At 39.3% G+C, this 72089-nt stretch overlaps 2 protein-coding genes across 2 annotated transcripts; both read left to right on the top strand.

Annotated features, from left to right (window-relative positions):
* The first annotated feature begins 44103 nt into the window (after positions 1-44103).
* Positions 44104-54890, top strand: LOC137446352 (alpha-1-antiproteinase F-like). Its single transcript, XM_068148843.1, has 5 exons — positions 44104-44294; positions 46253-46898; positions 49124-49394; positions 52038-52185; positions 53310-54890. Exons 2-5 carry the CDS (start codon positions 46265-46267, stop codon positions 53496-53498), a joined length of 1242 nt encoding a protein of 413 aa, XP_068004944.1. The 5' UTR covers positions 44104-44294; positions 46253-46264; the 3' UTR covers positions 53499-54890.
* Positions 54891-64981: 10091 nt separating this feature from the next.
* LOC137446351 (plasma serine protease inhibitor-like) lies at positions 64982-71301 on the top strand. Its single transcript, XM_068148842.1, has 5 exons — positions 64982-65083; positions 67393-68055; positions 68939-69209; positions 69780-69927; positions 70443-71301. Exons 2-5 carry the CDS (start codon positions 67410-67412, stop codon positions 70635-70637), a joined length of 1260 nt encoding a protein of 419 aa, XP_068004943.1. The 5' UTR covers positions 64982-65083; positions 67393-67409; the 3' UTR covers positions 70638-71301.
* Positions 71302-72089: the final 788 nt, after the last annotated feature.

Genomic DNA, 72089 nt, shown 5'->3' with positions numbered 1-72089 from the left:
TCAGGCATAGTGTAAGTTTACTCATTCCTTTGTCATACCTAAGGGTTAACACAGATTTCCTGTGGTCCCTTCTCATCCATCATTTCTATGGTTTGGATTCTATCATCTTAATGTTTCAAATTAGTATGAAGGTCTGTGCCCAAAAGGTAGATTTGGCAAAAGGTATAGATTTGAAATGCTTCATGAGCTGGACTAGAGGTGGCTTCTGGAGGAAAGAGGGGAAGAAATTAACTTTGGAATTTATACACATTTCTTTGGTAATGTGTGCATTGAGCTCACCCAGAATTGCAGATCTTTCTTGAGTATCTCCATTAAAGTACCACTGGCCTCACATTTAGATTAGTTATCTGACTTTACACTGGATTTGTTTCTCTTGTTAAGTCAATGAATCCCATGGTATTATTCTTACATAAGGGACCTGTCTTTTCAAATGTGATGTTTGTGGAGAAGACAGATAATGTTTTGGGAGATGGCTTGTCCTGCCTGTGCAGGGTGGAGAGTAGGTTGGTTAGTACAGGGCTTGAAATGTCATCTAGCTGGATCTCGATGATGCAAGATATGGTGGATGCTTTGTTGCTAATGACTCAGATGTTTGTCATTGTCAGGTCTTCCATTGATCATAATCGCTTTCTTTTCTCTTCTTTTCTCTTTTCTTTTCTCTTTTCTTTTCTTTTCTTTTCTTTTCTTTTCTTTTCTTTTCTTTTCTTTTCTTTTCTTTTCTTTTCTTTTCTTTTCTTTTCTTTTCTTTTCTTTTCTTTTCTTTTCTTTTCTTTTCTTTTCTCTTTTCTTTTCTCTTTTCTTTTCTCTTTTCTTTTCTTTTCTTTTCTTTTCTTTTCTTTTCTTTTCTTTTCTTTTCTTTTCTTTTCTTTTCTTTTCTTTTCTTTTCTTTTCTTTTCTTTTCTTTTCTTTTCTTTTCTTTTCTTTTCTTTCTCCTTCTCCTTCTCCTTCTCCTTCTCCTTCTCCTTCTCCTTCTCCTTCTCCTTCTCCTTCTCCTTCTCCTTCTCCTTCTCCTTCTCCTTCTCCTTCTCCTTCTCCTTCTCCTTCTCCTTCTCCTTCTCCTTCTTCTTTTTCTTTTTCTTTTTCTTTTTCTTTTTCTTTTCTTTGTGTGGCTTTTGTTTGTTGGTTTGGGGGTTTTGGTTTGGTTTTTTTGTTCAAAACCAAGCTTCATTTTCTGGGCTTTTTGTCTATTTAGCAGCACCCTCTCTTTGGGATAATGCTTATCCCTTTTTATGCTCTTTACTCTTGATATACATAAAATAATGATCTTTTGATGTTGTCTTATTGGAAGCTACATTCTGCTTCACCTGAAATAAGTACTTTATCAATGATACTTTAAGGCCATGTGAAGACATGAAAATCAGGGTGGGAAGAATGGGAAAGTGGCTTATATAGGACATCAACAAGAGTGGCTTATATAGAACATCAACAAGACATCAAGGACCATGCTGTTGTGTAAAGCAACTAAAATGTTTGAACTCCTTCTCTCAGTTTCAAAATTACTGTAATACAGAAGTAGGCAAACACTCATCAATATTTCAGTGACATAAAATATATTTACTTGGAAGCTATTAAGATCAATTAAGAATGATTTTGAATAGATCTTCCTGATTTCACATCCGTCTGTCCTCTCATTGTAGCTGCACTACTTTCATACACTCACAGCGTTTCATAAATAGTTTAGGCTGATGTAAGGCTGTGCTGCCTGCAGTGTGCATGCCCAGATTTGCCCCAGCCATGTGCTTCTTTACGTCACTCCTAGCATTTAGGAGGCCATGGAAGAAGTTGCTCATCCAGCTGAATCTTAACTGAAAGTTAAGAAGTGTTTAAAATTAGACAAGTGATATCATCTGAAGTGCAGTGAAACTGAATAATTGCTAGGGCTGAAACCAAGCATGGGCCAAGACTGCAACAGGACCTGCAGAAAGGGTGGGAATAACCCTTTTGCAGTAGGCTAGAGGTAGATCAGTTTAAGTTCATTGTGAACTTATTATGCTTATGTAGTGTTTAGCAATTTGCACAATACTCTTTGTAAATGACAAAATATGTGTGAATTTTCTATGTGAGAGATTTAATTGCACAGTTCCTCTGAAGGGGTTAGCATATATTTATAATTTGCAATTTGTAAATAATCTTGTTTGTTTATTTGTTTTTAATCGTATAAGTACATCTCTTACTCTACTCATTCTGACACAGGGGATTACTTAAGTCTGTCTTGTTTTCAATCTCACTTCTGTCCTTTTCTTCCCCCTTACTTATCTTTAATAAAGTTTCTAGTATGAATCAATATTATTTAGTGTGATAATGAAACTTTTTGTGAGAAATTGCTCCAAATCATCATGTAAAGACAGCCCAACACCATTTCTTCTCTTGTCAATTGTGACAGTAAGATTCATTCCATATCTAGAGTGAAGATATATCACAGTTTATTGTAGTTTCCTACAGTTCAAATTAGCTGTGTTGCAATCAAACACCAAAACAAAGGAGAATAGATAACATGTGCTCTTGAATTTTAGTCATGGTTTGCCAAAGTGACTTAGTGACTTGAATTACTTTAAGCTCTATTTTTCTACATCAAGTGTTACATGACAATGATAGATAGTGTTTGTTTCTCTGCTATACCTGTAAACAGCTAAAAAATTTGGCACTGTGAGATACAGTATAAATGAAAAATGTAGTTATTACCACTCTTATTTTTTGCCTTTTATGGAATTAAAGTTCTATAATAATTGATGCAAATATTTTCTTTTTTTTTCCCCTAAGTTCAATTCTTGTGCTTATTTAATTGTTTTTTTTTCTAGCTTAGACCAAAGGAAAAATATATGCAAAAAGTTAAGTCCTACTATTATCAGTAACTGCATCAGTATGGAGCTGCTTGGCTGAGAAGGATCTTCACTTGATTTTTGCAATTAATCCATAGAAGTGTATATGGGGGAGAAAGTCCCTTTGACTGGGTCGTGGAAACAGGACGCTACATTCCTTAGACAGACAATTAAGTCAGCTTAGACTGCTTCACCAGACTAGAAGCTATTGCCTCTTGTAATGTGACTGGCCTTTATCATTGGTGGTTTTAACCAAATTCCACTGTTTCTTGTATATCTGCCCTCCTTTATAGCAATTATCACAGCAGAAATATTTTGGTGATAATATCTGCCCAGTTAGAAGAAATAAGGCCCTTAAAACTTTGAAAGGAAAAAAAGGGACTAATTTTCATATCTACTTTCCAACCTTCAGCAAGCTTTGTGAAGCATGTAGATTACTAGATATGTATTTGTACTAAAGCAACTTCTGGTATACATTTGACACCTCATTTCATGATAATCGTTTAAAATAACTGGTAACAGAAATCAGCTGAAGTGAAGACAGTTTTTAAAGGCGTTAAAGCCTAAGGTCAGGAACCCCTTCTTACTTTGTTCTGTAAGTCAGAACACAAGTAAAGACAAATGACAATAGTTCTGTTATTTGGAGGTTTTATAATGCACTTGGATCAGTGTTTGTATGGTTCCTGAAACAAGTGCTTATGGCTCTCTTTAAGAGTGTTCTTTATCAATTTCTAAGCTAGGACTTGAAGATTTTTGTGAGTGCAGTCAAAAGAACCAGGAAAATAGAACTCAGAACACCTTTGCGATGATTTCTAGAGAATACTAACCTATTCTGAAGCAATTTCTTTACAAAAAGTAGAAGATGCGTCAGCTTTTTCTAACAGGAAGAGGGTAGCTGGGACCTGGAAGTCATGTCTGGAACATTCTGCAAGAAAAATGGGTACTGGTGATTGAACATCATGCATGAATAACTTGTTTTGGAGATTGATGTTCTTGAGATGGGAGCATGAATTTACTCTTTCCTCTTAGAAACAGTGAAAGTTTGTTCTGTCTAGGCAAAAAAAAAATACTGTATTCTAATCTTTCACTGTGCAAAGGACCCTGAGAAGTGTAAGAAATGGAATATCCTGTTACATCTTCAATTTACTTTGCTTGTGAGACACAGCCAAAATGATTTTTCATGTACCTTATGTAGGTGGCCTTTGCTGTATTTTCCCCCCAATGACCTAATCTACAATCTTCTGTTCTTCTGTTTAAATGGCCTATAATTTTCTACATATATCTCAAGAATTGTAAATTTGGAGCAACATCTATGCTGTATGATTCACATTAAAACTCTCTATCTAGGGAACATGCTCCAAGTCTTATGACCAAGCTATTGTGTTCCTTATTTGAAAAATATTTCAGATACGACTATTTCCACCCATTGCAGGGGATATGGACAGAACAACTGCCAAAGGAGTATCTCATGTGTCAGCCATGGAGACAGTTCCTTCATACGGTACTAAAGGAAGTGATTAACACTGTCTGGCATGGTATCCTGGTCACTTAGCTGAAAAAGCCTGGACTTGAGGGGTAGATTGCTCACTGGACAGTGAATTGGCTGGATGACAGATGGCAGCACTCAGAGAGTTGTGGACACCAGAGACAAGTGGTGTCCCTCAGGAATCAGTACTGGAACCAGTGATGTTTAACATATATTTCAGTGATATGGTCAGTGGGACTGACTGCACCCTCATCAAGTCTGTAGATGACACCAAGTTTTGTGGTTCAGTTGATGCACTGAGAAGAAGGGATGCCTTCCAGAGAGACTTGGACAGGCTTGTAAGATAATCTCAGGAAGTTCAACAAGGTGAAATGCAAGATGGCTGGGGCAATCCCAAGCACAAATATAGACTGGGCAAGGAGTGGCTTGAGAGCAGTCTTCAGGAGAAGAACTTGAGGGTGTCAGTTGATGAAAAACTTAACATGACCTAGCAATGTGTGCATGCAGCTCAGAAGGCCATGTCCTGGGCTTCATCAAAACAAGTGTGACCAGCAGAATGAGGAAGGTGATTCACACCCCACCCCCCCCACCCCCCACCCCACTCTTCTGAGACCCCACCTGGAGTACTGCATCCTGTTCTGGTGCCCCCAGCATAAGAAGGACATTGGACTGCTGAAGTGGATCCAGAGGAGGGACACAAAGATAATCAGAGGGCTGGAGCACCTGCCCTGTGAAGACAGGCTATGAGAGTTGGGACTGTTCAACCTGGAGAAATAAGGCTCGGGAGAGACCTTCCAGTACCTGAAGGGGGCCTACAAGAAAACTGGGGAGGGACTTTCTACAAGGGCTTGTAGGGATAAAATGAAAGGGAATGAATTGAAGTTTGAGGAGGGTAGATTTAGACTGGCTATTAGAAAGGAATTCCTTGCAGTGAGGGTAGTGAGACACTGTGATGTGCCCAGGAAGGTCATGAATGGCCCTTCCCTGGAGGTGTTCAAGGCCAGGTTGGATGAGGCCATGAGCAATGTGGTCAAGTGGAAGGTGTCACTGTCTATGGCATAGGAGTTGAAACTAGATGATCTGTAGGGTCCCTTCTAACCTAAACCATTCTATGAATCTGTGATTCTATGAATAAAACTGACAGATTTTCAGATATTTTAAAATGGGTCATTTCAAACTACTGCATAGTTCAGGAGATCATTTACTTATCAGCAAGAAAGCAAGGTTTCAGCTGCCTGGAATTATCACTTCATCTCAGTCTCACATAATGGAAAAAAAAAATGTTTCTCTGTCCTAGACTGTAACCTCTGCTGACATTTGTACTCTGGCTGCCCCTTCACTAAGAATGAGGCTCAGGTGCCTGGAGGATGGCTGACATGTGCCCACTTCTGGAAACACACCTGTGCCTGTGGAAGCCCATGATAACCAGAGAATCTGAATAATCAACCAGTGTCTTCTTTGGATATTGGCAGAGAAAATGTTCTGTTCTCATGCAGCAACAATTGCATGTATTTATCACTATTTGCCAGCTCCCAGCTGAAACACAGACCTGAAAAGTGGGAGGATGGAGATCTGGCACTTTTACATCACCTAGATTGTTGGCATGAGTGCTGGTTTAATCTATATCTTTCAGGTAATTTCCTGGGGTGTTATGCTGACAGGATTTAAACCACAGACAGAAGTGCATGCAGACAAAGTGCAAAGCTACTGGTAGCTTGCATTCACATTTCTAACTTTCAGTGCCTCCATACTACTTGTGGGCAAACAAGAGTGTGTAGTTTAGCCAATCTCTCCCTGGCAGTTTCAAACCTATATGCCAAGATCCGCTGTGAAAGAAGTTTTCCAGCAACAGCGTGTGACTTTCTTTGGCAAAGTCCCACCAACCATTTTTTTGGCAGCTACTGAATAGCCTCAGCATCACATCAAGAATAGTGTGGCCAGCAGGAGCAGGGAAGTCATTGTGCCCCTGTACTCTGCACTGGTTAGGCCACACCTTGAGTACTGTGTCCAGTTCTGGGCCCCTCAGTTTAAGAAGGACATCAAGACACTTGAACGTGTCCAGCGAAGGCCAACAAGGCTGGGGAGAGGCCTTGAGCACAAGCCCTACGAGGAGAGGCTGAGAGAGCTGGGATTGTTTAGCCTGGAGAAGAGGAGGCTCAGGGGAGACCTTATTGCTGTCTACAACTACCTGAAGGGTGGTTGTAGCCAGGAGGGGTTTGGTCTCTTCTCTCAAGCAACCAGCAACAGAACAAGAGGACACAGTCTCAAGCTGCACCAGGGGAAGTTTAGGCTCGAGGTGAGGAGAAAGTTCTTCACTGAGAGAGTCATTTGCCATTGGAATGGGCTGCCCAGGGAGGTGGTGGAGTCACCATCCCTGGAGGCGTTCAGGAGGGGATTAGACATGGCACTTGGTGCCATGGTTTAGTCATGAGGTCTGTGGTGACAGGTTGGACTTGATGATCTCTGAGGTCTCTTCCAACCTTGGTGATTCTGTGATTCTAACGGAGGAAGGCTGCTGATGGGGTTCTGATCCACATATATCTTTTGACTTACCTTTTGCTTCTGAAAGTGCTGTTTACCTTGCAATTATCTAATTGGTTCCAAACCCTACATAAGTGTCTTAATGCTTATCAAGCCACTTAGCACTGAAATAAAAAAATGATGTGCCAGAAATCCATGCTGTCCTTTGCCCTTCCATTTTTTGCATGTATACTTCATTTTCATATCCATATGTATATCCATAAATGTTCTGTGTTCTCCAACATTCCTGTTCCATGCCCTTTCTTGCTTGGTTAGGATAAATGAAAATGATGGGCTAGCTAATGGCTGCCATTTGATACAGGCTTGAGACCACAATATGGTTCTTCACCTTCTCTTTTACCTCTGCAGCAGCAAGCCAGATGTTCCCCATGACTATTAGCATAGCTAGCGATGACCAGAAAAGCGGTACCAGGCATGCCATGAGATATTCTTTCTGCCGGGCCATTGCTGACAGAATTGAGCTTGGTGGCACTCCACCATAGAAAGATGCAAATAGTTGTATTTCATACCCTTTCTCAGGAGACATTTTGCCCTCCCCTTCTTGGAACTGGGAATTCAAAACTAACTGCCTGCCTCTTTTAAGTGTTGCCTTTTCTATAAGTCTGTCAACTTACATTTCCTGCTGGCAGCCACTGTTTAACTCTGTGCTGTTATTTGTCATTACACAAGACTGTCTCTATGGTTGTCTGCTCCTTAGAAACACATGTGAATTAAACATGAAAATATTTCTATGACTTAATGGAAATGACCATAAGTTATGTATAAGAGAAGGTGGAAATGATGTGAGGGCACAAAATCTATTTTAGGGAGGAGCTCCTGGTTGTTGGAATAGATTTTGGTCTGGGCAGAGCAGTATTCCTTCTGTTTACTGGCACTAGATTTTTCAGAATTAAAACAAATGAGGATGAAAGGTAACAAATTTTGCATAGTCTCTGTTGACCATAGCATACTGATAAACTTGCTATACTGTGTCTTCCACCATGGCAGGTAATTCCTGTGTTGGCTGCCTAACAATTGTAGAATGCGAGTTCTTCCAGAAGCTATACAGAGATCTTGAATGCTGAGGAAAGGACTCCTCCACATAGAGTTTCACTGCTAACCTGTGGCCAGTTTGCTCCAAATTATACTTCCATAACTTCTCTGAAGTTAAAAAGAACTACCTGGTTGGAATTGTGAGTGGAATTTCTCCCCAGAGACCCACTGAATATTTATCAGATTTAGTATATATAGATGGATGCGCTTCTACCTTTTTTCCCTTTTGCCTATATGCTGGAAAAAGGGACCATGTGTGGTCTCAAAATGCTTATATGGAAATATAAGCATATGCTAAAATGGAAAATAAATTAAAAAAAAAGCCCAGCTTTCCTTAGAATCAGTTGTTCAGAAGGATATTGCTGCACCTTGCAAACATATATTCCAAGGTGAGTAAAGGCAAATGCTACCTATCATGCTAGCATTTTTACAGTATCATATATATTGCTGCTGTTGACTTTTCACATACACTTAGTAAAAACAAAGACAGTCCTCCATTGTTTCTTCATGAGTTTTAGACCTGTTAGAGGCAGAAAGCAGATCTATAATATTTTCCATCCATCAATGTGTAACTTTAAGGAAGTAATTGTTTAATGTGATGTTATTTAACATGGTGCAGTCAATAAAATTCCTTCATTTGGAGCAATTAGTCTCCCAGGTGAGGTTTGGAGTCTTCAGCACTGAGGAGGTGACCTGAATGAAGATACTAGTATTATCACAGAAGTATTTTTAATCAAATTGAGTATGCTTTTGTGAGGTGCTAAGCTTTATTCCTTATGATGTGGCAGAATTGTGCACCAGCAAGATTTCTTCATTGGTGAAACATGTTTGTAGAAAACCTATTAATCGACCTTCCAGCTGTATCTGCTTTTGTAGCCTGTCTGGACAAGAGCAGTGCATGACCTTTTGTGCTTTCAATTGATGATTGCAAACAATGTGCAGGGGGAGGCAACTGCAGCTCGGCACACCACTCTAACTAGCATCTGACAGTGTGAGTGCTTTCTACCTTGATGTTTGCTTCCTGACATAAAGGTGCTTTCTCCAGGTAATTAGGATTCCTAACCTATTTTTTTCCTCAAATGGACTGCTGAAGCTCATGTATTTGGCTGGAGATCAGCAGCGCCTGCTACACGAAATTACTGGAAATTCATTACCTAGAGTTTGGTCTGGAAGTTTTGGTTCACCTCTTCAGTAGATCATTCAACCCAATATGATTATTTGAATCAATATGAATTTGGAAGTAAGGACCCTATTTTGTCAAGTTCTGCTGCTTCATGTGGTGAACAACCTTACCACTTCTTCACACTCCAGATAGATTTCTGCTCATTTAAATTATGTCTTGAAAATATGTAAGGGTACAGAATTTCATTGCTTTCAGTTCCATATTAAATGGATAGAAGTTGACATCCAGTAAACCTCCCATTGACCAGAATCTGTTGATTTCCACTTGCTCAGTCACTGCTGCTTCACATGCACATAGAGCAGCTGCTTCCTGTACTCACAAGTACAGACTGTCCCTGTTAGATGGAATATGTTCAAGGAAAATTTTAACTTGTACTGTGGAGAAGTTATTTAGAGTGTTTTTCCTCTTTGCATGCAGAAATGTTCTGATAACCTAAGTTAAGTAAATTCTGAAAGAGGGGTTTGCCAATGGAACCGTCTTTAAAATATCCTGCTGAAATACTGACATTATGTAGTAGATATTTCATAATGTTCATAACCACATTATCATCTACATTTTGCTCAGTGTAGGGGCAACAAAATGTTTTGGTTTATTTTCTGAAACATGATTGTGGGTGCACCCAACAACTATGTGGCAAAGGGTCAGAATGTGTACCATACTCTAGGATACTTTTTTATACTAGAATTTTGTGTCTTCTGGAAAGAAGTGGGCACTCTTTTGGCATATCCTGATGTATTTCTGCTGCTGAATAGTTTAGCCTTTTTATAGCATTGTAACATTCTCTTCCTGCTCTCATTTGGTGATTTTTCCAGTGTTTTGTTTTGGTTTTAAGACAAAGAGCTGTGAAGCAAGTATCCAGAATGGCTGTTGGTGAGATCTAAGCTCAGAGGGTTAGGAGCGCATGATCAGGTAGCACAGCTGAGTGGTAAGTTGTTAAAACTGTGGTAACTCAGTTGGTTTTGATCCTTTGCCCACACTCCTTTGATTCTTTGTTGTTGTGGTGGTGGTGGTGGTTTCTCTCTTTTTTGTTGTGGTTTGGTTTGGTTTGGTTTTAAGGCAAGAAGTGGAGGCCAAGACTTTATGAATTCCTAAGTAAAGATGTTTAGGTGATTTGGGGTTTTTTAGGATTCTATAGGGTCTTGGCGGAGGCTTATCTATGACATAATTTTTTAAAGAAACAACAATTCATATTGGTGCTATCGATTTGCCATCTGCAATGTAAATCAGCAGTCCAAACTAATAGTAGTTAAACTAAGATTTCTCTGGGGATGCCATCTGAAGAAACAGTACATCAGCAGAAATTGTTACTTGTCGTTTGGACAATGATATAGGCCAAAGAGAAAAGCTTAGACTTTACTTTTGGACATACTCTGTATAAGCAACAACTGTACAGAAATGGCCTATGGTACACCTGCACTGATGAAGGAAAGCAGGCAGAACTGCAGAACCTTTTTGAAAACCCATTTGGGAGCACTCTTACAGCCTCATTGTTGCCTATGTTATATTTCCCAATGGCATCTCCTTTGTCCAGTTTAAAGGGATAGATGTAGAAACCCAGCAGGAAGGAATGCTGAGATTTTGAAGTTGTTTTGCAGTTTGTGTAATGGAGGGAAGAATTAGTTAATCGCAAATAGAAAGATATATCTGCATTGCTTCTCAGCAGTGTTCTCCAGAGGCTAAGACAAGGTTGGCATTAATGCATTCATTCCCTTTATTGCTCTGAAGTGGCTGCAGGGAGGGTAATTTGCCTTTGGGCAAAAGACAATATAATGATCCAAATTCTGCTTATAGCATTTCTCCCAGTAAGCTCAGTGGGACTTTCCTGACCCTACTCACTTTAGTTAGGCAAGCAGTAACTTTGCATACCTGTGTAATAGAGAGTTACTGGCAAACAACTTCCTCTAGAGACAGTTTTCTTCTGGAAAATATAGCTGGACACACCAGAGGAATGTTTTCGTGAGATACCTGATTGATCTTTCTTTCTACATTTTTTGACTGTCAAATAGAGTCTAGCCAGGATAAATATTTCCAAACAGCAAATACTTCCAAAAAGGGGAAGATCAATTAAATATAATTTGAAACTGTATTAGGTTTGCTTTCTTGTATTTCCACTTCTTCAGATTTAAATATGATTCACTTGGACATCTGAATGAAAGTTGACATTTTCCTGCTTCAGGAAAACAAAATTAAATGGTTCTCAAAGGATCCTCGTAAAACCCTTTTGCCTTGTGCCTAATTGCATGTAACAGGAGGTGCAGAATTCCAGAAAGGCACCTGGGGAGCTACATGTGTTGTGTTTCCTCTGCCCTTTGTATCTGGACTCACAGGCATACACACTTCCATAGTGCTTCCTGAGCACTGCACTGCTACTTTATTATGCTCAAATTCTCCTGGTAGCAGCTGGGGAGGATGAAATGGCAGAGACAGAAAGGCAAAGAGTTGTTCTTAAAGGTATCAGCTGATAGACTTAATCGTGTGTTTACTTTAGAACTGAATTTTCAAAAGGGATTTATAATTTTAAGTGCTCAGTTTGAGAGACTTAGGATTTCTTTCTTTTATTCAGAGGTCATCTAGTGCTTGCTGTTTCTGTGAGTTATAGATGTGTTTGGGGGCTCAGCACAGCACATACTCACACCCTCCCCCCACCCCCTTTAGTGTTTTTTTTTAAACAGCCTGTCATTGGCATTTAACAACAACTATTCTATGTCTGCAGATACTGAATTTTAAGCTTTTCAGAATTTTGTTTGTATTGAAGCATACCCAAAACTAAAAGAAACATGAGATCATTAAGAAACAAATCACCCTCTTTTACTAAATTACTTACATTGCAGATCATACTTACATTGACTTCCCCACTCTCTGATTTTCTGTTGTGGTGATTTTAATAAACATGACAGATAATTATATCTTAGTTGATCTCTTGGCTATTGAACTTAAAAATGTCTAGTTTTGCTTAATTCACTTTTCATTCACTAATTGCCTTCAGCCTATAATAAAAATGAACGCAAACTGTGTTTAAAAACTTTAGAAGACAGATCTGACAAATGTGACATAGGATTTAGATGGAAAATGCAATTGGCCACTCCTACAAAATCATATTCTAGCTAATGAGAGGGTTTGAGATCAACAGAACTCTGGTAATTTTGAGCATCCTGACAGGCAGCTGAATCTACAGCTGTCAGAAGTTGGGCACCATGTTGAAGTCAAAGCAGAGGAACATTCCGGGAAATGTGGGAACAGAGGACTGGAAGGGACTGCCTGGGTCATCAAGCCCAGTTTTCTACTGTTGTAGACATCCATGTTTCATAATCCCTTTCATTAAGTTACCAAGATCTATCTTAAAACTAGTTAGACAGTTTGGCCCCACCACTCCCCTTGGCTGGCTGTCACAGGACCTCTTTCTTCTGATGGTTACAAGCCTTCTAATTTCCAACCTAAATATACTCAAGGCCAGCTGACACTCATTTGTTCTTTTGCCAAGACTGAAGATGAAAAAAATCTCTTCTCTCTCCTTCACTTCAATCCTTTGATTCGGGTGTTAGCATGTCCCATTTATTCATTCTGCTGCACTATTCAAGTTAGGTCCTTTGGATTTTTCTTCTGTAAGGGCATCTCCCTTCTCCAAGGATAGCCTTCTCTGAGAAAGCTGGCCAAAGTTTGGGTTCAGCCTTTTTGAGTATGAATAGTGACATCTGATCATGGAGTGCCATCATGAGATCTTAACAGCGCCAGGTAAAAAAAGGGGCAGCTCAGCTTAACTCTGCTATGAACACCTCGGTTCAGAATAGTGGTTCCCAGTTAAACTGTTCATTCAGAAGAGAAAGCCTACCTGCAGCTGTCACAATATGAACACTGCAGTTTACGAACAGGCAGATAGTTCAGGCTAAGAAATAGGTCCTAACCTGTATCCAGGCTTACACCATGGAAGTTTTAGTTTAAAAATATGCCTTTGAAATTTTTCAATAGAATCGTATTAATGTCACTCCAATTAAAGGTGTCCATGAATTAGAATAGAATAGAATAGAATAGAATAGAATAGAATAGAATAGAATAGAATAGACCAGACCAGGTTGGAAGAGACCTTCGAGATCATCGTGACCAATCTATCATCCAACACCATCTAATCAACTAAACCATGGCACCAAGCACCCCATCCAGTCTCTTCCCAAACACCTCCAGTGATGGTGACTCCACCACCTCCCCAGGCAGCCCATTCCAATGGGCAATCACTCTCTCTATGAAGAATTTCTTCCTAACATCCAGCCTAAACCTCCCCTGGTGCAGCTTGGGGGATGCTGTTGATACTCAGATGATGCGAACAGTCTTCTTTATCAGGCATGCCATATGTGAGATTGCTTGCAACAAACTAACACATTTATTTAGGGTGAATAATAAAGCTGAAACAGGTATAAACTAACTCTGTAGTAGATTTAGAGTACCTAGGATTTGAAAAATCTTGTTTTACCAGTAGATGGCACAAAATTGCTTGATTTTGTTTCAGAACATATATGCTTTGAAAAAATAATGAATTGAAACCTTAATGAAGTTCTATTTACGGTAAGCAGATGACAGCAAAAATTATAAACAGGAGATTAGTATTCATATTTTGCATTATATTGCCCCAACAGGCTTTTTGGTTAAAATAATGTGTCTGCCCATGCACTAAACTCAGCATCTGATGTGATTTTGACACAATTTTGGTCTACTCAGAGCTAAAAAATATACCAAGGTAATCAGTGGTTTGGATCTGGTCCTAACTTCATGATTTCAAATCCTGTTTTCTCTAGAAGCTTTGCCTTGCACAGAGTGCAGTTTGTTTATTTTGTTGGTAGGGTGGTTTGTTGTTTCTTTGCAAATAGCCTGTCACATGAAATCTTTCATTCCAGATGTTTAAATACCAGTTTCATCCATTAAACTGCCAGCTCTTTTTAATTAGGTTGATTTTAGCTCAGTGCATTTGATACTTCAGAGCATGGCTCTCTAATCTTGGAAGACACATCCCACACTGAGATGTGGAGGAGTGGTTCTGACAAAACTCTTGCCTCATCCTCCACCCCTCCCTTGACAACCATGTAGCCATGTTTTTCATGGGGAATCCCAGCTGTGGTGACTGGACATGTTAGCTCTTTACAAAACAGGGCCACGTTATGGAGCAATGAGAGAGTCCCAGTTCAGCCAGCTACCTCCTTGTCCTCTCAGGTGTTGCCTCCATACTGTGGGCAATGAGGGACTCATGGCCCGTCTTCTCGACATTTCTCTCTGTCCCAATCATTTTTTCTACCAAGACTCTTCACTATAGGTTCCTTACAGGCACCATCATAGCACATTTCCACCAGGGTTTGTAAGGATGGTAGATTTTTCCTTACAAGGTCTTGGTATGAGCCAGTTCAAGATGTTTCTTGCAACAGGAAGGAATGCAAGAAAGGAACAGAACCAATTGATATGTTAGTTTGCCTTTTTTGAAAGTTGATTTTGTCATCTTGATAGGATTAATTTGATTCTGTTTTCCAGCACAAAAAGAATCCTAGTTCAGTCTGGATATTATGTAAAAGGTCATTAATAATTGGATGGGAAAAAAACCCTGGTTTGATAGGAGGACTTGCAAAAACAACACTGAATCTTGAAACAATTTTGTGTTTTATTCACTGAAGGGCTGATCAATAGTTAATTACTCTTGGGGTAAAAAAACTCCTTTTTTTGCCATTTTTTTCTCTCATAAATTAAATAATTAAAAAATCTCCTTTCAACTGTAGTGAGTCAATATAACTTGGATAGACATTTACCCACTTATGAGCTGTTAAATGAAGAGGTTTCCTTTCCAGGGAAAATGACTCATCATGTTGTATAACAGAGGAGGAAAAAAAAAAAGCCAAATAATTGCATTTCTCCCATTTCCTTTAACTCCTCCGAGTGTAATGAATATATTACAACTTATCCAAGAAGTCAGTGGAGAATGCAGGATTTAGTCAACAGCTTGTGGAAGTCAGGTTTGAGTTATAGTCTAGCTTGAAAGCTCTTTTATTCTTAAGCATGAGAAGGACCTGGGTTAGAGACTGACAGTTGTGTGACACTGCAAGACGCTGTCCTGGAGGACCTTAGGTACCAAAGGAGAGGTGCTCAGGAGTTGTGTTTTTCTCTGAGTGACTCAAAAATCCTCCAAATAGACAACACAGAGGTGAGGATGCTACTAATGACAACAGTGTGCAGCTGATGAGTTGATGCTTCACAGTTCTTGGAAGGTGACTCCAACTTGTCTCAGGTGTCGAGTGTTAGACCTTGAATTTAAAAAGAGATTTGAAATAGAAGAGGAAGGAAGAATATGGTTTAGGAGTTGGGAAGGAGTTGGAAGGCGCCGCCTTTGGCGGTGTGAGTCTCCTGAGTGGCTGCTAGATGGCGCTAGCACACGCTTCTGTCACCGAGCCGCCTCTGCAGGCGGATTTCTTCGGGGACTCCTGCCTGGCTTGTTCGGAAATCACGATGTGACGGTGGCTGCGTATAAACCGAGACAGACCCCTGCCCTCATTGCTGCTTTTGTGACTGAATTTTAAGGATGGAAAAATAACTTCCCGATCGTGTGAACGTGAGCCTGTATTTCAGTGCTTTTAGACTTTAAAGACACTGTGGTTATTTGAGGATGAAGGATTTTGTGCAATTTACTATTGCTGTGACACTGCAAAGAACTTGCATGGCATAATGTCCAGCTCTTCTATACTCAGCTTTGGACATTTTCATTGAGGAGACTATTTTTTAAAATGCTTGTAGCAAGCAGAGAAAATTAAATTCAGTCTTACCATACTTGCTGTGTTAGTGGAGAGAAGAAAACATATAAAAACATCCTGGATGATCATCAAAGCTTGATAATTATTTTTAATAGTTGTGTAAGACCATTCCTGATTGCATTGGCAAGCTCACTAAAAGGTAGTGCTTGTTTTAGAAGGGATTAGCTGAAAAGAGGTTGTCTGCCTTTCCCTGTCCATGAGCTAGAAGTAATTTGACGTACAAAGAGCAGGCGAGAAGTAGAGGCAGAGGGAGTTACCGAGGAAGCAGTGGTGCCAGAGGCACTGGCATAATAATGGAAATAAAGAACAGGAGGAATTAAGAATGGAGGTGTGGACAGGGATGGACTTGTGCAGGGTCTGGAAGATTCCCTCTTGCCCCTGGTGTTTTCCAGGCAAATGAATACTCATCTAACCTTTACTCTGGAGTGTGAATATCACTCTTAAAATTACTGACTCTATCTAAAAGTGCTTCCTTCATTCTCCTTCTGCATGACTGAAAATTCAGACTAGGCTAACTAGGCTGTATGCTAACTTTCTTTTAAATCTGATACTGAGTACTCACATAATTTTTACACACTACTCATGCATATGCACACCTTACATATGTAAAGGGAATGTGTGACATGAGTGGCACCCCTGGCTCTAATGTTATGCTTACAGCAAACTTTGTGCAGTGATGTGTTCATGGGAGCTATCCAAATGTCAGTATGGTTATTGCAAGTAGGTGTGAAAAGTTTAAAAGGGTGTATGGAGTTACAGTTATGATGCACTTAACCCTGTTTTTTCTCAGGGCAACCAGGTTTTGATTCTGGTATTAGACTGTTACACATCTTTTGGGGAGATTTCACCTTTGACACCAGAAAAAAGAAAGGATTAAAAATTGAACCTTCTTACACTCCTGAGAGTTCTAATACCATTTAGGAAACTTAAGAGTAATCAAACAGTTTGCTTCTCAAGGCAACACTATGTCAGCTGTACTTTAATAATTGGATACTTGCTCTCCAGGCTTCTGCAAATCAGGAGAAGCAGAATATCTTATAGAACTGCTAGGCTTGTTAGCTCAGGGCTGTCTGCATGTTTTTAGGTCAGCTTTATGGTAGCTGTAAATGATAGCCTTGATAAAGGTATTTTACATATAAAGGTGCTGGCTGATCATGATGAAATGGATTTCTGCCCTGTTGTATATCTGTACTTTTAACAAAGAACTGGTCTGGGAGCTTTTGGTGAAGTTATTTTATTGCTGTTCTTGTTTGAATATACATCTAAGAGTAACTACTAATTTCTTAATCCAAGATGGAATATCTGGTCTGAAATTCTCCATATGTCAGTAGCCAGAGAGTTCTCCTGAGAATAGAGGGAGAGAGACATAACTTGCTAAATGACACTCCAGGATCTCTTGATAGCAGCCACCCTACACCTGTTTGCTTATAGTCCTTTGGGGAGGTATAAATCCATGCACCAGTACAAGTCAGAGGTTGACTTGCTGGAAAGCAGCTAGACAGAGAAAGATCTGGGAGTTCTGATGGAGCATAAGTTAACCATGAGCCAGCAATGTGCTCTTGTGGCCAAGAAGGCAAATGATAGAGCTTCTCCTGCCTCTCTACTCTGCCCTAGTGAGGCCACATCTGGAATATTGTGTCCTGAGCTCCCCAGTTCAAGAGAAATGGAGAACTACTGGAGAGAATCCAACAGAGGGCTACAAAGATATTATGTGGCTGGAGCAAGTCTCTTAGGAGAAAAGGCTGAGAGCCTGGGACTCTTTAGCCTGGAAAAGAAAAGCCTGAAAAGGGATCTTATCAATGCTTATAAATATGTAACTGAGGGAGCTCAAGAGGATGGGGATGGACTCTTGTCACTTGTGCCCAGTGATAGGACAAGGGGCAATGGGCACACACTAGAACACAGGAAGTTCCACCTAAACATAGGTAAAAACTTTACTTTGAAGGTGGTGAATCACTAGAAGAGGCTGCCCAGGGAAGTTGTAGAGCCTCCTTCTCTGGTGGTTTTCAAAACCTGCATGGATGTGTTCCTGTGCTACCTGATCTAGGAGAACCTGATTCTGTGATTTGCTTCAAACCCAGGAGTCACCAGTGCCTGTTACCGTTAAGTACTGCTTTCTACACATTTTCTGTCTACCATCAAAACGAGAGATTTGTATGGAATTGGCACTTAGCAAAGAGATATCTCCATTCATCTTGTAAGAATCATAGAATCATGGAATCATAGAATCAATAAGACTGGAAAAGACCTCAAAGATCATCAAGTCCAACCTGTCACCCAAGGCCTCATGACAACTAAACCACGGCTTCAAGTGCCACTTTCAATCCCTTTTCTAACACCTTCAGGGACGGTGACTTCACCACCTCCCTGGACAGCCCATTTCAATGGCTAACAATTCTCTCTGTGAGGAACTTGCTCTTCACCTCGAGCCTACAAGGACACAGGGAATGCAGATACAGTTTTGAGACAGTGGCAAGAGGTATTTATTTATAAACATGATCAAAACAATGGAGGGTAAAAACAAATATAAAACCAGGAGATGTTGCTCTTTTAAAAAGGTAGCTAACAGATGCTTTGTGAATTTATTTCATAAAGTGTTTTTCCAACTATTTGAGATTTCTGCATATTAATTTTTGTATTCTTCATCTTTTCCCTTTTGTTACCTAGTGTAGTAAGGTGAGTATAGTCAAAAGTATGTGAGCATGTTTTCCATCCTTTGCCTTCTTCCCTTCTCCTTTTTTTCCTCTTTATTTCTTTCTTTCTTCATTTTAGTTTTCTTCTTCTGGAACTTTCTAAATCCTTTTATGGGGCCCTGAGCAATCTGATCTAGTTGGAGATGTTCCTGCTCACTGCAGGGGGGTTGGACAAGATCAAGGATCCCTTCCAACCCAACTAATTCTGTGATTCCATGAAAATGTTTAAGAAGTCTTTAAAGGCTTTTCTGATTAAAAGGAAAAAACAAATAAGACTACAGGGTAGTAAGAGGGAGTGGTGATTTTCAAACACTTATTCTGCAACTTTTAAAATTAGTTTCTATTTACCCTCATGTTTTTTTGCTGGTTGTTTTGTTTGTTTGATTTTTGTTTGTTTGTTTTGTGTTGGGTTTCCTTGATTATTGTGTTGTTTTGTTTTGTTTTCTAAAAGCTTCCTGTCATGGCTTAACCCCAGCTGGCGTCTAAGCCCCACATAGCTGCTTGCTCTCAAAACTGCACACAACGTACCCCTGCTCCCCCCTATCCCAGATCCCAGTGTGATGGGGGAGAGAATCAGAAGGGTTAAAGCAAGAAAATTTGTGGATTAAGATAAAGATACATTAATAAGTAAAGCCACACAAAAGCAAAGCAAAACAAGGAACTCATTCACCACTTCCCATCAGCAGGCAGGTGTTCAGCCGTCTCCAGGAAGTCAGGGTTTCACCATGTGTAATGGCTACTTGGGATACAAATGCCATCACTCTGAATGTACTTTACTTTCCTCACATTCCCCAGTTTTATATGCTAAGCATGACATCATATGGTGTGCAACGTCTCTTTGGTCTGTTAGGGTCAGCTGTAGCAGCTGTATCCCCTCCCAGCTTCTTGTGCACCCCCAGCTAAAGGCCTTGACTCTGCATAAGCTCTGCTTGGCAGTAACTAAAACATCCCTGAACTATCAATACTGTTTCCAGACAAATCCAAAAGGTAGCCCCATATTAGCTAGAAGAAGAAAATTAACTCCATCCCAGTCAAAACCAGAACACTTCCAAACTGAGAAAATAATGGAAATCTATTGGCCTAAAAGAGAGAAAAAATATTAATAAAGACCCAAAACTTGATTGTTCCATTTTGGGGGGGGGGGGGGGGGGGCGTGGGGGGGTGGGAAAGGAGAGGGGAGGTGGTAGAGAAAAAATGAAAGGTCAACAGCTCTTCTGAAAGACTTTTTTGAAAGTGAATTATTTTCGCAGATGTGGTGTGGTATTGTCTTGAAATTTTGTTTTAAACACTTACTGTGTTTATTTTATATGATCTCTACTGCTTTAATATTACCTGTTTATAATATTTTTAGGGCTATGCTAGTGGTATGTATAGTTTAAAACAAGTAAGTATTGGTAAAATTTGCGCTGATAGATTCCAAATCAGGATTTGCTTACTGCAGCACAAAAATATCATCAGCAAGTTTGCAGATGACACAAAGTTAGGGGCAGATGTTAGTCAGTTAGAGGGTAGAAAGGCTCTGCAGAGGGACCTCGACCGACTGGACAGATGGGCAGAGTCCAATGGGATGTCATTCAACAAGTTCAAGTGCCGAGTGCTGCACTTTGGCTACGGCAATCCCATGCAGAGCTATAGGCTGGGGTCGGAGTGGCTGGAGAGCTCCCAAACAGAGAGGGACCTGGGTGTGCTGATCGACAGCCACCTGAATATGAGCCAGCAGTGTACCCAGGTGGCCAGGAGGGCCAATAGCATCCTGGCCTGCATTAGGAATAGTGTGGCCAGCAGGAGCAGGGAGGTCATAGTGCCTCTGTACTCTGCTTTGGTTAGGCCGCACCTTGAGTACTGTGTCCAGTTCTGGGCCCCTCAGTTTAAGAAGGACATCGAAACACTTGAGCGTGTCCAGAGAAGGGCAACAAGGCTGGTGAGAGGCCTTGAACACAGGCCCTATGAGGAGAGGCTGAGGGAGCTGGGATTGTTTAGCCTGGAGAAGAGGAGGCTCAGGGGTGACCTCATTGCTCTCTACAACTACCTGAAGGGTGGTTGTAGCCAGGAAGGGGTTGGCCTCTTCTCCCAGGCAACCAGCACCAGAACAAGGGGACACAGTCTCAAGCTGCGCCAGGGGTGGTTTAGACTCGAGGTGAGGAGAAAGTTCTTCACCGAGCGAGTCATTCAGCGTTGGAACGGGTTGCCCAGGGAGGTGGTTGAGTCATCGACCCTGGAGGCGTTCAAGGGGAGATTGGACGTGGCACTTGGTGCCATGGTCTAGGCATGGGGTCTGTGTTGATAGGTTGGACTCGATGATCCTCAAGGTCCTTTCCAACCTAAGTGATTCTGTGTGATACTGTGATATACTTGCTCTGTACAGTCTGTTATGCAATTGTGCCCAATCTAGGTGCATTGAAGGGCTCTACTGGTATGTTTAAAACTATACAAGTTTTTGTTGTGAAATGAACCTTGTGTTAGACATGCTCTGAATGTTCCCATGGTGTGAGCACACAAAATGATTCTGCATAGCTTAGCTCTTACATACACACCTGGTCTGTTTTTGATGTCTAATCCCATAAACAATTTTGCTTCAGTATGATCTAACCTTAATCTATCTAATGTTAAATTGTATTTGATTTTTTTTTAATGCATTTTCCTACTTATTATTTTTTTAGCTGTTTCTCATATTGCAGTCTTTCCTTGGAAGCCCTTTGATTAACTATGGTAGAAGATTTCCATACATATTGTAGTCACTGTGGCTATAAACACTCCGGGCTTATGCTTAAATATCACTGTATATGTCCAATTGTGATTAATAACAATATTATTATTTCAATGTGCAATACTTGTCAATTAACACAGATACTAATTACTTTGCATGTGACAAAAGTAGTACATAGTGCTTTTTAGTGCCTCTTACTTGTCCCAAAATACGTTTTAGACTAAGAAATTCATGTATGCTCCCTGGTACTAACAACAGCACAACTGACATGCTGTATTACTGCTTGTTTGCTTGTCCTCTCCATCTGTCATTTCCCATAGTCTTATTTAGAAAACTTTTGGTATGGGCCACTGTTTTTCATTGCCTGCATTTGACATAAGAATTGTCCTAGCTGCTGTTGCAGTGGTAATGCAATAATAAGTAAAGTGTACAATTATGTGGAAATGATATCTGTATTACTCCCCAAAATTCATTATAAATCAGTCAGTTGTATGTTTATAGTTATCATTTATGGAAGTGGACCTCTGTAATACATAACTCAATGCTCCTGAGAGGACATTAGTAAAAACATAACTGTTCTCATACTGCACTCTATCTCTCTGTACCTTAAAGAAAAGTTTTGGCAGCTTTTGTCTAAGTGGTTAGATTACATCATTGCTGTTATCTATTTGTTGTTTGGTAAAGCCAATGAAAAAGAACTTCAAATAGGAAATGGGGAAGAAGCTGTTCATGTGAAATTTCACCAGTCTGTTGTGAGTATGGTTTTATTTCCAGTAGCCTTTACTCACAGTTAAAATGGAGTGTCACATTAACACTGTGTTAACTTTTTATTGCCTGGCTTTAGAAAATTTGGTTGCTTGAGATCAGGTCACTTGTTGCATACAAATTTCTTGTACCTGGTGAGTTACATGGTTTGTGAAGAATTTACTGTCCTTCAGAAGCACACTGGATGTTCAACAGCATAGTGGTTTAGCAAATGTCTTTAAGAAGGATTTATATAGACACAAAGATAAGGGAAGAAATATAATCATACAGGAGGTAATGTGTGGAATAGAGAAATAAATAAAGAGCGGGTGGATAAAGAGTAAATAAAGAGGTGGTCCTTCCCTTCTACTCAGCACTAGTAAGGCCACACTTAGAGAATAGTATCCAGCTCTGGGGTTCCCAGATGACCCAGTGAGATATGGGCATATTGGAGAGTATCCAGCAAAAGGCCACAGAGGTGATTAAGGGACTGAAGTATCCATTTGGAAAAACACCTGAATGGTGGTTGTAAAGAAGATATTGGAGACATTTTGAAGATAGTCAAAAACCATCTGAGCATAGTCCTGGGCAACCTACTCTAAGTAACCCTGCTTGAGAAGGGATTGGACAAGAGGACCTCCAGAGATCACTTCCAACCTCAACTATTCTGTGATTCTGAATAGAAAAAGTTCATGAGGATGGAAGGAGAGCTTGCTGAGGGAGCCTAAGATATGAAGAGCAGAAAGAGAACTGAAGCAAGCTAACAGGCAGTCCTGGAGAGATGGAACCCGCAATGTCAAATGCACAGAAAATGACTTTTGGGTTCAGTTTCTTGGTACCAGCAACAGCTTGCCTGTGATTGTGCCTAATCAGACTGAGTTTCTGTATCTTTGGAGCTGGCTCTTCCTTAGCATTGTCCTTCTCTCAATGCAGATATCCAAGGAGCAATACATTGGTTCCTAGTGGTGAAGTAAGGTTAAACAGTGCTTGACTTTCTGTTTAGAAGGGTTATGCAGCAGAACACTGAGGAGCTGTCAGTGACATGTATGTAAGTCATCTGCAGATGAGCAGGGCCAGAGTTTAGGAATAGCAGTGATAAAGCCTTGTAGATAATCAGACATGGGGCTACGCCTAAAGGAGGAGAGAAAACAGGAGGTACTGCTGCCAAGTGTTTCTCCACCCGAAGGTTCCAGTTGAACAGGATATCTGCAAGTCCATTCTGTGCTGTGTACAATGGAAGGAATTGCAGAAGGGAATAAGAAGAGCAAAATCACAGAAGTACTCAGTAGAACTCACAGGAAGTGTTGTAGGAAGCATGTATGTGTGTGTACCTGTATGTACATAGGTTTACGCACACATACATGCAAGCTATATGGCAGATACCAAGACATATTAAGTGAAAACTGAGCATCAGTGGGCAGCATGGGGGTGCCTGTGTATCAGTGTTTGTTGCCAGATTCAGGAAAGCGGAGCATCCAGAATGTGAGTTTTACTGTGAGCACCATAGAACAAGCTAGTGAAGTGATAGAAGCTGCATAGATATTCTACGGTGTCCTGTGTATCCTTTCTCTCATGACCTGTAAAAACAGTAGATGAATAGCTGTCTGACAATGGTATCTCATGCTTCTTTCTAGTAGGCTGCTAGAAGCAAACTGAGGGATGTGTTGGTGGCAAGCAAGATTCCTATTATACAGCTCAGCTCTGATTATTTCATTCATACTGTGATGGTGTGGCTATTCAAATGGCAATCAAACTACAGGTGTGTGATCACCATCTTCACTACTGTTTGCATTTGTATTGTTGCCTAAACTCTTATGCCAGAACAGATACAGATTTCTCAAAAAAAATATGTATCATACTTCAACATCTCTTTAAAAAACCTACTCTTTGGTGAAATGGTTTGTTCAGCTGTTTGTTAAGGTGAGTTTATTCACTAGATCATTACTGTACTTCTTCATTACCTATAATTTGATGAGAACAGAACAGAACAGAACAGAATAGAATAGAATAGAATAGACCAGTTGGAATAGAATAAACCAGGTTGGAAGAGACCTTGGAGATCATTGAGTCCAACCTATCATCCAACACTACCTAATGAAATAAACCATGGCATCAAGCACCCCATCAAGTCTCTTCCTAAACAACTCCAGTGATGGTGACTCCACCACCTCCCTGGACAGCTCATTCCAGTGGCCAATCTCTCTTTCTGTGAAGAATTTCTTCCTAAAGCCTAAACCTCCCCTGGCACAGCTTGAGACTGTCTCCTCTTGTTCTGTTGGTGGTTGCCTGGGAGAAGAGACCAACGCCCACCCGGCTACAACCTCCCTTCAGGTAGTTGTAGAGAGCAAGAAGGTCTTCCCTGAGCATCCTTTTCTCCAGGCTAAGCAACTCCAGCTTCCTCAGCCTCTCCTCATAGGGCTTGCGCTCCAAACCCCTCCCCAGTTTTGTTGCCCTTCTCTGGACACGTTCCAGCAACTCAACATCCTTCCTAAACTGAGGGGCCCAGAACTGGACACAGTACTCAAAGTGTGGCCTAACCAGTGCTGAGTACAGGAGCAGAATGACCTCCCTGCTCCTGCTGGCCACACTGCTCCTGATACAGGCCAGGATGCCATTGGCCTTCTTGGCCACCTGGGCACACTGCTGGCTCATGTTCAGCCTACTGTCAACCAATACCCCCAGGTCCCTTTCTGCCTGGGCACTCTCCAACCACTTCTGATCCTAGCCTGTAGCACTTCATGGGGTTGTTGTGGCCAATGTGTAGAACCCAGCACTTAGATGTGTGAAATCTCATGCCATTGGACTCTGCCCATGTGTCCAGCATGTCAAGGTCCCTCTGCAGAGCTCTCCTACCGTCTAACAGATCAACACCTGCCCCCAGCTTGGTGTCATCTGCAAACTTACTGATGATGGACTCAATCCCCTCATCCAGATCATCAATAAGGAGCATTATTAAAGAGCATGGGGCCCAGTACTGCTCCCTGGGGGACACCACTGGTGACTGGCTGCCAGCTGGATGTGGCACCATTCACCACCACTCTCTGGGCTTGGCCCTGCAGCCAGTTCCTAACCCAAACATTAAATAATTGTAGGAAACCTCTTTTTCACTAATGAAGACTGACATAGCTCTGTTCTTATCATCTTAGACCCTAGAAGCCAATGCTGGAGCTGAGTATAATCCTTTTGCCTGATAGTGGCTGGGTGTAGTTGCACCTCCTTTCATCCTTTGTGGGAATCAAAAAGGAGCCTTCAGAACATGTTAAGTGGCTAGATACCTTCTCCTACTGAAAGAACTGCAAGAAAGGAAAAAAGCAAATGATTCCGCTGAAACTCGCTTACAGATAATTTTTTCCCCTGCTGCCTCTCAGCACAGCTCTCACCAAGCAATTTGTAGAAAATAACTGCCACCAAGATATGCCAAATTTCAATGACCTCTGCAGCCAGTGAAGTGGTGAAGCAGTACAATAAACAGAGCAAACCAGCATAGGGAGAGGTGAATACATTACAAACTGTGAAGAGATTAATCTTCAGGTTTTTCTCATGCGCAAATGAACCTCAGGTGCATAGTGTTTATATTCAGTCAGCTAACTTTCTTTGGTAGGCAGAAGCATTCAGTAGGTCTTTTTATGTGTTTTTGGTTGGTTGGTTGGTTTGGGTTTTTTTATATTTTTTTTTCTATAGGTGCATACAAAAAATGTAACAATGTTGTGCATGGTGATTAGCTCAGATCTGGTTGCTTAAGCAACTGTATGATGCTTCACTAGTGACAGGCACAGCTCTTATTATCGTATTTGAATTGTTTCATGGTTTTTGATGATAATATCAGCAATGGGGATGTTGAGAACTGCAAGTTTTTCCGAGTGGTACTGCCTGACACAACACCTATACACTCAAATTTTCTAACAGTGCTTATTTGTCCTTTTCCCCCATATCATGACATATTCTGCAGCCGGCTCATAAAGCACTAGACAGAATAGGTTAAATTTTTGGAAGCCAATGACAGCAAGGTTTTGACTTTTTCTTGTCTTGTAATATTTTTTAAAGACCATGAAGAATGATCATACTACAAAACTACAGATTGTATGTAGAGATCCTGAAAAATTGCACCCCTGGGGATATTTCTTCACAATATCAGCTGCCTGAAGATAGCATGCACTGCTTCCTTGCAGCTTCCAACTCACTTTTCTCTGGGAGAGGAGAAAAACAAGTTATCAGGAGAAATGTAAAGGCAAGTGAACTGTGAGACATTTGTCTGACAGCTTTTCTCAGGCTATTGTAAGCGAGAACAGCATCAGGACTTCTAGTCATTGTAGAGGATCACTCCAGCTGCAAGAGATACTCAGAAGCTGCCACAATGGCTTTAGGTGTTTTTTCCTGAACTAGAATAGAATAACCTTTATTAGAATAAACCAAGCCAGGTTGGAAGAGACCTTCAAGATCATCGTGTCCAACCCATCAACCAATCCAACCCACCCAAACAGCTAACCCATGGCACCAAGCACCCCATCAACCCCAGCAACTCCAACATTTTAAGGTATAGTACAGAATTTACCCCACTTGTCATAGCCATAATGGTATCTCCTGGAATTCCACAGGTTTGTATGTGTATGCATGTGATGGATGAGTTAGGAAATGGGGTATGTCAGCCACTTGTGGACACAAGTATTTTTACTGGGCAAACGTACAGCTCCTATGCCTGCCACATCAAGGCTTTTGTACATAGCCCACAGTACATGGGCAGTCCTGAGTTAGTTTGCCTGTGAAATGGAAAAAAATACCTGGAATTTTATTTTTTTTCACCAGTAGCATAGTTGCATGACCTTCCTTGGCACTTGTATAATCTGAACATGAGGATAGTTTATAAAGTGAGGACAGTATGACCAAAGACAGTCTTATTCCCTAACATGGGCTTTATCATTAATGAACTTCTGCAGTATTCTTAATTTGTAGATGACATATCTCACATATGATTGGCATAGACTCACTTCAGGGGGTAGCATAGCATCAGCAGACCATATACACTCTTGTCATGGTGAATATGGTTCCTGCAAGACTGTAATGCTTGAGATGATGAATGTTTTCTGTAAGTTTCCAAGGACCCAGTAAGGTCAGTGTATATCCTGAATGTTGGATGGTTTCTTAATGACTAAAATTCTATATCCATATGATATATACTATATAATAGTTTGTCTGTAGATCCCCATGTGTTGTCTCTAAATTTATGAAAGGCTAAAACAACTGAACCTTCCAGTGCTCGTCAGACACTTTCTATAAATCACATGTAGTGGTTGTTACCTGCTAAGTGAAGGTGCAAGCTTTTTCTGTTAATTTCCCATGTTTCTTACAATTCTGTGTGGACTTGATGATGTTTTGAGATAATTATTCTGTGAACAAACAATACTTTAATTCCATCTAAGTGAAATGATGATAGATACTTTCCTGGAATCTTGAATGCCTTCATTATGTTAGCAGCCCCATCACTGGCCTGGGTTTGGCTAATTATAACACTGTCATTCAGCCTCAATTAATTAACTAATGTGTCTGCAGTCTGGGGGGTGAGGAGAAGTCCTGTATAAATGCTGACTATTACTGTACTGAAGGAATAGCTCCTGAAGCAGCATTTAATTTGCATTTATCAGTATTATGGTGATGATTGACACTTACCATTTGTGTAGAATTTGCACAAGCCACTTGGCAAGAGAGGTGCAAAATACCTGACCCAGTGAGTTTGTAATCTGATTTTAGTTCCACAGTGAATTAGAAAAACAAGAAATGAAAGGAATACAAAGATTAAGATCATGTATTAAGCAAGTTTTGCCATGTGTACTTCTTGTTCCTTCTCTCAGTTTACTTTAAGTGCATGGAAAACATAAGGCTGTAAGAAAGATCTAACTGTGCAAGCAGTACTGTGCTGAACAAGACTATGACAACATCTCACCTGCATGCACAATGTGGAAAACAGTAAAAATACATTACAGGATACAACAAAGGATTTAACAAGCCAGAAAGCAGAAAAAAAGTGGACCTGGTTCTCCACTGCACCAGGGTAAGAATTTGTCATGTTCCTGTTTCCTCTGACTGTCCTTCACTCACTGTCGAGCCTCAATGATGATGAAATTCGTACTGACATTTGGCAGAGAAGGTGATAATCACAATAGCTGCCTATAATATTCTTTATCAACAGGCAAGTAGGAATGAATCATGAAGATGCTTGCTCATCTGGATGTTATTGTTGCTTTCAAGTGTCTAAGGATGTCATCTTATAATATTGGTATCAGTAATTTCCCTTTCTAGCTTCAGTGAAATCAGACATGGTTCTTCTGCCATATGTACTTAGTATCCTTGCTCAAATTGGTTCTTCTTTGAGCCTTACACCTTTTACTGTGCAGTGGTATCTTATCACTGTTGTAGTTTTGACTTTTTAATCACAAATACACATACAAGAAAGACTGTGCCTAGGAACTTTTAGTTTAATTAGGTAAGAGAGGAAGGATGAGCAGACGCAGGATGACAAACAGCAGTGGCCAGTAAGGGGACCCTAATGAATAGTGTCATCTGCAGAATACTAATTGGATAAGCATTGCAGTTGTATGAGCAGCTTCTCTACCACAGAAGAACAGTAACAAAGGAAAATAAAAGGGAAATGTAAAATAGAACAACTAAACAGCTGTGTCAATAATTACAGGGATCTCCCTCAAAACATCAGTATCAAGATGGGAGAATATATGAAAGTTCTTGTTTGAAAACATAATATGGGAATGATGCAAAGGGGCATAAGGGGTATGAGTTTTCCTTTGATGCTGAATGAGAGATGTAGGTAGTAGAAATATTAGAAACGTCTCTGAAAAGAAAGTAAAGAGTTTATATTATACAATTAAAATTAATAGATGCATGGCAAAGTACAATGTGACATATGTGATTTGAAAACAGGAAAGAACTTGGTGACATCGCTTGGGTAAAATGGCTGTGTATGGGTAGCAATGGCAATATATAGATATGTTACACACAAAAAATCTGCAGGACTAAACTAGACTGATTGTGAAAACCTTAAGGAGATCTGAGGAAAAGAAGCAGGTTATGTGTCTTGCAAACAAATAAGATTTCAATGGTACCTAGGCTCGTATTTCCTGTGTGGAATGACTAGGGCAATTTTAATGTCTGCATTAGTTTTAGCTAGCAATTGCGTGTGCTTCCATATCTCTCAGCAGTGTCATGTCTTCGTGGTTGTGCAGACATTTCAGATTATAGATGCCTCTGCTCTGGTATGTGCATAGTAGGCAGTAGTGAAATTTCCTTTTGAGAAATATTTAAGAGTTCTTATTTTACTGCAGTGAGCCTGACATGGAGTCTTGGCAATGAAGAGATGACAGAGAGACAAACTCATTTCAGCTTTCAGAAGATAGACCTGAAATCCAGCAATAGTGTATACTGCCTTTGTTAATGGATGAAATATCCCAGGCTGAAGCACAAAGGACAAGGAGAAGGTAAGTTATTAGAAAGAAAGTTATTAAAAAGTTATTAAAATTAATGGATGTAGAAATACTTATGATGTATAGTAAAAGAACCAGTATAGTTTATTTATAAATTCATTATGTTTCCACAGATTAATTGACCTGGTTTACATACTGGAACTTCTCAAAATCATGTGACAGAATCTCTTAATAAGACCCAGTTTCTTTTAACTGTTGAGTAAAGAGCATGGATGACATCCTTCATAGTTCAGACCATTCATGTAGAATCTGTTATAGTAGGAAAGGATAGATTTAAGTTAGATGGCAGGGCAAGCAGGAGTGTAATTTAAAAGCCAACCCATTCCCTCCATATTTCTCAGAATCTCTTTCCCTTTTCATTACCTTTGCTGCAAAAACTGACTGGATCCCAAGTAAATTACTGGTGCTAGATTTACAGCAAACAAACCCCAACGGTTCCTCATGCAGCACAGAATTAAATAGTGAAACTCCTTGTGACAGGTTGCCAAAAGCATAGATGGATTCAGAAATTAAAAAAAAATAAATCATATGCCTTCTGTCAAGGGCTAGGCAATGTCATAGGCAATCCTTAAAATACTGATTACCAAAAAATGGGAGAGAAGTGTCAGCCTTTAGTTGACCTCATTATCATATTGTATCCCTAAAGAACCAGCCCTAATCATAGAGACAGGATAGAGAGTTGTCTTTGACCTTACAAAATATCAGTCTCATATGCTTAAGAGAAATCAAATCTGGGGATAATATGAAGAAAAAACAAGGAATTTAAGAAAAAATGGAGCTCTGTGCTCCTTTAGGTTTTGGGTTGGTGGATTTTTTGTTTGGTTGGTTTCGTTTACAATTTCTAACTAGGGGAGGAACTGCTCAGGTGCTCACTTCAGAAGAGTGAAACAGCTCTGATGAATACAGACAGACCCTCTGGCTTTTCCAAAGACAGTGAGAAATAGCAGAAGAGGCATCATATTTAGATTATTTTTCTTAGGATTTCTAATGTCAGGGTTTGGCTATTAAGCAAACAAATGATGTGCTAGAAATGAGCAGTAAAACACTTCTGTCTTGTTTTTCTTGTACCTTTGGAGTTCAACTGTAAACACAATAGCTTATATAACCTCTTAGGGTTTGGAAAATAGTATTGCTAAGTCACAGTGGAATTTAAAAAACATAGAGATTTGGGACAAGTGAGTGAATGTGGGCATGACCTGCATTGTACAAGTTTGCCTGAAGATCCGAAACTGAAGGGTGATTGACTAGATTCTTCAAGAATTTATTTAGCCAAAGACCAAGTGTTTGTGACTTCATCTGTCAGTTTCATGAGTAGCCCAAAACCACATGTTCACATAGACTTTATTGCAGGATGTCATCTTTTTGGGACATATTGAAGGAATAATTACAGAAGAAATCATAGAAAGCCAAAGAGAACAAGAGTCTCTTTTGCCCTCAAGTCTTTGGATGTCCTGTCCCCCTTGTCTTTTTTAGTCTGTATTAATTTAGAGGTAAGTTTCTGCAGCTACGTAGAACCTATCACTCCTACCTGAGATTTCTGTTCATTACTAATGTCCCTCTACGCAGCTTCCAGTTCCAATTTCCTTCTTTGATGGCCTGGTTTCCATTATTCTGCTCTGAATTTCATGTAGAGTAGTTATTCAACTGGTTTTCTTAGCCTTCATCCAACTAATTGTACCAGAGCTCTTTGAATAGGTCATCTTTAAAATTATATCAATTAATTATTGTGCTTTGTCTGAGGGAAGTGATGCAGCCTTTGTAGATAAATGTTGGATTCCAAATATAATGAGGCCTTCCATTATTCAAGACTTTCATAACAGCTGTATGACATCAATTAAAATGTATAAGCTGTACACAGATTCTCTCTTTCCTTTCCCATAAATCACAGGTTACTGATGAACCTCTTAGCCACAGAAGTATTTTAAATATTCTGGCAAAAACGCCTTCAGTTGTAAAGGGAAAAAAACACTCGGTTAGAAAGGCCCCAGGTAGAAACTGTGAAGTTTGTGTTCAAAGAGCTTCAGAATTAAAAGAAGATGGAGCGATACTTATGAAACAAGTTGTCTCAGGGTGAGAAGTTTTTCATAATGGGAGTGGTCAAATCAAGCTCATGTGAAGGAATAATCTGAGGGAGAGTGAGAAGTTACACGTGCTAAAAGGGAAGTGTTGAGGAAGTATATGAGGGAGATCAGAAAAGATCCTGCTATAAAAGCAGGTGGAGATTGAAGTGTACAGGAATAAGGAGCACCGATTCCCCAGCTACTTGCTCATAATGAACTGACCTGAACGGTCTTGCTTTCTGTGCTTTCAGAGTAGCAGCCCAGTCTCTCCAAATATATATCAGCCTCTGCCAGAGTCCTATCAGTGTGGACTTACCATTTGTGAGAATTGTGCAGTCCTGTGCTCCTCTGTATGCTAGGAAGCATGTAACATCTGTTGTTGTCATAGTGCCAACAGGTAAGTTGTGGGCATTTGCTGCATCAAAGGATATCTTCAGGCATTACATGTTTGTGCTTTACATTGCTTTATCTACTTTGAAGATGATATTGGCATGTATTTTGGCCTTTTGCTTCTGTTGTGGGCTTTATCTTGTGGCTTGACCTCTTTACTCACTCCTTGGGCTGTGCCTTCCTCCATGACAGGGGTGTGGGCAGGTCTGTTAACTTGTGCCATAAACACATTCCTCCCTTTAGGGTGGTACTAGGTATGAAGCAAGAATTTAATAGGAACTTCTTCAAATAGCTATGGAGTTTTGTCGGCGGGATGCATACTGTGCTGTTGCACCTATCCTGCTGTACTGGCCCTGCATGCCTCACTTAAATAAATCTCTCTCCAGTCATTGATGTGGGTGTGTCTGTTACTCCTGCATCAAGAGGAAGTTAGATCTGAGCCTATCATCTGTATGTAGGGATTACCTTTCTAACTGTAGAGCTTGAACTTGGCCTTGTGCTTGTTGCTTTATTGCCTCGTATTGCCACAAAGCAGATGATTGTAGCTTTGTCGAGGTCACAGCAGGTTTTGTTCTCTTTGGCCTTCCATAGTAAGGATCTCTACATAGTTTAAAGTGGTTGTTATCTTCAGCATTGTTGCATCATGAAGTTTCCTGAATGATAGGGCATTTGTTTGCTTGAAAGCCACAACAATTCCAGCTCAAAAAGAGAGAGATCTTGGAGCATACAAAACTAATTTCCAAGGGAAAAAAGGCAAGTTAGCAAGTGAAGTCAGTGATGTAGTTGGTCTGTCATTTTAAGACTTTAGGCTGGAAGATTTGGGCTTCAAATAAACACTTTTACCTTTCTGATTCCTGCAACAGTTACTTAGCTACTTACTACTTAGGTAGTTGGTGTCTTAAGGGTAAAAACTATCTAAAGAGGAACTACACACTGTCAAAAGGCTGACTACAGTGTTTTGACCTTTAATGGGGAAGAGAGTGATGCTTTTAGAGCTAAGTATGAACTGAATAAAACTTGTAAACAAAATATGTCTGCAGTTAAGTTCAAAAAGTGAGTGCAGTACACAGATAAATGAACACACATACTGATAAATGTGCTCATTTTTGTGCATGACCATGCTGAATTTGTAATTCTTCACTTAGAAATACAAATCTTTTTAGTTTGAGGAAGTTTAGTTAAAAACAAAAGCAAAGCACTAAATCCCAAGCAAATAAAAATACTCTCTTGGGATTTCATCTGTGGCTCTTTTATGTGATAACATTTATACACAAATCCTAAGAAACATTAAAAATTTTATAGTTAACAGTATTCCAGAATCATAGACTGAGTTTGCTACAGAGGTTAGTTCTACATTGCTCAGGATGTAACTTTGTTTCATTTTGTGGAGTGGGAGTTAGTGCCAGGGTCCTTCTACATCTCATCTCTTTTTCATGCTAGGGATTTTTGACTTCCCAAAGACTTAAAAACCGAACTTTTACTTTTGAAAAACAGACCATGGATTTGTGTTAGGAAAATTTAAAAGCAGCTTCAAATGTATTGTTTCAAATAGCTTCCTGCTTGGAGATAAATTTTCATATATGGCTTCTAACTTTTCAGTTATTTACAACAGTGAAGTATCTTGCACCTTCTATAAACATTTCATTTTGTCTTTTGTAAGGTACAGTTTCCTTGTTTTCTTTGAAGAGGGAAAGAGTATCCATTTCCAGCAACCCAAGGGATACCTGCATGGACAAATTGTCATGAAGCAAGATAGGGTGTGGATTCACAGCACGGTACATACTCCACCCAATGGCTTCTCTTTATGGTACATGTTAGTCCTTTGCCACCCATCCGTTGAGGTACAAACTACATTACACTCAGTGGGGGTAAGATTACATGGGCATCCAAGCAGTGGCTGCTAATGTACCATAATTTCACAACCAGTGTTATCTCTTAGCAACTTGTTTGTGTGGTATACTATTACCATAGCAAAGGCTGTACACAAACAGAAAGAGAGCTTTGGAATGGTATTACTTGCAACCCAGTACTCAGTGTCATCTTAGTAAGAGGCGAAGTGTATTTGTATTTGTGCGTAGTGTAGTGTATTTGTTACTGTGAAAGTAATTTGTGGTGAGAAATGCCCAACAGGAGTATTTTGGGAAGAGGTTTGTTTTTTTTTTTAGCCAAACAGTATTTCATTTTGACTTTTTACTGAAACGTTTTTCTGCACATAAGCTAGAGACATTGATTTATGCAGCTCTTGCAGAAAGACAAAGAATGTAGGTAATATTATCAATCACACATTAATTAATCACTCTAAACCAGAGTGATGTGTATTTTATTTTGATCTCTTTTTACAAAGTTCTTAATGGGATTCTTTTTTAAGAGATAATAACAGGACTATGAGCAGTATGATGATACTTTGTATAGATAAAAATTGACTGCATAAAGTATAGCTAACATATTTAACCATTTTCAAAAGCTCCTTGTCTCCTCTTTGTCTCCCCTTCTTCTGACTTTTTCCCTGTTTTTCTCTTATTCACTCTAACTTGCTGTTGCTTACCTTTTCAGTGGTTTCCTTTTGTTTTCACTTAAAATGTGTTTACACCACTTGACCAGTGTTATTTGATTCCTCAGGCAAGAGAGCTGAAGTTCTTTAATGTAGTAAAAGAAATAAAACTTAATCCATAATAATAGTTTTTACTGCTGAAATATCTGTATCTGTAGCTTAATTATTAACCCCTGTGCTCTGTGGGCATCGAATTACTAGATCTGTATTTGTAAATTCAGTTTTCCTTTCTCATTTTTTTGTTCTTCTTTGCTTTTTACTGACAGAAAAATTGTAATTAAAAATATTTAAATACTTGAGAATCCAATTCTTTAAAGCACTGAAATGGTAGCTTTCCTGGAATGGACTTTTGAAAATGTTCATGCACATTAAAAAAAATGCCATTTGCTTCAAAAGTGCTCAAATTGTTTATAAGCCTGTGTGTAGGCAAATGAAAAGTCCAATTTCTTTCTACACTAAATTCCACTGAAAACCTGACTCCTCACAAACATTTGAAAATGGGACATAGGCTCTGAAAACTTTATGGAATTTCTAGTAATATTACTTTATGCTTTCGCATTAGCATTTGTCCTGTTGAGCCAAACTGCAGAAACTGCTGACAATGGTTGCTCTATTTGGACAATGTGTACTTTGACAACCACAGGTTTTCTTTTAGAAAAGTGGGAAAACTGGAATGGTGTTTTTGGGAAGAGTTGTGAAGATAATCCCATCAAGGTTCAAAATACATCTGATAGGTACCTTAAAACTGCCAGGAGTGAGGAATAAAATGTGTCCTTTAATGCTCAGAGTGTTATAGAAATACAAATTAATCACAACTTGGTGTGAAAAATAGCACTGCCATACATTTTTATGTGCAATGAACAGCCCATTTTCTCAAGGATCTGATAAAATTAGAGATAGTAATCCTGGGGCTGACCTCATAACAAAAGTAGGAGTTGCTGTCTGCTTTTTATCTGTGTTGTATCATTTACACTGGAGTTTGAGAGCTGATTCAGTGGGCACAGTCTCGTATATATTTGCTTCAGTGACCACTGTTACCCTGCAGTAAATGAATGGTAACCTTCTCCTGGTGTGGTTGACATGACTGAGGAATGGGATGTCATCCAGAGGGACCTAGACAGGCTGGAGAAGTAGGCTCTGGTGAACCTCATGAGGTTCAATAAGGCAAAGCGCAAGGTCCTGGACTGGGGCAATCCTCCTTATCAATAGTGACTGCGGGTTGATTAGATCAAGAGCAGCCCCACAGAAAAGGACTTGGTGGTACTGGTGAACAAAAAGCTGGCCACAAACCAACAATGTGTACTTACAGCCCAGAAGGCAAACTGTATCCTGGGCTGCATCAAACAAAACGTGGCCAGCAGATTGAGAAAGATGATTCTTCCACACTGCTCTAGCAAGTCCTCACCTGGAGTTCTGTGTCTGCCTGTCCTCAACACAGGAAGGACATGGACCTGCTGGAGCAGGTCCATAGGAGTGCCACAAATATGATCAGAGGACTGGAGCACCTCTTCTATGAAGACAGGCTGAGAGAGTTGGGGTGGTTCAGCCTGGAGAACAGAAAGCTCTAGGGCAGACCTTATAGCAGCATTTCAGTATCTGAAGGGGAGCTACAGGAAGGCTGGGGAAGGATCGTTTACAAGGCCATGTAGCCATAAGAAACAGGACATAGTTTTTAAAATAGAGCAGGGAAGATTTAGGTTGGACATTAGGAGGAAGTTCTTTGAAATGAGGGTGGTGAAATACTGGAACAGGTTGCCCAGGGAGATAGTGAAGGCCCCGTCCCTGAAGATATTCAAGGTCAAATTTGATGTGGCCCTGTGCAACCTGATCTGATTGAAGCTGTCCTTGCTCACTGAGGTGAGGGCTGGACAAGATGACATTTGATTCCTTCCCAACCTGATGCATTCAATGATTCTATGCTATGATTCCTAATGAAATAAAAGTAGATTAGTGCATTTTTACTGCAGGATTTGAGCATGCATACAGATCTTATCAGAGAGTATCTGACACCTACAAACTCCCATCCTTGCTTTTTTGCAGTGACCTGTTCTAACTCCCATAAGTTCTGAAAATTACTGAAATGGGCAAAGCTATAAACAAAGCTTGTCATATATGAAGGAAACTCTGGAGACTGAAACTTGATTCCCTTGAAAAGCCTTGAAGAAGCAGCAACAGTTGGTGTTTTTTCCATGGAGTTCAGGTGGATTTTGATGAAGCTCCATCTTTTGTTCTACAGGAACAAAAGTAGGCTGCAATGGTCTTGAAGGAGTTCAGAGGTAATCTCTCAAGATTGCACCAGGCTGTGAACAGCTGAGGCAAAATGTAAAGCCTCAATATTATTGTGCCACTGTTTGAACAGTTTGTGAGTCCACAGTTTGCCCTGCAGATGGCTGGGGAGAGCAGCAAGTGCTGAGCAGGGACCTGATGCAGACCCTGCTTAAATCAGGGAAGAGGGCTCCTCTTGTCATCAGTTTGCTTGAGTGAGGTTCTATCTGAGAAGCAACAGCCAACACCCAGACAAGTCCAAAATGTGAGATCCTCTATGTTTTTTTCTGTCTTGCAGTTGCTGAAGCTCCTCCCACTTTAGTAGCTGTTGCAGAGTCTCTCTTCACTTGACAGCTCTTGAGCAACCATTGCTTTTTCCCTTCCTTTCATGCACCACAGCCCATTATTAAGCAACTTTTAAAATACATAGATCTATAATGTATACATTCTTCATTGACTGGCTTGTGCATTGATTAAAGAGGTAGAAGGAACATGTGGAGTGGGAGGTTTCGGTCTTGTTAAGTCCTGAATCCTCCTTCCAGCAGTTAAGTGGGAAGCTATGAAGTGCCAGTGATCTGCCATCATGTCTCTGCAGGACATCCTAAGTCAACTAGCTTTCCCATGCTCATTGTAGATGTGGTTATAATCCCTCTGCTTCCAAACAGATTTAAAGGCATATTTAGATTTTGAAGATTTTCACAGATCACTGCCAAACCCCCCCACATTTGTGAAAGAAATGAGCTGAATAATTTGGGGCATACATGACTGCCATAGTTTAATGTAGTGCATGGAACATTGCGATTATGATGAATCTAATTCTCTTTTCATTTTGTGCCACAGTTGTAACTCATACTCAGTGATACCCTCCACATTTTTTCAGTGACAGTTTTAATCACTAGACCTCTTCTCCCCATCTCAGACATACTAGCCGTGCAATAATGTTGTAAACAGTTCCAATTACTCAGTTTGCTAGTTACCCTGACTGCCCAAGGGTACTGCTAGGTACCCTGACTGACCGCTACATCTCTGAGGTCCTTTGCCCCCTAGACATGTAGACATTCCAAAGCAATTTCCATTGGTTCCTGTTTTTATTGTCCTAGAGCTCATTTTCTTTGGGCTGTTGTCCACATTGCCTAACAGAAAACTTTTCAGGAAGCACAGCACATCTTATGTGTCATTTAATGTTCAGCATACATGTTTATGCTTGAATGATCATGGTCTCCATAGACCACCGAATACATGCTTATTATAATCATTTATTTATTCTATAAGTACAATTTTTCACCTTGATTATGAAGTGATGGATGCACACAGCATCCCAACTCCCATTTCTTTGGAGTCATTCAGGCCTACAGTTCCCTTGGCTGTAGTTTAAAGACATCAAAGACATTCAGATTGTTTGCTTTCTGCTAAATTAAATAAAATCCCATTTTGCTCATCTATTTGCTTGTTGCTAAACAGTGCAAAGTCCAGATCAGAATTTAACTTTTCATCCTGTCAGAGTTGCGGTAATGGAGCTTAGCCTTTTGAATACAACTGCAAATATTTGCAATAGCGTAGCTGGAAGCAGCATAAATCCTGAACAATAGGTTGGTGCAATGGACCAGAACAACCACCTGTACAGATCTCATATTTTGCTCTAAGGCTATTTCACAGGAGTGAAAATAATAATTAAAAATAAATAAATAAAAATCCCAACCAATGTGAATAAATCTTTACCTGCAGCCTCCCTGAAGGGAAGAAGTTGCGTCTTGCTGAAGTATGAAGTGCACCCTGTTAAGAATTATGCTCCAACGTATGTCCCATGGAGAGGTCACATTTCAGATCTAATCTACATGCCAGGGAGTGCTTTGTTTAAGGATATATGTTCCATTTTTGGTTTAGTCGCTTTGTCTCATTTCTGTTTCCAGTGAGTTCATTGCCATGAGGCCAGAGAGCTTTCAGAAAGGAGTACCTTTTTTTCTCTCTCTTTTTAATTTTTTTTCTCTGTGCCTCTAAGACACATTTCCTCAGTGTGCAGCAGCTTGTTGCTGTAAATTTTGAATTGAACTTGTGCATTTTCTACTACCCAAAGTTTTTGTTCAGTTGCAGTTTTAATCATCATATGAGTCTACGATTCAATTTACAGTAAGTGGTGACCTTTGTTCTCTAATTACTAGTAATTCATCTGCTGGTGCAATGTTATCTATCACTCTCTGAAAAAATTCCTTTGCTTTCAGAAAGGACAAGGACCTTAATATGCCATACAACTAATGTGACTTGTAAATTTCCGAAGTGATACAATCAATTCCATTTTTGCTCCTCCTTCTGTATTGTAATATCCATACTGCCTTGGGCAGATTGTTGTAGAGGCATGCTAAGGTAGTCTTGCCAGATTTGTTTATTTCTGTATCTACTGTATGCAAACAAGCTGTTTGCAGAGATATCTAAGTGAGCCCTGGTTGAGATAGGTCAGGTATCAGAAGCAGTCATGCATTGTGACATTCTGATACAGGATATATCTTTCTGATTGGAGTTCCCATTTTTGTAGTACTCTGGATTCTCATACATGCCTCATACATATGAGGTACTGCCTGTAAGATTAATTCCAGACCAAACAACTTCCCTCAGAGCAATGTTGGAACTGCTGCCTAGGGCTATTTCTCATTCCATTCAAAAGTCCCTCTCTGAATTGAACTCCATTCAGGAGGATATTTTGCATGAGAGAGGTGGTGTTTGTGTTCAATTTGTGCAATGTGATGTCATATTAACTTTGTTCTGAATAAGGTGGTGTGAGTATATGGCAAATATGTTGTGCAGAGCTCACTTGTCACATTTGAACAGTAGCACAGCCACATCAGCATAAATTAGCCTGATGTTTAGAGGCCTGCATGGTTTCACCAATATGTCCTTGCCTCAGCTGTCTTGCTTTCAGTTCTGTGACAACCAAGTGATCTGTTGCACAGTACAGCAGTCTCCAGGGCTAGCTCCTGAAATGGAAAAGTTTGCTTTTCAGTCCTAATTTGCTTTTTAGTCCTATTTTCTCACAGCTCTTTACTTAGGGTTTTTTTTTTTCCCTCTGATCCCACAGTGAAAAGTTTCCTTTCTGTGTTCTATTCATACATAGGTAGTACTTCTTGCTTTCTAAGACAGAGCTTCTTACTTACCCTTCTCAGTTAATAATCTCTGAGGTCTCACTGCATGTCTAGCAGAAGCAGTTTGAGAAGGTATTATGTTGTAGGTTAGGCTAATCTGTCAAATTCCTCCCCCACTAAACACTTGCTGTTGTTTATTTGATTATATGAGGTGCCTTGTGATTTACTGATGAAAAATATGGTGGCATCTGAGTAAACACTTTTTTTCCATGTCATGGAAGAGTATTGTAGTTTGATATCACCACTAGTCTGACTACGTGCAATAAAGTCTTTAATTTTGTTTGGTTTGAGAAAGCCGTTTAGAAGGGAAGTCAAACCTGTACCAAAGAAGTTAGAAAAAGGAATTAAGATACTTTCAGTACCATTGTCAGTGTATGGTTTATGAATTTAATTTAAAGAATTTCCTTCTGGTCAGGTGTGAATTTCATTTTGAATATGGGGGAGGGGATGGGGAGGGTGAGGGGTGTTGTTGTTGGTGTTTCATCTCTGTAGTGTTTTTGCCTCCTTGTTTATTAAAAATGTCAAGAGCATGTGATAATCCACTAGCCTTGCTGTCTGCTGTCAAGGTGTTAGTGCTTTGGGATGAGACTGTTGAAAACAAGTGGAAAACAGTACTATGCAGATTTTCCTGGCAGATAGAAACTTGAAAGTTGTAAAATGTCGCCAAAGGCTGATCAGAGAAAATTTGCAAGGACAGACCCTTAAAATCACAAAAGGTCTGAAAGGGTGGGACAATAATTCACAGACCACTTGGGAAGAGAAAAAAAATAGGAGTTTTCTTCTACAGCAGGAATGTAATATTTAGCTGAAGGACATGAGGCTGTAGGGAGCTGATTTGCTGGGAGAAACAATTCCCTGGCTTTGAGGAGAAGGAGTAAACCAGTACCACCAGTTCTTCATCAGGATGATTCTTCAACTCTCTGGAGACAAACTGCTACCTATATCTTGTCCTCACCTCTCCTTGCCATGGGTTAGCTGTTTGGGTGGGTTGGATTGGTTGATGGGTTGGACACGATGATCTTGAAGGTCTCTTCCAACCTGGTTTGGTTTATTCTAATTTATGTAACATTAAAGCTAGAGGAGATGCAGGAGGTGAGGGCAAATGGTGTCTGTGGAATCAAAGGGGACTTGGCAGTCATTGAAAAATTCTTCAAGGTCTGAATCATTTATAAAGGGCCCCATTTTTGTTATTGTAGGGAAACAGGTGTCCTAAATCAGATGGATCAGACAGGATACATAGGCTGTACACTCTCATCTATTACACATTCAGGAGAAAGTACTGCCGGCTCCAGAAAAGTACAACTTAATACAGAGTTGTTTTCCAGTCCTTGTTGCCTCCCTTTTTAATTATGGTTATAAGGAAGTGCTTTAGTTTCAATGGGACAACAAATTAAGAGATTCTTCTATCTCTTTGAAGGTATATACACACCTGGTATCTGTGGTTTAGTACAGGCTAAGGAGAGACTATGAAGCTTGTTTATGCAGTAGAATTCCCTACTTATGCCATCAGTGGTTACTGCAAAGAGAGGAACCTTGCATAAACAAATTTCTTTCAACCTCTTTGCCTCAAGCAGATGTATTAGCACTACATTTTATCAACTGGGGCTTAAGCACATACAAACAATTTGGTAGTAGCTATGTTAAGAGCCATAGGAACTTTACAAAAGTCCCCAGTGTACGTGAGAGAATTTCCTTGTCACTATCCAGAACACATTTTTCACACATGCAATGTTACTTTGTAATATCCCTATTTAAAAAATATGAGCAGAGGGGCTGAATTCTTTGTAAATCAGTATTCTGCTTATAGTGATGATATAAATGATTTTTTTTATAGTTATTGAAGCTTTTTCATCATATACAGAAATCATGAACCTGGGTCAGGAACTGCTACCTTTCTCTTTACCTTCCTTCCTTTTGTGGCTTGACACTGGAAATATGTGATGTTAGGAAAAAGTTCTTTACAATAAGTTGTTTACAATGAGGGTGGTGGAACACTGAAACGGGTTGCCCAGAGTGGCACTGAGGCCCCATTCCTGGAGGGATTCAAGCTGAGGCTTGACAGAGATCTGGGTGACCTGATCTAATTGAGGATGTCCCTACTCACTGAATGGGGGTTGGACTAGGTGACCTTTGGAGGTCACTTCCAACCCTTCTATGAGTCTATGAAAGACAGTTTGGACTTCCTTTAATACTAGTGTCCAGAGATTCACATTATTCATAAAAACTGATCTCATATTGATTTCCTCTGTTTTCTTTCCAATTGCAGGGCAGGCTTTTCCATGTTCAGCAGTAGGCTTTCTCCTGCGAGTGTCCTGAGGTGTGGTTTAGGTGTGTTCAAATCTAGCTTAGTCATTCATCCATCACCTTGTCATTAGCATGGCGTCTGTATTTAATTGGGCTTCCTTCCTTTCTTCATCAGAAATCAGTTTTTATAGACTATGAAAACTGCAGCCCATTATTAAAAGTTAGCTCTGAGTGAGATTCTTGGCCCTTATTTATACAAGAAGCAGTGAAAATAGTATCTCAAGTGCTCTTTCAGATGACTGCTATGCATGGAGAACACATTAGGTATGAGTCCAGTATACTGCCTCAAAGTCTCCTATTTCTCAAGTTTTAATTCATAAGCAACTTGTTTAAGAGTTGTTTTTTCTCAGTCTGTTGAGTTGCTTGATAGGTTGTAATCATCAGCTTTCACTAGTTCTATCTTTGCCTCTTAGAAAATGTTGCTATGCTGCTGTTATAGTTAGTATCTCAATCGTGCCTAGAAACAGCACTGAGATGAGCTCCATCTATTTTGTGTATAGTAAAGGCTACTCCCTCCCCCCAGATGCTTGCATTTAAAAGGGAGCCATGAGATGTTCTACTTGGGGTTCTGGCGCTCGGTGCAGACCAAACATGGAGGCTATGACCCAGCAGTAAGCTCTTGCAGGAAATGCAGTTAACCTCTTGAGCTGCATTAAGGAGAGCATTGCCAGCAGGTCAAGGCAAGTGATCCCTCCTCTCTAATCATCCCTGGTGCTGCATCCAGTGCTGGGCTGCCCAATGCAAGAAGGACATGAGCATGCTGGAGTGACTCCATTAAAATGTCACAAAGGTGACTGAGGTACTGCAGCATATAACATATGAGGAGAGGCTGAAACTGCTGGAACTGTACAGCCTTGAGAAGAAAAGGCCTGTAGGAATCTTACCAATGCATATAAGTACCTGATTTTTGATAGGAGGAGTAGTCCTTTCTCAGTGGCATCCACTGAAAGCACAAGGAACAATGAGCACAAACTAAACTACAAAAAATCCCATTTAAATGTGGAGAACACCTTTGTTAGTGTCAGTGTCACTAAACATGGAAACATTGCCCAGCTTGAAAACTATTTTGAGTGACTTGCTGTAGCTGACACAGCTTTGAGCAAGAGATTGAAATACATTATAGCCTCCAAAGTTACCTTCTTCAACAATTCTGCTATTCTGCACCCAGCAGGTTGTTCCAGCAGTCACAGGACTTTATCGTAATGAGCAGAGCTGAGCACAGGATACCAGGCTGTCTGATCTGACCCACCTGAACTTGGCACAGGACCAGAGGGGCCTGTTCCCCATATCCCAGATCACAAGATAGTAAGCTGATCTAAAGACTTGCTTTAGCACCCATGTTCCTAAGCTTCTGCCCCCTGTCCCCAGGCCATGTTTGTCACTGGGATCACCTGCGTGAGATGGCCTCCCAGCTGCATTCCTTCTTTCCTGGGCGCAGGGCCATGCAAGTGGCCCAGGAGTCACTATCACAGCTCTTGCTGCCAGTGGATTCCCTGTGTAGGAGTGTGATAGTCAGACACATTCACAGCAGCATTTGCTAATGTAGCAAAACAGTGTTTTAAGCCCTGCACCAATTAGAATCGTCACTGGTTCACCTGGAGACAGTCAAGCCCAGGCATGGATATGCAGCAGACAAGCAGGCTAGGTCACAAAAATTCAGATTGTCCCAGTGCATCAAACCTCATCCTGCCTTAGTGGCAGCAGTGCTATAGTCACTGGAAATTACTTTCAGGATATTCCTGTGTAGTTACTGCTTCTGATGACTTCTTGTTCATAAAATGGTAGATTTGGGCAAATGAGATGTGTGTGAATATTTGATATTAAGGAAAAATAGGTTCAGTTTGAGGAAAATTGTTTGAATGTAAGCAGGACAATCACATAGTCATGAATAATAAAAAGTCACGTGTGAAACATATATTCAGCAAAGTTAGGTGTCCAGTAAAACTAGTTTCAACACTGCACTACCTAATCTCTAAAATTATAATGTATGAGTCACAGCCTTTAGATGATCTTAACCTTTACTAGAGGATACCCTGCTTTGTGTTCAGCAGCATAAACAACTGAACAAGGACCTGTGCAGAGCTGGTGAATACAATAGGACCCTTCTGACTGTGCTGTAAGTAATGAATTCTCTTTCTTTCTGTGGAAAAACCGTAAAACATTATGTGCAGGACAGCAGTTTCTGAATAATCAGTTGAGAAATGTTGGTATTCATATTCTAGCTGCAATTTAAAGCTTTTCCATTGTTTTATTATGTGGTGGTTTTGTTTTTTACTTTTAGAATAAAAATAAGCCACCTGTAAGATAGGCATGTTTGTACAGCATAACTTTTTGGGAAAACTACATCTCTAAATGCTTTATGGAGCTAAATTGAGTTAAGCAGCTGATAATAAATGTAGGCATGGAATGAAAGGAAAGTGAAGGAATTAAGGATTGCTTTCTGAAGCTTCTAGAGAGTTTGGAAAGAAAGTATGGATAGAAGTAAAGGCTAAAATAATTAGAGTGATGGTGGAGCAAGTTCAAAAACACATCAGAGCTCAAATTTAAATGTATTCTAAATATGAAAGTGAGATGGCTGAAATTGGTTTGCCACGGGGCTCAGGCCCTTCCTAGTGGTATTGATATAATCATGATATTCAAAGGGTGTGAATTAAGGAATATTTATAGCATATCTTATTAAAGCAGTGATCAGCATTCTGAGATCACTGTATGTTGGAGAAAAGATATTAGAAACATGGAGAACACAAATGTGGGGTCATACTGGGAGCTGATAAGAATTCAGTGATTTTACAAGGCATGAGAGTCTGAATACCATTTCTCATCGCAAGTCAGAAACTTACAATATATTGCCCCTCTGAAAATTCTTATATTTTTCTCTAGAAAGTAGTTTATTATATAAAAGAATCTGTCACTAAAGGGATCATATGCCTACCACAGGTAGATGTTCTGAATTTCTAGATATTCCACATATTTACTTTGCTCTGTATATTGATAAAAGTTGTTGACTGTACCAAATGTGGTACAGTATTAAACTCTAGAGTTGAAAGTATTGCCCCAGATGTGGGGTGGATGATTTCCATGCTGCTCTTGAAAAGGCTTTCCTGTTGTGTTAGTGCCTTTTTGTATCTTTGTTCCTCCAGAATTCAGTCATTCTTCTTGGCATTTTACCATTGCAGCCTTCTCTGCCAAAATCACCCTTAGCTGTCTTTCTGATGAGAAACATAATGATATTTTTTAACTGGCTTGATTCCATCACTGGGCTGGACGTGCCTTTGGGTGCAGCAGGCACACTTGTTCCCATTTGTAGTTCTGTATACATACTCATTTTCACTTCTTAGTACACAGCGCTGTATTTCTAGGGTCTTGATACCTTCATAATTGCTCAAAGTATATTTCTCTCTTTTGTTAATTATGTAGTGGTTTTTTGGATTTTTGTTTTGTTTTGTTTGGAGTTTTGTTTGTTTTGATTTTAAATGGTGCTCAAATGCTCAGGCTTTATGGAATCACTGTAAATCTTCATCACTTTCTCATTAACAAGGGCATTTATTAGTCTTTGGTACATGACTATATGTTTTCACACAGCCCATTAAAAAATGTGTAATATTTTAATTCTCACAATGGAGGATTATTGTACCTTTCTTCAGCTTTGATTTTTTATCTTGCTAAATTTAATTGTCTAGGCATGACTGGCTTTCTTACTTTCTGCTTATAGTTCTGTACTTTTGACTTAGAGCTTCTTATCACTTATTGACTTAGAGCTTTTTATCACTTGAAACCACATTAAAAACAGAACACTAGAAACAGAAGTGTTGCAAAGGAATTGTAGCCTAACCTTAATGAAGGTGTCTTCAGTAGTACTGCTTTCCTCTTTGACTTTGTTATTTTTTTCTTTCATAATTGCTTCAGTTGAGTACTTTTCCAGAATCTACTTCCTTGAGCTAGAAAGCTGGTGTCCCTGAATTCAAATGGCTTGGAATCACTGGTGCCAAGGCAACTCTGTACAATGTAGGGATTGACTTATTGCTAAGCACAATGTAAAAAGCAAACTGTAATCATTTTTTTTTTCTTTTACAGAGCTGTAGAAACATGAAGATGTTGTTTTTCCTGTGCATTTTAATTGTTGTGATCCATTCCAACAGTTATTGCTATGGAAGTAATTACCCAGGTGTAGGAAACCAAAATCAAAGAGGCCAAGAAAACCAAAATGTTGCAGAGAATGCTGTAAGGAGAAGCGTCTGCCATTTTGCATGCTGTTTCTACAAAGAAATTTCTTCCAGTGAAAACAGCGGGAATGTTTTCTTCTCTCCTTTGAGCATCTCAACTGCCCTTGCAATGCTGACTTTGGGTGCCAGATCAGACACTCTGACACAGATTTTTAGGGTCCTTAGCTTTAACCCACGTGAGATTTCTGAAAATGAAATACATGAAGGTTATCGTCAACTCATACAAATGGTAAACAGAAAGAATGGGGGGTTACAGCTGAACATGGGAAATGTCTTGTTTGTGCTTGACAAACTGAAGCCGCAAGAGAAATTCTTGAGTGATCTCAGAAACTTCTATGAAGGAGAAGCTTATCCTATGAACTTCAAGAAGGCCGATCAAGCCCAGATAAAGATCAATGAATATGTAGCACAAAGAACCAATGGAAAAATCAAGGACCTCATAAATAACCTTGATCCACTTACTGAAATTCTTCTTATTAGCTATATTTATTTCAATGGTAAGACATACATATATATATCACATTCTCCTACTTCATACATTATTTCCTCAGGTCAGCTAAATGGAAGTGTCTGGAATACAGATAATTGATATTTCTTAATTCTCTTACACAAATATTTGGTCAAATTCAAGTACTGTCTTCAAGATAGGCTTTTATTTATCATTAAGCACACCTTTCAAAAGCAGGGGAAAAATAAAAGGCACACTGTTTATTTTTCTTTTGCTGAAAGGTATTTGAAGAAGGAGCAATAAAGTTGGTTACTCAATGGGCACAGAAGTTTGAGAAGCCTTGTATTAAAGATAACTTTGTTTTACAGATAATTTTCACATGACCTAATAACCAGTTCTGTTTAAAATTAGATATTTATTCATATTACTGATTTAATTTCTCAGCTTTTCCAAAGCTGGTGGAGACTCAATATTAATTGACTCTTGATTTCAAGATAAAATGTCTAAAACTAAAACTAATTGGTCTAGAAGCTGGTATTAATCTTGAGACAATCTCTAAATATCACACACTTCTATAACCACTTTTTGCTTCTAGGCTTTTGTCCACACTCTGCACTACAACCCATCTTGCACAGTATTGGTGGCTCTCCTCCCACTTTGTTGTAGTGTGGAGTAATGTGGAAATCCTCCTCTGAACTGTAAATCAGGGAAGTCTGAAAATATTTTACCCATTCTCAGCCCACAAGCATGCTGTTCTACAGTACACTAGTTTCTTTTACCATGCCTTAGCCGAGCTGGTCACCACTCTGGGGTTCATCTTTTCCTACTTGAACACTGTGAAGTATCTCTAGAAGGTAGTGTCCTAAGAGAAAGGAGAGGATAGGAATGAGTTCCTCTGAAACAGAAGGAAAGGATTAGTGAGTATCATCTCTGTCTAATCTGTGTGCTAAACCCTAATATCCTACTCAGTTTTTAATCAAGCAGAGCTCTATCTGCAATCAGTGGGTGTTTTCCCTGAGTTGAGCATTAGATAAAAGTTGTTTGAGTGTTTCAGGACTTATGTCATTCATGTTTCTGTGATTCATTCTTCCTTTATTTTTTTTTCCTTAAATGTATGAGGGCAGAAGTTCTGCCTGTTATATATCTGATGGTAGAAAATGTCAGTTAATGATGAATAGTAGTAAATACCTCCAAGTCAATTTACATTCAAGTTGTCTCTTTATATTTTTTCACAGCCCAAGGCATACACTAATTCTCATCTCACCATCTCCAAATATTAAATAATTGCTGTTTATATCTATTTTACAGATGATGGAAACAGCAGATGATAATAATTTCATTTGTACCAAGATGCTTAGTAACCATTTGTTCAAATAGAAATCAGAAGGCAAAAGAGCTTGCATCTTGTTTCATGGTTTTCTTGATGGCATTTATTTCATGCAGCATTGTGACTGCATTTGGACAGCAAATTTGATTTAAAAAAATGTTGTTCTAGAAAGCAAAATTTACTACAGAGAAACATGTCTTCCTTTAAAACAAAACAAAACCAATACTGCAAAACAAACACCTTCATTTTTAACTCTTTTTTTGCAATCTGCTCAGCCTCTTAAGTGGACAAAGCATGCATAGCTGGAATTTGGCTTAGAAATTCATCTCCACTAAGGATAAGAATCTTTGAATATAGACAATTTGTGTAACTATGTCTAAGGGGGGAGCCTATGGAAATTTAATACTGTGAAAATGACAGTACTGAAGCTTTCTTTTATTACCTCATTTTATTTTTTAACCCAGAAGTCTGGTAGAGTTAAGTTCTTCACTACTTTATTTGCCATCAGCTAAAGTGGCATGTGAAACTCCTCTTTTCAATTAACCTGAATCCCTTAATTTGTGAAAGTCCATCCCTCAGGTAACCCTTCGCAAGGCTATTTTGGTACAGAAATAAGGAGAGAATCTTTTTTTCTTCTGTGCTCTCATTTAAAGGCTGCATTATATGAGGGTTCTATAGACTCCTTAAACCTGTTGCCATGGAGGAAAACTACTTGGTATCTCATTTAAATGAAAGATACTGCAGCCTTCTGTAAGATCTGAGGGAATTTTTTACATTGCACTATGAACTGTGTATTGCTATTGAATTATTCTGAACATCAAGTAATATCAAGTGCTCACTGCATGCTGGTTGTCTCTGAACTTAATCCAGCTGTCTGTTACCTATAAATGTGTCCTATGGTTTCATGTTCTGAAAATGCCCTATAACTCTGTGTCTTATATTTCAAGCTGAATGGGAAAAACCTTTTGATCCAAAATACACCAAAAAGAACAAATTCTTTGTGGGTGGAAGAAAGACCGTTGAAGTCCCGATGATGTTTGGAATGGGCCTGTTCAAGCATGGCTATGATGAACAGCTGTCTTCCACTGTGGTGCAAATGGATTACAAAGGAGGTGCTTCAGCATTTTTTGTTCTGCCTGACCGAGGAAGAATGAAGAAGCTGGAGAACAGACTGTCTTGTGAACGTATGGCAAGGTGGAGGACATTAGTCTCAAAAAGGTAAAATTCTGCAGTTCTTGCTTCAGATGGCAGGCAGGGAGACACATCAATCTTCTGTACTGTGACACAAAATCAGGATACTAATTTTAGTTCAGCTTTTATATACAGAAGAATTCCAACTGACCAAAGCTGATGTCTCTTTGTTTTCATTTTCTCTGCTGCACAAAGTGAAAACCTTCACAGCTTTAGGACCTTTGCCATTCCCACTGTCCAAAGCTCAATTTTTCTGTCTTAAAACTTCCCACTTTTTTGGGAGAGGTCTTCTGCCTTCTGCTTACAAGTTAATTCTTGTCATTTTCCCTCATAATTTTTTCTTGTCTCTTTCTTCTTTTCTGCCTATTACAGTTCCCAATAACTGCACATTTAATGCCAAAATAGCAACATTCTTTTGGCAATCTTGAGGACAAAACTTGGTGATGAGGATATAGAGCTGCTGTATTCAGGCTCTCTGAAGAGTTAGGAAAAGCAAAATTAGAGTAAGTTGCACTTGCTTCAAGATAACCTTGAAATTAGAAGGCAAAAAGGTTATATGCTTTTGAAAAACAACTTCAGATTCCTCTTTAGTGTCATATGTAGTAGTAGCCTTTGGACAGGATGAAATATTTATGAAAAAACAGGCACAACATGCTTACAGATCAGGCCCTGTAGTTCATTCATGAATCTGATGTGTTATGTTAGAGATCTTTGCCGCATACACATATGAATATTATACTGTTCTCAAGGCAAAAATGACATCTAAATACAGAAAAGGAGAACCAATGTCATGCTCTTGTTATTTACTGTTAAATCTTTAAAAAAAAATCTAAAATTCTATTAATGAAAAAAAAAATAAAAAGGACAGAAAATGTATGTCATTTTCTGTGACCCTTCACAGTTTTGAAACTTCTAGGAGAGCTATATGGTTTGTGACTAAAATCACAATAGGACAAATAAGATGATGAATCAGGATCCATTGTTTTTGTCAAAGGAACACAATTTCCTTTAAAATTAGCAAGAAAGACACTAATTATAATTTATGTTTCTTCTCTTCATCCTCTCCCTCCTTCCCAGTATGGAACAATCCACCTAAAGGTGTGAATGGGAGATGTAAAGTAAATCTTGCAATATAAACTGGCGTCACTCCTATAGATGAGATTGTTCCATGCAGCTCCACATTTTTTATTATGACTGTTCTCTTCTGCAAAATAATGATACAAACTCCTTTTCCATCTAGGTTTCAAAGCAACCCATTGCCTTTGCTACTGTTTGAAGCCCCTGTGATGTCTTCATAAATGGGTTTGATGTAGGATATGGAATGTTTTGAGGGTTGTAGGCAAGCTGGGTTTGTCCATGTATCTCTGTCTGCACACTGACATTGACACAAGCTGCAGAAGTACTGTGAGGAATATTTTTCATTGCTGTTGGCTGTTGAACATGGAATAATGTCAAAGTATTGCCAGTACAAGCAGTTGAGATCCATTTAATGGTGTTGCAGTGCTTCCAGCCTGGTCACATTGTTGCTGTGTACCTACAGCTTTCCCTTTCCTGCATGTTGAAAGCAAGTGGGGGCTTGTGATTGAGTGTCTTTATGTAACAGGAAATGATAGTTGCATCCTCACCTGAGACAGCAATCAGCACAGGCAGAATCAAGAGATGAGCAACCTGTTATCAATCCACTACCACTCTCATTTTCGGTTACCAGCCAGACTTGACATTTAAATACTGTGGTACTCTGGAGGTATGTGCTTTTTCTTTTCCACTGTATGGCTTGCTCTTTGGTGAGCTGCACTAAGTGCTCCACATCTCCCTGACCTGGAACTTTGGACATCTGTCTAGGTTTGTGACCAGATCAAAAAGAAACAAACAACCCCTCCCCCTCAAAAAAAACACAAGCAAACAAACAAATCCCAAAACCCTGCTGTCATCATTGTCACTAACTTCTGTCTCATTATGCTGCTTCTAGATGTAAATGTTGACTTTAACCTTTGAAAATTAATTGTCAGTTTCTTAATTGAAAGAGGAAGAAAGAAATGAGTCAGAAATATAGGGCTTTGATTAATTTATAGAAAGCACCAAACTAGTCACTTTCCAACATAAATAAATATTTAATAAATCAGACATTGGACTTGACATAAAAATATTTATCTGCTGACTAACTCTGTTCTGTCAATGTGCTTTTCATTTTTTACTTTTTCATCCATACTACCACACGTTGTACTACTCCTTTGTTACATCTTTTACTCTATCCTGATTTGAATCCTCTGTATTATCAGTAGTGGGGCATGTCAGAGGTATTTCCAGCAGACTGTACAAAATACCAGTAATGTCTGAAAATGTCAGATGAAGATCCCTACAGAGGTATACCAGTTCTATTGTGCTGAAAGATCATTGGTTCAATCTCACTGTTCTTGTGTTAGATTCTTGCGGACTGTGAGTGAGCAGCCTACAACCCTGTCCTCTCAACCAGCCCTCTAACATAGTTATAACCTTCTTTTCCTCTCCTCAGATTAATGTCACTATACATCTCCCATGTAGGCCAGAGAGATCCTGCAAGCAAAATATCTTTGGGCAGAAAGCAAAATGAGTTTGTGTCTTGGGAATCTGAGTTATCCTGTGATATCTGATCACAAGTCTCACCATACTCTTGCATTTCTTTTCTGGCAGCTCAGCAAATATTTATCTTCCAAAATTCACTCTTTATGGGACATATAATCTAAAAGATATATTATACAAAATGGGCATCGTGGACCTATTCACTGATAAGGCTGACCTCTCTGGGATCACTGGGCAGCCCCAGCACAGAATTTCCCAGGTAAGTCATATTTCTTTTTGTAGGCCCATGGTTACCGATACTTACATCACTTTATTTACATTATGTTCAGGATGGAAAACTTGTGTAAAGAGGCTTTGCTTTATCTGAAAAGGCAGCTGCTGGCATACAGAATACTTTGCCCATATTACTTGCACTGTCAGTGCAATTGAGTTGGTGTAAATTACAAGTCCAGTGTTTTAATCTAGGAGACCTTTTTTTATCTGCGTAGGGTAATCTGACAAAACAGATGTGACCAAGTCATCATCTCTCCACACCTCGATACCCTCTGCCACCCCGTGCTGTTGCAGTCACTACACTGCTTCTTTAGCCTGCCTGTGGGCAAGCAGAGAGCTGTAGAATGTATCACTATCTGTGTTTTATGGATGGGAGAAGAAATAAAAAGCACTGTTTAGGGAAAAAATGCAGTTGTTAATAACATTTGGCTTCAAGCCTATGAGAAATGACTCCCATTAGTGCCAGGACTAGGCAAAAGCTACAGATAAGCCACATTTCAATAAACCTAGAGTTTAAAGCTGGCAATCACTGCAAATTCCATTGTCTAATATGAGCAAAATATCTTCCCTCATGATTTCACTTGGAAGTTAGTGCATAGGGGTCTGTAACTATCTTGATTTTGCAAGATAAAACTTACATGTTTCTCTGCCCCACCCCTCCTTTTCTGGCACTTCTCCTTTGCTCCCATTTTTCCCAAGACATTAAGAGCATGGGAAACATAATTTCAGCATGTTATTCATTGTGCTAATCTTCATGTTAATTCTTGAATTGTATGAGCTTTCAATAGTTGAATATGATCATGGTAGCTTAACCTTTAGTATAGATCTACAGATCTGCACTAGTGGGAGCAGAGAAGAAAGCAAGCAAATATTTTCAGTAGCATGGATATGCCCATCCACTGGGGCTGATCTTTTATGACTAGGAAAGCTATGCTGTATGTAGCTTGCTGATTCTTTTTCCAATCTTGCTTTCTGTGCAGGAAACTCATACCTGCCCATCTGATACTTGTTTCTTACCCCTAACTTCTTCAGGCACTTTTAGTTCAAGTTCTTATTTAGGTGACTAGGTTTTGTATCCATTTGACTTGTAAAATGTCTGTTTATTCACAGGCTATTCATAAGGCTGTGATAAAGGTGGATGAGACTGGCACCGAAGCAGCAGCTGCCACAGGCATGGAAATAGTGCCTATGTCCGTTCCAGCTAATATTGTATTCAACAGACCCTTCCTAATGGTCATAACTATCAAGGAAAATATACTCTTCATGGGGAAAATTGTCAACCCTCTGAAAAATGTTTAAGTTGAAGTACATATTAGGTGTGTGGTGATCACCACTGTGCACTCAAGTGTTTGACCAGATGAGTGTGGCATGGCTAGAGAGGGATCTCCCCCTCTTAACTGACACTGTTATTCACTGTTTTTTGCAGATGAGACTATTCAATTCAAGTTGTCATAGTTACAGATTTGTTTGGACCTTGTTTTTTTTTTTTTTAAAGTTTTTTTTTTTTTTTAAGAAAGTTGCATTCATGCAGAACTGTCATTAGATCTAGGATAAAACAGGCCTGTGTGATACTGACAGCGTACATACAACTTCTAGTAGGGAAGATGAGGAACACGTGAGTGGAAAGGGTTGTGTAAACCTGGTTCTTCCCTCACAACTGACTTTTCACCTTATTTTTGCATTGATTAACAAATGGGAACAGATTATGGAAATTTACTACTTGTGCCCATTTTCCTACCAACACAGAGTTCATATGTAGCATAGCTCTTAACATGCATAATGCTTACTACCTTGCATAGTACCACTGTTGTCCAACGAGTCTATTACATACTTGCCTTTCAGCTGTCATCCCAGCAAAGCTACTGCAAAGGGGTCACAAAGAAGGTGTGTTTTTCCCCTGCAGATGTATACTGGCATGTCCACTGCTTCTGTCAGAATTTAATGTCCAGACTCATTCAAGTGTGAAAGTTAGAGGATCTAAGAGCTGAGTCTTAGAAAAGAAGAGGCAGACCAGGTCGCTGTAATTAAGTGCCTTGGAGCCAGCCTTTGTGAATTACAGACACAGCTCAGAGCAGCCAGAAGACTACTTCTAGCCTATGTCTGCACCTAAACCATCTTTTAGAAGCCCATGAGCGGCAGGAAACACAAGCCATCTCTCCTTGGTGCCACTGCCTGTATCATTAACATCTGGCCCTGGGACATTACCCATGGTAATAAGCACCATTCCAGTATTGTTTGTAGGATCAAACACCCCTGTCAGGGACACCTGTACCCTATCAGTAACACCACGTCACTTGACGTCACCCCTTCTGTTCCCAGACCATCCAGTAGTACAACATTGGTACTCTATTTCTCATCTGCTTCATAGTTAGTACAGCCAAAATATTACAAAGATCTGTTTTTGCCATTAAGATACATGATACTAAAAGTCATATTTATAATTCACATGCCTTTATTTTCTCTTGTTTTCTTTCCTATCTGTTTGTTCCTTCCATTTTCCACAACATCTACCATTATATCATTCCTTTGATCATGTTCATGGTATATCTCTGATCTCTGGTTGCAGAGGGGGTAAATTATTGACTAAAATGGGTTAATCTGTTAATAGATATTAAGCATTAACACCAGCCTTTGTACAGCCTTGAAATATACAGACAAATGTACTACGGTAGAAGAACAGCAATGAATAAAAACGACTCTAAAAAGTTTCTAATTTTGCTGTTTTATTTTTGTAATTCAGAGTTAAGTATTGTTCAAGGAGGATTTTTGACCAATGTCTACAAACAGTTATTAATATTCTGCTTATATACATTAGATGAGGATGGTAGTGCCAGTGAGGAGACTCAGAAAGCCCTCTGCTTCAGGCCTGAGAAGTAAACCCCACTTTAGCCCATAGAAGGACATCTCTGTTAGATCTTTTGGGGAAGGTTATGCATTTCTTTGATGCAGAGGTGTTTATTTCAAAGGCTGTAGACAACATGCTGTTTCTGTTCTATCTAGTGTGTAGTTTTGTGTGAGCTTCTTATCTCCCTTATAAAAAGCCCTCTCAACTCCCTCTACAACTATTTTACCAGTCTTCACATGCATTTCAAGCTGTGGTTCCTGTTATTCCATAAGCAAAATATCATCTAGATCATACCTCTTTAAAAGATTATGAGAGGAAAACAAGAAAAGTGCTCAGGAGCTACCAGCTTTTTGTAGAGGACCCCACATTTGATTAAAGTCATAGTGCAGAAAAAAATCATCTGTGTGGCATTCAAATTAGGCAATATGGCAGAATAAAAGTAGTATTTTCCAAAATGACAACTATGTGTTCTAAATTTGTTCTCATTTGACATCACTGGATCCATGGAAAACTTTGACAGAGGTTACTTTTCTACAGATTCTTGCAGACCTTTGTAATTTGTATTGAAGGGACTGCAGATCTTGCTAAGTCACAGCTTTTCAATACAACCAGACCTTACAGCTTGATTTCCTCTACAAATATCTAGCAATATATTTGGATATGAATAAAAACCAACAACCATAACTTAAAAAAGGAAAAAAAAAAAAAAAAAAAGAAAAAAAAAAAGGAAAAAAGGAAAGAAAAAGGAAAAGGTCTGACAAGGCCAACACAGGAAAGTAAATCAGAACTAGGAGGAAAAACTTCAGAGAAGGAAATGGAAGTTGCAATCAAATTGGGCAATGCCCTCCACCAAAAAGAGTAATCCCACAATATCTAAAACATCTAAGCATCTAAAACTGTAATAAGAAAGCACAAAGACAACTTTGATGTAAAAGTCTGCAGAAATCATAGCATGTAATAATATGTCCTTTTTCAAAGACATCAGAAACTTGCCAAAAAAAGACTGAGGGACAGCTAATGTTCAAAGTGTAGAAGCACTCAAGGGTGGTGCTGACAAAACATAAAATCTCAATCCATTGCACATTCACTTCCTTTGCAGTTGTTGAGCCAGAGCTGAACTAACAATAGAAACATTTTTAGAACAAAAAGTCAAAGAGCAAATAGCTGCAAAATGACAGGATTACTTAGTATGTGTGCAAGATCTTCTAGCTGTCTCAAGAAGAAAAATATGAAGCTTTCTATTGTGATGTATCAGTTATTCTGGTGCCTGTTTTAGAGTAATAAAAAGTGACAAATGTGAATTAATAATTTTTTTCAAAGGTGCAAGTGAATGAAGTGAATTTTAGACCAGTTAATTCAACTTTGGTAGTTAGGAAACTGTAGAATTTGTAATCATATGCATAAGTATGACAAAATATTGAAGAACTAACATGACTCCCACAGAATCATAGAATTATTCAGGTTAGAAAAGACCATTATAATCAATGAATCCAACTGTTAACAGAGTAATATCAAGACCAGCACTAAACCATGTTCCTAAGTGCCACATCTACCCGTCTTTTAGTACTGACAGGGATAATGCCTCAACCACTTCCCTGGGCAGCCTTTTCCAGGGCTTAAAAACCCTTTTGGTGAAACTTTTCTTTCCTAATATCCTCTCTAAACCTCTCTTGGTGTAACTAGAGGTCTATTCCTCTTATCCTATTACTTGGGCAAAAAGACCAACTCCCACGTAGCTATAACATCAATTCAGCTAGTTGTAGAGTGATGAGGTTCCCTCTGAGTCTCCTTTTCTCCAGGTTAAACAAGCCCAGTGAGGTGTAGCCTCACCAGTGCTGAGTACCAGGGAAGGGACACTTACCTATTCCTGCTGGCCACACTATTTCTGACACAAGCCAGAATTCTGTTGGCATTCTTGGCCATGTGAACATACTGTTGACTCATATTCAGCCAACTGTTGACCAGCAGTCCCAGGTCTTTTATCTGCTGCTCAACTTTCCCTATGCTTTTCTCCAAACCTGTAGAATTTAATGGGGTTATATTGACACAAGTGGAGGACACAGCACTTGGGCTTGTAGAACCTTATACAGCTGGCCTTGGCCCATCAATCCAGCCTGTTCAGATCTCTCTGTAACACCTTCCTATCCTCAAGCAGATCAACACTCCCACCCTACTTAGTTTCATCTGTAGACATACTGAGGATGCGTTCAATCCCCTCATCCAGATCATTGATAAAGGGTTTAAACAGAACTGGCCTCAATACTGAGCCCTGGGTACCACCACTTGTGACTGGCTACCAACTAGATCTAACTCCTGTTCACCAAAACTCTTTGGGCATGGCCAGTTTTTAACCTAGCAAAGCTTACACCTAGCCAATTCACAAGCAGTCAGTCTTTCCAGAATGCTGTGGGAAATGATGTCAAAGACTTTTCTAAAGTCCACAGAGACAACATTCACAGCTGTTCCCTCATCCTCTAAGCAGGTCACCTTGTCATAGAAGGAGATCAAGTTAGTCAAGCAGGACCTGCCCTTCATAAATCCATGCTGACTGGGCCAGATCACCTGGCTGTCCTGTGCATGCCATGTGATGGCACTCAAGTTGTTCTGTTCCATAGCCTTTCCCAGCACTGAGGTCAGATTGAAAGGCCTGTAGTTGCCCAGATCCTCCCTCTGGCAGTTCTTGTAGATGGCCATCACATTTGCTAACCTTCAGTCAGCTGGGACCTCCATGGTTAGGCAAGATGGCTCATAAATGATGGAAATTATTTTAGTGAGCACTTCTGCCAGCTGCCTCAATACCATTGTGTGGATCCCATCTTTTGCTATTGGTTAGTGTGTATTTAAGTGGAGTAGGTGCTCACTGATAATTTCCTATTAGATTACAGGGCCTCCATTCTGCTCACCATCTCTCGTCTTCCAGCTTGGGTACTTGGTACCAGAGAGAGCTGGTGTTCCTATTAAAGACTGAAACAAAGAAGGCTTTAAGTAACTCAGCCTCTTCCTCATCCTTTGTCATTTTTTCCCTCCACATCCAAGGGAATACAAGGAATGAAGGACTTTTCTATATTTGGCATGATGGTCAATTAAGATTGCTATTCTTTGCCATTCAGGATAGAGATTTTGCAGTGATGTGGGATAGATTACTGAATATGTCACCTCCATGGTTAGTGCTGGTAAAAAAGTAAAACAAACACCGAGAAAGTAAAAGAGGAAAAGGAAACATTAGTGTGTTCCCATGGCAGACCATGCCTTTTTTGTTACATGGATTACAATGGCCTTTTTCTAAGTTCTTTGAATGATTGAAATGGGTGAATAGAGTAGAGTAGAGTAGAGTAGAGTAGAGTAGAGTAGAGTAGAGTAGAGTAGGACTTTTAGAATAGAATTAACCAGGTCGGAAGAGACCTTCAGGATCATCGCATCCAACCCATCATCCAACACCATCTAATCAACTAAACCATGGCACCAAGCACCCCATCAATTCTCCTCCTAAACACCCCCAATGATGGTGACTCCACCACCTCCCCAGGCAGCCCATTCCATTTGTAAGCTTATTTGCAGTTTGCAATCATTGATTATACTTTTTATAGTCACATGAATGCCTTGCTATTTACCACTGTACCTTCACAAAGACTCTAAAGAGATTATTATAGCTCTTAAAGTTTCTGGGGGTTGTTCTTTTTTTTTTTTTTATCTAAGAATTTTTCCATTTCTTTTTCAGGGGGAGTATCTCATTACTAGCCTGTCCTTGTCATCAGATTCATGTCAAACTTTCCCGTTTAAAATTTATTTATACGTGTTTGTTAGTTCTCAGCATACCAGCTGTAAACTAATTTTCTCTGCATCTTTGGTCTTACAATATATTACAAATTTATTTTTTGTAAAAAAAAAAAAAACCAGAATGAAAATACAATTTTGAATACCATTGTTAAGGTCTTCTGCAACAAATGTAGAAGTTTTATCCATCCTGACTTGAAGAAATAAGTTCTTTACTGTAAAGAATTATTTTCTTTTAAGTCAATCTTCTTCTATAATAACCTTTAGATAATGTCTTTAGTCCTGTGATGGTATTATCTTAACATTTTCCTGAAACTAGTGTTGATATCTGCTGCATTTTTATTGGTAAATGGTAGGATAGTTTGTCATCTGATAGCATATTACAGCAGAAGTTGGAGTGGAACATTTTCATCATTTCTTTTTGAAAATGTTGACAAACCCAATGCATTCCTGAAAATGTCATGATTTGTTTGATTCTCTTACATGGAAATTACTCCCTCAGATAAATTCCAAGAACTTTTTCTGAGAAAGGATTTTTAAAGAGGTCAAGGGTGATGGAAAGAATCTGGGTAGTTTCACATTCTAGTAAAATTTCTCGGATGCAGAAAAGTGTTGAAGTGAGAATTTGCCATGTAGTTTGTAAGTAGTCCCACACTGAAGTTGTAGCTCAGTTATAAACCTGTTACTATGAAAGATAAATAGGGATCCTCAACTTTCAGGCTTAGTCTCAGCTTGCAGGATTTTGTTTCTGGTGAGGAGATGGTAGCCATTGTGCTTCACAAATTACCTCGGGAGGAATCTCAATAATTCGGAAATCAGTGAAGAGCAGGGGATGCTAAGTGACATCTGTGCTGCAATATTTGGGTGTTGGGTTTGAAGTTAGGGTAATTACGAGTGTGGAGGCGAATTAGAAAAACAAACGTGTTTGTTAAGAGATTAGTTCAATCATCGTTAGTATGAGAGCTGGAGCATTAACAAAGGCTGCAGACTAGTTCAAACTGGTTTTCATAATCCCCACCCACCTAAGTTCTACCAAAAGCATTAATTTAAAAACATTGCATCATCAAGGGAAAAAAAAATACTCTCACTGGCTGATCAATGAACCCGAGAGCAGTGTGTTGTCACCTAGAAGTTCTTGTGACCTGATTAACCTTTTTGCTCTCTATGGCTGACCTCCATTCTTGCTGACCCCAGCCCTAGGAGTACCAAAATGCTCTGCTGCACTATAGAAAAAGACATCTGTGAAAATCATTCCAGGCTTTTCCTGGACCCCAAAGGTTGACTTTTGATGAAGGATCTTGCTGTGACTCATTTGGGAATGTGTCCCTCCAATATTCTTCAATAGGCTTTATTGGCCATTGTTCTCCAAGCTCATACAGGGAGTATAGAGTAGAGGCATGGTGTGCCAAGAGTTGAGAGTGGTTTGCGAGTGACTGTGGGAAATGTGAAGAAAGGCAAGAAAAGACTGTCAGAATGTAGTACATAAGAGCCAACCCTAGACAGGGTATTGCCTATATAAGAAGTTTTGGTCTGTTCTGAAATAGCCACAAATCCAACTTTCTGTTAAAGCTAACAAGTTTGAGATGCTTGGCTGATTACATGGAAAAGTGGCTTCTTGTCTGCATGTTGATCTAAAGCAGAATTTTTTAAAGCTATGCAGTGTTGGCCTGAATCTTATGCACCATAATTAAAAGTAGTGGCCAGGACAAAACCTAATTCTGCTCTAACTCAAAATAAAATTGAAACATGCCTTTCTACTATGTTTGTTCCCTGCTAGATAAACAATACATTTGTACCCCAATTTTCAACAGAGCTGCTCTGTATGAATAGAGAGACTGACAAGGAGTAATAATGTGAATTACCTCTGCTGCTTGCAAGATGACTTTCTGGGTTCTCTCTTTGAGCATTAGCCAAAATCCATATTGTGTGCTTAGACATCTGATCTTCTGACTCACCAATTAATGTCATTAATGTTTACTTCAATCCACTTTGATCAGCCTTATTTGATCAGCCTCATGATTAAAGGTAGGCATTCAATTCAGTATCACTCAGGAGTACAGAGGAAGTAAAGGAAGCAATTCAGATGAGATGGTCTCAGATAGCAGGGTCAGTGGGCCAAATGGGAAGGTGAAGAACTCTGTAATGAAAGCTTTCAAAATAATATTAGTTGCTTAAGTCTTGAATTACTCATTGGGATGGCTCTTGTTAACTATATTTTCGTGATGTATAGACACATATTTATTACAATTTTAAGTACCATACTGCTGTTGAAAACCCATAATTAATTGATTAATTTCTTTCTTTCTTTCTTTAATGGAAGAACATTATTAGGAAAGAAGGATGAGCCAGTAATTACACAGTATGGGGCTGTGGCTTGGAAGTTTCTGCTCCCCATCCCAACTCAGTCACAGGTTCACTTTCTATAAACTTAACTTCTTGTCTGCTTATAGCTATCCACTGAGGATGATCATCCTTCCTTTCTCTGTTTAAATGGTCAGAACAGAATTCAGGGGCCTTACCATAAGAAGACAGTATGATTTTAAAAGCACAACACTAGAGTGGCAGTAGATAAAGAGGTTCAGGTGAAATGATCCCTGCTGGTATTGTGCAAGCTTGTGTCAAATTAGAAGGTGATTTCTTATTATTTTTTTTTTTCCAATGAGCACAATGATCTTATCCTTCTCTATTTTCCTGAACAAGATTCCTGTGTTGTAGTAACTACCATTTTCTAGTCGTGAAACAAAAAATGAAATCTGGTAAAAGGGCTGGCCTGAGCAGTGTCATGTGGTGCATGCAAATTATTAATACTTGCAATTTATGTGTGCTTCATCACTCCTCCCCATGCTGTAGTTTACCTAGGTAGCTACCACCTCCTGGATGCAAATACTAAGCACACCAGGAAAGAAGACACTTTCTATAAAGTCTAGAGGACTTTTTACTGAAGCTAGCAGCTGAGGAACATTTCCAGCTTCACTATGAAGCTATATAAAGCTGCATCTTGCAGACCACATTTTTCAATTTGTTTCACTTACCAAGGAAACTATGGCATCTGGCTGATAAAAAACAATCCTGTCTTCATTACATTCAATAAAGAACTGGAGTGATGCTCATTATTTTCATGTCATCTTATCACAACAAGGAAGTTAGATATGTCACCTTTGTCTTCCATACGAGAAAACTGAAGCCCATCGGACAGTGCTCTATGTTCCCAAGGTCAGAGCTAAGCTGCTCAACAGAGCTAGCAATCTATCCTGAATCTTCAACCCAGTGATTCTCTCTTTTGGCTGTCCATCCCATCCTGAAGTCATTCAAGTATCCTGATCAGTGTTCGAACAATGGAAAATGTTGATGGAGAACTTCATAGCCATGAAGATGGCAACATGGTTATTTTGTCAGCTATCTTGGGGGTTAGAAGAAAAGAAAATAGAATGCATACTGTTCTTTCACAAGATCACTGCTGGAAATAATTCAGATCTGAAAATCTCAGAAAGCCATTTTGTTACAATATTAGTATAATAGAAATACTCAAGTGTAAAATTATTTTGGAGTTGTTATATACAGAAAGCTTCTAATTTCTAATGTTAGAACAACCAGCCTACTTTTCTAGTTCTTTCTCAGGAGAGTCCAAGTCTGCTATAGGCTCTGTGTCCTGTCTGCCAACCTAAAGATGAAGTAGGAGGTTTAGGTACTATTAGTGCACCACACATGTAACACACCTGCTACATTAGTAGGAAATTTGTAATTGGTATTGGATTTTCCAAACAAAAAAATGGTGATAAGTGTTAATTATTGGGTAGTAGCATTGACATAATTGTGCTTTTTTTTTAACTTCCAGTCCCTGCTTTCTACTTAGTTCATACTTATTATTAGTGATGCTAATTAAAATGAAAATCAATTCTGTGAAACACCCTCCCCCCCCTCCATGAGTGTTCTAGTCACTATATACAGATTGCATTTTATCCCAATGTAACTTTCCATTTCTAAATTTATAAATTTTAACTTCCTGGCAGGATGATGGAGGAGATTCTCCAATGAGTATTGAAAACATACCATGACCACTGTGTGCAGATCTAGCCATTTTTTCCTCATTATATATATCATCCAGACTAGAAGAACCATCGTTCACCAGACATGCATACATCAGTCTTAACAATTTCCCCTGCATTCTAATTGCCCAGTCCTCACCAAAGACTATTAAATAACTTCAAAACTATCAGGGGGGGAAGGGAATGCAATGTTCATCTCATTCCAAATTCCAGTTTCCTTCATATTGCTATGCCAATATGCTTGTGGACTATGCACTTCAAACTTAACAATCTTTGCATTACTTATAATACACCTATAGAGAGAGATAAAGAACTTTTTATACACATATTTGAAGCAACCTGTGTATCTATAATCCATAATCCCAGAACAATTATTGTGGTAGCTAAATTGACACAAACCTTATGATTTCTTGATTTGAAGTGTAAAAAGCGTAACAAAACCACTGAATATGTTGAATGATTCTGTTGTCATTGAATATAGCACATATTTAAGATATAGCAGTGATTTAAGATCTTTTTAAACCTGCTGCAGAATGTTTTGTTCAAAACAAAACAAATAGGTGAGAAGCTGTTTACAAGAAGTTGCACGAATATTATATGGGTCTCTTTCTTCTAAACAAGTTAATATGTGAGTTGGGGCGTGATAAAGACACTGACCTACATGAAGAACACAGCAGTAACACAGACTTGGGTAATGTAGACTTTGTCATGGTTTTAATTATCCAAAGGAATAAATCACATCTGTTTTGTTATTTCAGTATTCATGATTTTTATTCCTATTAAAAATTAGTAGAGAATGAAGATCTAGTTCAGTAGACGAATGATCAGTATGAATCTGGTTAATGTGGTTTCATGACATAGTTTTAGAGTGAATTGTGGTCAGCAGAGAGGTGGGACTGTAAATGGCTCATGGCAATGCGTGGTACACCCGACACGCATGCATCTGTTCATCATTACAGTTTCTAGCTCATGTAGCACCTCATTGCTGTAGCTATAATGAAATACTAGGTAAATGCCTTGTTAAAATATAGCTTAACATCATTAAAGCCAAAACAGTAATTACATGGTCTCACTAATGAAAAAGAAAACAAGAGGCTTATAAACATTTTGTAACACAGTTCATCTTTGACCACCATGACATATAATTTACCTAGGCTTTGATGAGTAAAATAATCTCTGTGTTTGTGACCTTTTACAGTTGGAATTAGAGGTAACAAGTAGAAAGGAAAGGGAAAAAAGAAACAAAGAGGGAAAACTAAGAAGGAGAGCATCAAGACTAGGTTTACCCATATTCTGTGTCCATGTTTATCTATGGTTATATTGACAAAATTACATGTGAGTAAACAAGTACAGAGGAAAAAGAATGCCCACAAATGGGGAAATGTATTTCATGTCAGCACTAATCATGGTCTTTATTGTTACTGGAAATACTTGATCCATTAGCATTTTATTCCTATTGAAAAATGTTAGCAGAAACAAATAGTGCTTTTCTCAATTCCACCAATTTATTTGTGTGAGAAAAAACAGGAGAAGAAGAAGTGAATGTGCACATGCTTGCTACTTGTATTGTCAGCTCCTGCCAGAGGTAGTAAATTGCATGCACGCAAAACTGAGACACTAAGGGGCCACATCAATCACAGCTGTAAACCCATCAGGATAACATGTCTATCCTCTCAATGACATGCAACTGCAATTAGACTGAGAAGGTACACCACGTAGTTCAGAGTTCATATTCAGGCTAAGGATCAGGAGAATCAGACTCTAACTCTGGTCAGACTCTGGAGGAGCAACGAGATGCTGTGATGTGTGACTGTCAAATCCATGGGTGCTTCAGCACATACAAAAAGTCTGACTTCTGGTGCCAGGAGCTGGAATTTGGTTCCAGTGGCTTCAGGCACAACCTCCTGGTTTCCAGCAGGGTCTTAATGACATAATATTTGTCTTAAGCTCCTCCACATGGTCACAGGCAACAAACAGAAAATCACAGCTATTATTCAAATGGCTGAAGATGTCAGCTCCATTGGCTGAATTGCAGAGATGATCCTCAGAAACTCTACTTCATCAATATTTGTTCTGTTTCCTCCTGATTTTTTTTTTTTCAGTTGGCTCTAATTTTTGTCACATCTGTTTAATGTTTAACAGCAGAAATTAGCAAAGATGATGTAGCAGTTTAAGGAACAGTGTGGAGAACAGCTGAATGTATCAGAGCTGCTGATTTTGTAAGTACTGCACATGCATTTTTTCTTAGAGACTTACAAATGTTGCTTTCTGCTGTCAGTGGAAATGTCATGTTAAGTTCATTTCATTTATCTGTGTGTGACTTGGTTGTGTGCAGATGCTGCAATGAATTATTTGTCAAGCAGACATGCAAGAGACCAGTGGGACCCACTGTTCTAGGGGAATATACTTAGTCTGAAATGAGAATAAAATAACCTTTGAAGTCATGGGGACTTATTAAGTAATTGTTAAAGCAGGATAATGATGAAATCAATTTTTATTGCTGGAAACAGCCTTCACAGTGACTCAAAATTAGCAGAATTCCACTAGTGACTAAATAACTTATAAACTCTTCTGATGACCATTGAATTGCTAAGGTTGGACTCTCTAATTAGGACCAGGGTGAATGCAGGGGGCAGGTGGAAAGCCACAAATTAAATTTCATTACTCCTTTTATTCCCATAAATGGTGAATTATTTTCTGAATTTCCAATTTGCATGTAAAAAGTACAGCCCAGATTTAGCCTTTCCAATTTTTTTCAGCTTTGAAATGGTTAAACACAAGCCCTATGAGGAGAGGCTGAGGGAGCTGGGGCTGCTTAGCCTGGAGAGGAGGAGACTCAGGGGTGACCTTATTGCTCGCTACAACTACCTGAAGGGGGGTTGTAAACAGGCAGAGGTTGGTCTCTTCTCCCAGGCAGTCAGCACCAGAACAAGAGGACACAGTCTGAGGCTGCGCCAGGGGAAGTTCAGGCTGGAGGTTAGGAGGAAGTTTTACACAGAGAGAGTGATTGCCCATTGGAATGGACTGCCCGGGGAGGTGGTGGAGTCGCCGTCACTGGAGGTGTTCAGGAGGAGACTTGACAGGGTGCTTGGTTACATGGGTTAGTTGATTAGGTGGTGTTGGGTGATAGGTTGGACGTGATGATCTTGAAGGTCTCTTCCAACCTGGTTTATTCCATTCTATTCTATTCTATTCTATTCTATTCTATTCTATTCTATTCTATTCTATTCTATTCTATTCTATTCTATTCTATTCTATTCTATTCTATTCTATTCTAAAAAAAATAATAAATAATCCATGGCTGAAATTTGAAATGATCTATTAAATGTGATTAATACACCTAAAGTGAACAGTATGTGGGGGAAAACTTGATGACAATATTCAGTGTTTTCCAGCTTCTGGTAGAAGTATTTCTTCAATATTTTTGTAGAAAGATGTGGTAGTGGGGAGAGGGTTTTTTTAAAATCATCTTTTATAGTAGATGTTAAAAACAAAGTCATGCCTAATATAAAACTGCTGCAGAAAACCCATAATGTGTGCATCAGAAATTCCTTGAAATGTAGGCTAAGATTTGTTTGGACACAGAAAGTGGTCACGGACAGACAATAGTTATTCTCTTTTTCATTAAATAAGCAATATCTCAAATGACTAGGGCAAGGCAATCTGTGGAACGTTAAACAGCAAGTGCTTTCAGAACACCCTCTGTACTAACAATTGCTTGTCTGCTGTGCATAAAGGTGGGTTGTTGGTTTTTCTGTTTTGTCTGAGAGGAAGTGGAGGAGTTCTGCCTAAAACAGATGCAAATAATTGAATCATTTTACCATCTAGGGCCATGCTCCATCTTTTGGGTTAAGGAAATGAAAATGTAGATGTATGTATCATACTCAGATCCTAGTAAACATGAGAACACACAGCTAGTGTGTATGGTTGCTACAAAACCAAGAAAAATCAGCATTCCAATAAAAAATACAGCAACCGGTTAATCACCAAGAATCCTGGAACTTAGGCTGCCATCAGAAATTCTATCTAAATCTTGCTTAAGTAATGGATACTGTCATCCTTCACATGTGGGAATGAATACTGGACCAAGAGAACTTCACCCTGACAGACATGGGAAAATGTATCGGCTGGAAACTGAAAGGAGCCATAAGAGTAGAAAAGTTCTAGAAATCTTTATTGCAGAAAATCTGTGAAAGCAAAACCCTTATTTTCATAGACAGGGAAGATAATGTCTCAACAGAGATTATAACAAACTTTGGCTCCATACATTCATTGCCAGTGAGAAGAATTGCCTTTTCAGAGCAGTTACAATGGAATATTGTGGTTTTATTATGCCTGAAATGATAATTTAGATTTTGATTGAATTTATTAATGACATCTGACACTCTGTCCATGGGAGCTTTAAATATCCTACCTATATTAGATCTTTAGAGCTGCAATATAATATTTATGTTAGCAAACTATTCATTATTTCTGTCAAACTCATCATTACCATCTGCTCATCTAATGATTGTTTATTTTGTGACAGAATAATTTCAAAAGAAGATGAAGTGTTTCCTGAGCTTGTGTTTACTCCTTGCTGTTCTTTGTGCTGTGACCCATTGCCACAACCAAGATGTTTGCCATGAAGTCCGTAACAGTAACCTACATGATGGAACAGAAAATTTGTTAAAATATAACTGCGACAAGCAAGGCTCTAACTATGCGGATTTTGCATTTAGATTTTACAAGCAAGCTGTATCAAATGAAGCTGATAAAAATGTTTTCTTTTCTCCCTTGAGCATCTCCACTGCATTTGCCATGCTGGCTGTTGGTGCTAAGTCAACCACTCTGTCTCAGATTTTTGAAGGACTGGGCTTTGACAACCTGTCCAAGACTCACATACATGATATACATGAAAGTTTTCATAAGGTTTTAGCAGTCATCAACTGCACTGATGTTAACACCACATTAAACATAGGGAATGCCCTTTTTACAGCTATTGAGTATGAACTACAGGAGACATTTTTACAAAACACCAGAAAATTTTATGATGCAGATTTTTTTTCTAGCAATTTTCATAAACCAGAAGAAGCTAAGAAGCAAATCAATACATATGTGGAAGAGAAGACAAAGGGGAAAATTCCTGAATTGATTGGTTATCTTGATCCAAGTACTGTGTTGGTTCTTGTTAACTACATTTATTTTAAAGGTAAGATTTTAGCATAATTTTCCAATATATTGTTTTGGTTTAAAAAATAAATACAATAAATTGTAGGGAACAGCTGGTGGTTTATTAGTGGACTGACTATTTAGAAAAGAGCCAAACTGTGCAGGACCTTCCAAGTAAAGCCTGGATCTGGTCAAAAGCAGCATATATCATTGTTGAGAAATACTGACTGCTTGATTTTGGCCCAGTTTACCTGAAAGCTGTAGATAGAAAAGTCCCACAGTAGTGGACCACCTCACAGACAGGGACCCACTGCATGCAATGTTACTGGTCTGAGAGCATCATGAAGAGGTTTCCAAGATCTCTATGCTGATTTTTTCTGCAAGTCAAACTGTGTGGACTGACATCCTTGCGCTTCCAGAGTGTCCAGTAGATATACTAGGCACACTGCATGAAAACATGGGACACAGCATTTGGAGGACCTGTGGTTCTGAAGCCCTACTTAAATGGATCCTTATTCTGCTGATTAATTCCTCACCAGGCTGAGTGCAGTCAGCTTGCATCACCTACTGCCTAACAAGAAAGGAATAACAAAGTCCTATGGTGCAATTCAAATGACACAAAAGGCACAAGTGATGCGAACACAGGGCTACAATAGAAGCAGGAATTAGTCCATGGATCCTCATTAACCTTTGGTTGTTTTTCAGAAAGGCAGGACTTACACTAACTATGCTGAACATACTGCACAGATAAAATGCTTCCTTGTGTGTTGTACAGAAGGTTGAAGTAATTTAGTGATCCTCTCCTCCAAAAAAATCCCTCCAGCATTCTCACATTTAAGTTGGTCTGATTTATATCAGCTATTTTTTTATGACCTTTTATGACCACATGTTTGAACATAATATCTTCTGTTTCCCCCCATTAGCTGCGTGGGAAAAATCTTTTGATCCTTCACGTACGTATGAGGACGATTTTTTTGTGAGCACAAATACATCTGTTAGAGTCAGCATGATGCAAAGTGATAGTTCCTATGAAAGTTACTACGACGAGGATCTCTCTTGTGAGGTGGTAGAGCTGCCTTACCAGGGCACTGCACGAGCATTGCTGATTCTGCCTGATGATGGAAAGATGAAGCAAGTGGAAGATGCTCTCTCCAAGGAAACTGTTTGTAAATGGGATAAAAATCTTGAGACCAGGTAACTGTAGTTAGATGGATTACTATATTTCAGGATGTATCATTATTTTTACTAGACAGCCTCCCCCTGAGTATAATGTCCCAATTAGGGACTCTCAAGAGGAGTCAGAGCAGAGAATAATCAACTAAGGAATTGTGGGCTCTTTGACTTGACAGAAGGGAGCACAACATTCTAACTACTGCCTCAAGACTTGTTTGACTACTTTTTGGCTACCATACATCTTGGATTTTATCCTCCATTTCCCTTCTAGACTTTCCACAGTTGGTCTGCTTACTCTGTTGCCCTCTAACCCCAAACTCTACTGGCTGTGTATGTGGCACTGGGATGAAAGAATGACAGTGAAGAAGTTAGTTTCTTTTTTCCAAAATCAAAGAGAGAATGCTGGTACAAGAAGATGGTGCTTCTCTTTAGATGTTGAAATTTCTCAGGGAATACAAATTCTACCATCAAACAAATTAGCACTCAAAATAATGTCACTCAAAAAATGTCACTGAATTGCATAATAGCCAGCTTGCTGGGTGAAACAAGGCTGCAATGCTTCACCCCTGCTTTCTTTTCTTTGATCAACAGATCATTACATCTGCAGTTACCAAAGACTTCTATTAGTGGGTCTTATGATGTTAAAAAACTGTTCAAGGAAATGGGCATTACCGAAGTATTCTCTAGCCATGCTGATCTGTCTGGAATTAGTGCCAGCCGTAATCTTCAGATTTCACAAGTAAGTGAACAGACAGAGCTGGTGATGGGTTGATGTTTGGTTATGCTGACCAATTATATGTAGTGTTTTTAAAGACTTGCTTTCCCTCCTCGTCTTACTGGTTACAAGTAAAACTCACAATGACATGCAGGGGCCTGCTTAGTAATTGTTCTTTTCTACAGAGAGGGTCTGCTGTACCAACCACATCCTATTATTAGCATTCAAATACTAATCTTTCATTAGCCTTGGAATAACAGAGAAAGTGTTGCTAACGGAAGTTCAAACTATCTAGTGCATGGACCATTATTACTCCCCTCTACTCAGCATTGGTAAGGCTGCATTTAGAGTGTGTCCATTTTTATTTTTGCCAATCCTCATTCTTTCCTGACATGTAAAACACCCTTGTAGACGGTTGGAGTTTAGTCCACTGGATTTTGCCACACCTTTCTTCTCCAAAATATTCCATAAGAAAAGAGTTTATCTCCTGCTTGCTGTCCCCTATATATAAATCACAATGTTTGCTCCTTTCTTTGCAGGCAATTCACAAGGCCCTGTTGGAAGTTGATGAGGCTGGAACTACAGCTGCAGGAGCCACAGCCATGATCTTAAACAGAGTTTTCCATCATACTGTTACCATCAAATTCAACAAGCCCTTCATTATCTTGATTTCTGACAAAGAAACCAGCACAATACTTTTCATGGGGAAGATTGTTGATCCCACTAAGAAGTAATTGCTGACTTACTGGACATACTGGTATTAGATATGTGTTTGCACATGTGGGTCATTTAGTACTACTAACTACTCTCTGATTGAGGAATATTAAGAAGTAAATGAGGAATTTCCCTAACAGCAACTGACTGTTTTTAAATGTAACACTTTCCCAAGTTGGGTAATTTCAATTATTAATACATTTTCCAAATTTTCCTAGGAAGATAATCTTTTTGTAAAGCCTGCTTTTATTCCTACAAGTGAATTCTCTCTGCAGTTTTCTCCAGACTACTTTCATTTCTGTATTATTCACCAAAAGTTTTATCCCAGCAGGTAACAAATCCCTTGCTATTCAATCACGCCTTCTCCAGGACTTGTTGATGATCAATATTTACCTGAGCTGGTCCCTATAGAGACCTTTCTTACTTACATAGCTCTTTGCTGCCTAGGCCATTGTAGGTTTTCTTCAGCCAGTTTTTCTTTCTCACATCTTACAGCTCATTGCCTAGAACATCTTTAAAAAAGCATGGACAAAAAATAAAAAAAAAAACCTCTGAGACAATGGGCATTGAGAGACAGTGAATTTAGGCATAAACTGTCAAAGACTTGTCATCTGATGTCATCCATTAATTATTGCTATGACTGGTGAATAAAATAAATACTGTTATTCAAAATCCATCATTTAAGGACTGACTCCAGTGTCCTGGTATCACACTATAAATCAAGTCAACAGAACTTTCAGTCATTCTCAGTAACACAGCAGCATTTCTGTAAAATGTGTTATGGAGGCTTTTAAATGAGTCAAACCTTTTTCATATGGAGATGGCAATTATTTGCATTCTCTCCTTATATGCCTACTTCAGTAATACCTGTTTGCAAGGGACTGAGCACAAATACTCTCTTGCTGCTGCCAGCCTGTAAATAATCCAGGAACCACAATGGAGCACTGGGGTACAGTGCTCAGCCTTAGTGAACTCTACAGCAAAGCCCTTACTGCACAGCTGCTCTCTCAAGGAAAGGCTGACACCTGCTTCGATAGCTGATCTCTCACCACACTACTTTGACTCGTGCCATTGCATATTCACCTTGAATAATTTTTTTGCAAGCATAGTTTACTTCTCTCTGGCAATATGAACACGCAAGGCTCACTTCTACAGCAGTCCTGGCTATGTGCTGTGAGCAATGAGAAGGAGATGCAAACACCAAACGAACAAACAAACTCACTACCCTGGACATTTTTCTGGCCCTCTGATTTGTGCTCTCAAACTTGGTCTACTCTGTACAGAAGTGTTTTATTGAGACCCATCAGTAATTGCAGTATGGTGTACAGAAGGCTATGTTTCTCACTCAGGAGACTTGGACACCACTGCTTTGTATTAGTCTCTTTGCTCCAAGCAGTAAGAACTCAGTGAAAGCCTCGAGGTATTCCTTCTGCTGAGGCAAGATGCCTTCATTCAGTGGACTAGGAGATATT

Source organism: Melanerpes formicivorus, unplaced genomic scaffold (assembly GCF_026170545.1).
Source record: "Melanerpes formicivorus ecotype bairdi unplaced genomic scaffold, bMelFor1.0.p_v2 SCAF_17, whole genome shotgun sequence".
NCBI classification, from domain to species: domain Eukaryota; kingdom Metazoa; phylum Chordata; class Aves; order Piciformes; family Picidae; genus Melanerpes; species Melanerpes formicivorus.
Note: the sequence above shows the minus strand (reverse complement) of the source record. Positions and strands in the feature narration are given on the sequence as shown.

Bases quoted from the DNA above. Each gene is read 5' to 3' on its own strand.
- LOC137446352 (XM_068148843.1), top strand. From the start codon at position 46,265: ATGAAGATGTTGTTTTTCCTGTGCATTTTAATTGTTGTGATCCATTCC. The intron at 46,899-49,123 runs GTAAGACATACA...TTATATTTCAAG, and splicing joins TAGCTATATTTATTTCAATG to CTGAATGGGAAAAACCTTTT. The intron at 49,395-52,037 runs GTAAAATTCTGC...CTTTTCTGGCAG, and splicing joins AGGACATTAGTCTCAAAAAG to CTCAGCAAATATTTATCTTC.
- LOC137446351 (XM_068148842.1), top strand. From the start codon at position 67,410: ATGAAGTGTTTCCTGAGCTTGTGTTTACTCCTTGCTGTTCTTTGTGCT. The intron at 68,056-68,938 runs GTAAGATTTTAG...TCCCCCCATTAG, and splicing joins TAACTACATTTATTTTAAAG to CTGCGTGGGAAAAATCTTTT. The intron at 69,928-70,442 runs GTAAGTGAACAG...CTTTCTTTGCAG, and splicing joins GTAATCTTCAGATTTCACAA to GCAATTCACAAGGCCCTGTT.